The 70,759-nt window shown below is 48.0% G+C and overlaps 2 protein-coding genes and 1 long non-coding RNA gene across 6 annotated transcripts in view; 2 read left to right on the top strand and 1 right to left on the bottom strand.

The window, feature by feature from the left end:
• Nucleotides 1-24,309: 24,309 nt before the first annotated feature.
• Tnfrsf9 (TNF receptor superfamily member 9) lies at nt 24,310-41,433 on the bottom strand. Of its 3 annotated transcripts, none has more exons than XM_042272684.2 (8): nt 41,258-41,433; nt 39,676-39,797; nt 38,989-39,093; nt 35,933-36,070; nt 35,266-35,335; nt 33,564-33,682; nt 32,570-32,707; nt 24,310-24,571 (listed from the first exon to the last, which is right to left on the bottom strand). In XM_042272684.2, exons 2-8 carry the CDS (start codon nt 39,785-39,787, stop codon nt 24,480-24,482), a joined length of 774 nt encoding a protein of 257 aa, XP_042128618.1. In that variant the 5' UTR covers nt 39,788-39,797; nt 41,258-41,433; the 3' UTR covers nt 24,310-24,479. The 3 variants fall into 3 exon arrangements, with proteins under 3 accessions (XP_042128618.1, XP_076421808.1, XP_042128619.1); XM_076565693.1 differs by having other exon boundaries at nt 33,594-33,682; nt 41,258-41,430; XM_042272685.2 differs by having other exon boundaries at nt 41,178-41,299.
• Nucleotides 38,320-46,564, top strand: LOC143272073 (uncharacterized). The gene is made up of 3 exons (XR_013049489.1): nt 38,320-38,522; nt 46,069-46,168; nt 46,271-46,564. It is a non-coding gene; the product is annotated as an uncharacterized LOC143272073 (long non-coding RNA).
• Nucleotides 46,565-61,953: 15,389 nt separating this feature from the next.
• Park7 (Parkinsonism associated deglycase) overlaps nt 61,954-70,759 on the top strand; it is a 12,875-nt gene continuing 4,069 nt past the window's right edge. The window contains exons 1-6 of one of the 2 annotated variants that reach the window (XM_006975197.4): nt 61,954-62,093; nt 63,040-63,145; nt 64,810-64,911; nt 66,688-66,747; nt 67,464-67,533; nt 70,535-70,621. In XM_006975197.4, the coding sequence (XP_006975259.1) occupies nt 63,056-63,145; nt 64,810-64,911; nt 66,688-66,747; nt 67,464-67,533; nt 70,535-70,621 (409 nt within the window). In that variant the 5' untranslated portion in view covers nt 61,954-62,093; nt 63,040-63,055. The remainder of the gene's footprint in view (nt 62,094-63,039; nt 63,146-64,809; nt 64,912-66,687; nt 66,748-67,463; nt 67,534-70,534; nt 70,622-70,759) is intronic. The other variant, XM_042272439.2, reaches the window with a different exon arrangement.

The raw sequence follows: 70,759 nt of genomic DNA, 5'->3' as shown, positions 1-70,759 counted from the left end.
TATACAGTGTCATGGCCCCAACTTACACTTTCACAGAGACAGAAATTCCAAGGTTGGCTGTTTGGACAAATGGAGAGACATATAGTGTAAAATAATGTCACAGTTCTCTCTGGACAGACCAGGACTGCTGTCCCCAGGCAGCCACTAACCAGGACTGTCTTGTCTGGCTGGCAGAACTGTGTTCTTCCTAAGAGGAGAACTGGGGCAGGGGGATGCTTCTTTATCCAAATTCTACTTTGTGTAGCTTAGTGTTTTCTAAGCAAGTCCAGAAGATCCTTTGTAACATCCATTTATTCCTCTCCGTTTGTCCAGATGAATACTGATGCCTTTCTCCTTATTTCTGAAACTTCAGTACCAGGAGTTTCATAGTCTGATAGTTTTGGTAATTTCTGATCTGCTTTTCAAGTGAAAACTTTAATTTCAATTCCACTGAGTTGGGTTTTTCCCCCGTGTTGTCATTTCTAGCAGGATGTTTCAGATAATTTTCTAGTTATAACGTTTACAATCCTCTTCATTATTTCCATTTTCTGTTAAAAGCCTGGACCTTTCTGTTTGTGGAGCATCTTCTCCTCACCCTAGAGAGCCACGCTGAGGCCTTTGTCCACATCTAGGGCAGCTGGCGTTGGTATCTATCCATTTTTTCCCTTGAGAAGGGCTCACATTTTCCTGGAGAGGTTCTCCATGAGTCAAATAACTTTTGATGCTTTGATATTGCGACTCTGTAGTCATAGAGTTCTCTGGCCGTCTCTGAGCAGATCCATACAAGCCCCATTTTGTCGTTTCTACCAAGAGTTCCCGTGTCACTTAAGCTGTTACAATCTGTTAAAATCTGTCCTCTGCTCCTTTGGATGTAGCCCATGCATATATCATTTAGAGGGTAGCCTGGGATCCAGTCAGAAGTTTCTGTTAAAACATCAGTTCCTTCAGCCTTCACTGTGCTGCTCTGGGTTCGAACACACACAGCTAAAGGACTGTTAGTGACTCTTCCCACTGTGGCAACAAGATGCCCAACCACAGCAGCGTTAAGAGAGGAAAAAGGAGCCAGGCGCAGTGGTGCACGCCTTTAATCCCAGCATTTGGGAGGCAGAGCCAGCAGATCTCTGTGAGTTCCAGGCCAGCCTGGTCTACAGAGCGAGATCCAGGACAGATACCAAAGCTACACAGAGAAACCCTGTCTCAAAAAACCAGAGAGAGAGAGAGAGAGAGAGAGAGAGAGAGAGAGAGAGAGAGAGAGAGAGAGAGAGAGAGGAAAAGGTTTATAGCTGATGCAGAAGTGCTGTGGGATGTACTGTATGTCCTGTGGGAGCCCGTTCTTGGGTTCCTCGTGGCTTTACCCAGCAGGTCCGCATAGAGGATGATTAGGACCATGGGCCTGAGTGCAGGTGTCTGAGATGGTTTGCACTTGGCTGTGCTGTGGGATGGTCTGTATGTCAAATTGCTCTGATTGGTCAATAAATAAAACCTGATTGGCCATGGCTAAGCAGGAAGTATAGGTGGGACTAACAGAGAAGAGAAATAAAAGAATAGGAAGGCAGAAGGAGACCGCCTGGAGCAGCCGCCAGGACAGGGAAGATGTAAAGTACCGGTAAGCCACGAGCCACATGGCAGGGTATAGATTTATAGAAATGGACTAATTTAAGCTATAAGAACAGTTAGTAAGAAGCCTGCCACGGCCATACAGTTTGAAGCAATATATAAGTAAGTCTCTGTGTTTACTTGGTTGGGTCTGAGCGGCTGTGCGACTGGTGGGAGACAAAGATTTGTCCTGACTGTGGGCAAGGCAGGAAAACTCTAGCTACACAGAAGGGTTCAGTCCGTCGTGAGGGGAAGTGGTGGTGGCTGCTGCTCACACTGCACCCACAGTCAGGAAGCAGAGGGAGGGGGACAGGGTTTCTCTGCGTAGCCCTGGTTATCTTGGATCTCACTCTGTAGACCAGGCTGGCCTGGAACTCACAGGCATCTGCCTGGCTCTGCCTCCCCAGTGCTGGCTCCATGAGCATTATAAATGGTCACCCTATACTTCTCACTGTTGAGGCTGTCGGCTACACCGCCTGGGAACTGGGCTGTGGGTCAGCGTTAGACCAGGACAGTACTACTGTCCTCCAAGGCAGCCCAGGGCTGCTTCCCATCTACTCTCCACCTTGACACCCTCCTTCACTTTGTTTTATCCCTTTAGCTAGTCATTAAAAACAATGACCAGCCAGGTGTGTAGTCCAAAATTTCAAGGCCAGCTTGGGCGACATAGGAAAATTCTATCTTGAGATAAAATCAAAGGGTCTAAAGAGATGTCTCAGTGTTTAGGAATATTTACTGCCCTTGAGGACCTGAGTTCAATTTCCAGTACCATTGGATGACTCACCCCTTCCTGTAACTCCAGAGGAATCTGATGCCCTCTTCCTGACTCTGTGAGCGCGCACACACACACACACACACACACACACACACACACACACACACACACGCTTGGCACGATGCCAGAGTTAAGACTAACAGGCTCCGGGGGCCTGGATATGGTTCAGTGGTTAGAAGCTCTGCAGTTCTTACAGGGGACCTGGGTTTGGTTCCTAGCGCCCACAGGGCAGCTCACAGCCATCTGTAACTCCAGTTCCAGGGCATCTGACATCCTCTTCTGCCCTCCACTGGTAGGCATGCACGTGGTGCATAGACATACATGTAGGCAAACACACATACACATAAAATACACATAAGTAAATAAAATATAAGCAAATCAATTGTCCTTGAAGAGTATAAGAGGTTGTAGGTGGGTGTTGCACACTGCTTTGGGAAGTAGTTCCAGTGGTTAACCAGGATGGCTTTACACTCTTTCTGCAATTACCAAAAGCCACACCACATCCCAGAGTCTCAGCTTGAAAGACAGTTGGCAGCCAGTGGCGTGGAGGTTTCCAGATGCTCCATCATGGCCCTCACCAGAAAGCATCATCTCTCCTGCTCTCCCGTCTCTCACTCACCCACCTCTTCTGCTAGTCCGCGGTCAGCACACCCTGACCTGCCTCAGAAACCATCCTGTTGCTTTGGGGTTTTATTGGGGGGGGGGGGTCAGAAAGTAATTTGCAAGACAAGAAGCCTCAAGTCTGGCCGTCCTTGTAGGGATCCTGCTCTCCTTCCTGTCTGCACATCGTCCATTCTTCACCTCCAAGTGGCATGGGTGGAATTTTGTGGGTGTGGCAGAGACGTGTAAAAATTGTCAGGCCGGCTCATTCTAGTCACAAGAGGTTCCGAGATAGAATTAAGTCACTGGAAGGACCTTTTCCCATCTGGGGTGCCTGGAAGCAGCCTTCCATACAAGGAACACCTTACAGTGTGGCATCTGTAGGAGCCCTGATGTGACACGTGGAGCCCGTGCTTGTGACCTGGGTGCCGAGCAGAACTTTGAGCAGAAGGCGTGCTTCTTCTGCTGGATGGTGAAGCTAACCACTGCAGATCTGTAGCAACAAACACACTGTAAAGAGTGCTCTGGGCCTTGGGGCATGGGCTCTGTTGGTGAAGTGCTTGCCTCTCATGCATGAGGTCCTGGGTTCCATTCCCACAACTGCAGAGACTGGGCATGGTGTTGCACACCCAAATCCCAGCACTCCCCGGGAGGTGACAGCTAGAAGGTCAGAAGTTAAAGGTCATCTCATTGGTCTCTTCCCCCCCATCCCTGTATGTGCGTATGTGTGATTGAGTGTGTGTGAGAGAGTGAGTGTGTGTGAGAGAGTGAGTGTGTGTGAGAGAGTGAGTGTAACTGAGTGTGTGAGTATGTGTGAGTGAGTGTGTGTGTGTGTGCATGCATGCACCTGAGACTGGAGATGTATCTCAGTAGTAGAGTGCTTGCCTAACATACATAAGACCTAGCTCTACACACACACACACACACACACACACACACACACACTCACACACAAAAGTGCACACATACACCCCTAGAATTTAAAGCAGATTAAAAATGAAGTTGGTGCCAGTGATTATTCTTTAAAAATGAAGGCACTTCAGGGCTACAGTGTAAATCTGTCAGGGAACTTGCCTGGGAAAGGGAGACGGAGTTCAATTCCCAGACCCAAAATTGAAGAAAATAAATGCTACTTAGATGGAGACCTTGTAGAACTGAGCTCCAGGCTCCAGGGGAAATGTGGTCTCCCTACAGGAGAGCCGGACCTCTCCCAAGCCGGCGTGTGTCTGTGGAAGTATTACCCTGGGGCTGCACGAAGCTCTTCAGGGACCAGCAGGAAGTGGTGTGTGGGAGGTCTCAGAGGCTAAGCACCAATCAGCTTTGCATCTGGGCAGAGAGCAGAGTGACCCCCAGTCCAGGCAGGGACCCTTCACCACCAACTGGGTCACTTGACCTGCAAGCCTGACTTTTCCTTCTCCCCTCCCCCACCCAAGCTCTTTCCCGCCACACTCGGTTTTCACCCAGACACTTCTAAATGCAGCAGCTACAAGATGGCCTGCTGCCCTGCTGCCCCACCTACCCCACCTACCCCAACCCCCCCACCTACCCCACCTACCCCACCTACCCCACCTACCCCACCTACCCCACCTACCCCACCTACCCCACCTACCCACCTACCCCACCTACCCCACCTACCCCACCTACCCAACTCCCCAGCGCCAACCATGCTGCGTCCAGGTTTGGACTCTGCTGCGTCACTGTGAGTCATGTTCTTGTTCATCCTGTAGCAAGGCTGGCATCCTGGCTTGTACTGGAAGATGCCTGCAGCCTCTCTTCCTTCTTGCTCCTTCTGGGCATCATCCCCATGCTGCGATCTCCACCATCGTCAGGAGCCAGCCTGAGGACCTTGTTTCAAACAAACAAATGAATCTTGATATGATGTAGATGGAACACTAACTGTTCTTCAGATAGTAACAGGCTGGTGAGATGGCTCAGTGGTTAGGGATGCTTTTGTCCACACCTACATAGCAGCTCACACCTCCTGAACTACAGTTCCGTGGGATCCCCTGCCCTCTTCTGGACCCCACAGGCTTTTGTACACATTGTGCATATAAACTCATGCAGGCTCACACATATACACAACACACACACACTAAATTTCAAAAATCTTAATAACCGCAGGTCCTCATTTGGATTTGATGATGGCCTCTGAGATTTTACACTTCTAACTAGTTCTCAAGGTAGAAGCCATTTAGTTATCAAACAGAATGTATCTTTTTAATTAAAAGGTTTGTTTTTATTTACATGCATGCGTATATGTCTCTGTATGTCATGCATGTACAGGTACCCACAGAGGCCAGAAAAGAGGTTGAGTCCCCAGGAGCTGGAATTACAGGAAGTTGTGAGCTGCTATAGGTGGGTTCTCTGCAAGAGCAACAAACAAATGTTCTTAATTTCTTTCTTTTCTTTTTTTTTTTTTTTTTTTAAGAGCTGAGGATCGAACCCAGGCCCTTGCGCTTGCTAGGCAAGCACTCTACTACTGAGCTATGTTCTCAATTTCTGAGCCATCTCTGCAGCCCTGCCTCCTGCTTTAAAAAAGAAAAAGAGAGGAGGAGGGTATTGCTATGTAGCCCAGGTTGGCCCCAAACTCACACCCTTACTGACTTAGCTTCCTGAACGCTGGGATTGCAAGTGAGCACACCATGCTTCGACAGGACGTGTACTCTTGCAGACCCAGATCTTTCTGTGGGTCATCCATGAGGAAAATCAGGTTGAAAGGAAAGAAACAGGAGCCAAGTCTACAGCCACAGACCACAGGAAGAACACGGTGGTTCCGAGAGATGGAGGATGAGGAAACATCCCAGGAGTCTGGAAACACTTGAAGGCGTTTCCTGTTTCTCACTTTTGCCTCTTCTCCTTTTTATAAGATATAAAAAGATGATGTCCAACTCGTGTCACCTTTGCTAGTGCCTCATGAGAGAAATTGTTCAAATCAGACCGACAGTGACAATAATCTCACTTGTTTTAGGACAAGATTTTTTTTTTTCTTCCTCTGAGACAGGGTTTCTCTGTGTGTAGCCTGGCTGTCCTGGAACTCTGTAGACCAGGCTGGCCTTGAACTCTCAGAGATCCACCTGTCTCTGCCACTGGAGTGCTGGGATTAAAGACATGCGCCATTACTGCCTTGCTTAAGACAAGATTTTTTTTTTTAATTATATTTCTTTTGTACCTCTGTGTGTGAGTATGTGTGTGAGCATGCGCACACACATGCCATGGTACAAATATAGAGGCCGAAGAACAACTTGCAGTTCTCTCCTCCTATCATGTGGTTCCTGGGGGTCAAATTCGGGTCATCAGTAGCCCAGGCTGGCCTCCAACTCAGAGAGAGTGATTCTGAACTGTCCTCTGCCTCTACCTCCTACCGGGTGCTAGGATTACAGGGCTCCTGAGTCTAATGTAGTACCGTGCGTGCTAGGCCAGCACTCGAGCAACTGAGCTGCCTGTCTTCCCCAGCCCTGGACTGAAAAGGTGGGGAAGACGTTTCCCTCCCTGAATCCCATCCCCTTGAAGGCATAGGGAAGAGAGTGAGTCAGAATTAACCATGGGACAGGAAGCTCAGGGCACACTGTGTCAGAAAATGGAAGGTCCCAGGGATGCAAGGCCTGTTAGAATCAATAACTGGTCAATCATTAATTTAAAGACAGCCACCATCTGAGATGATTAAAACTGGGAAAAAGCTCTTGTGATAAGAGACAAGGGGTTGTATATCCAATCTGTTTCATTTTCAAGAATCACTAGTTTGTTCAGAACTGAAGGACTGGACAGATGGTTCAGCAGCTAAAAGCACTGGCTACTCTTGTAGAAGACCAGGGTTTGGTTCCCAGCACCGACGTGGCAACTCACAACTGCTGGTAACTCTAGCTGCAGGGGATCTGCTGCCCTCTTCTGGCCTCCTCAGACACTGCACACAGGTGCACTTGCACAATTACCTATCATAGCAGAAAGTGGGATGCTTCCTGCACTCTCCAGGCCTGTGTCTATATCCCATGGAAGTCTGAACATATTGGAACAATCTGTTCTGTGACTGTGAAGAACTATCTGGGTCTCTGGATTAACTTAACAAGGATTTTTAATTCTACCTCAGTTTTCCCAACAGCAGTTTTATTTACAATGTCCTGTCCTTTCTTCTTAAGTCTGTTTTGGTGAATTATGCCTTTCCTAAAACATTGGTCGTTTGTCATGGCAGGAATCTCTTCCTCGAAATCGTGTGTGTGTGTGTGTGTGTGTGTGTGTGTGTGTGTGTGTGTGTGTGTGTGTGTGTGTGTGTGTACACGTGTGTACACAGGTGCCTGTGGAGGCCAGAGGACAACCTTAGGTGTCATACCTCAGGAGCCATCTGCTTTGATTCTTTGAGGTGAGGCCTCTCTCTAGAGGCCTGGTGTACCCACTGAGCAGGCTAGGCTGGCTGGGCAGCAAGCACCATGGATCCCCTTGTCTCTGCCCCCACCCTGTGCTGGAACTATACCTGTGGACGCCACATACAGAGCACCCCTAGTCAAAAACTGCCTGGTTGCAGCTGTCTAATGGAGGGCGAGTTAGTCTTTGAGGATTACAGACCGTGGTCAACAGTGTGATCTCAGTAAGTCACTGACTGTCTGTCATTTCCCCTTTTTGTCCCCAGGACAGGCATGAGTTAGATGATCCCAGGGCTCCAGTTCATCCTGGAGTCTCCTCCTTCCCAGCTAGCCACCCACTCACTGCTGGCGTCTACCGCCCTCTTGTGGTGGTGGTGGGTTTTGTTCTTTCCAGTTTCTCATCTGACAAAAATTCCCAACAGCCAGTGTGGCAGCGTGTGGGTGTCAAATATTTTTATTTGAGTGTCACACTTAGTGACATCGGGGGGAAATGGGGGAGGGAAGGAGGGAGAGAGGGATTCAGAGCCCTCTGGAAACTGAACACATTTGAACAAGATCCAGGAATCGCCAAGCAACCTGATGCCTCTTTCTGCTTGGGCTTTTCTGGTTTCGTGATTTTTAAAACTTTTGAATCCTAGAATGAATGTTTTCTGATATTTATATTGGAATTTATTTTTTGTCACTTCTGCTACTGTTCAAATTTTATGGCTCTGGTTTTCTTTTAATGTTTTTTTTTTCTTTTCTGGTTTTATTTACATATGTGTGTGCACACAAAAGCACGCCAAATGCATGCAGGTGACTGCAAAAGCCAGAAGAGTGTCAGATCCCCCTGAAGCTGGAGTCACAGGCTGAAAAGAGCCACCAGACAAGGGTGCTGGGAACTGAACTTGGGTCCTCTGCAAGAGCAGTATACACTCTCAACCACAGAGCCGTCTCTCCTGCCCCTCAAATTTGTTGATTCTAGTGTAAATATTTTAAAATATAGTTATTATTATTATTATTTGTAGGATGTTTCAACTGCGCATGTGTGTATGCACCAAATACATTCAGTGCCAGGGAGACCAGAAGATGGCATCAGATCCCCTGAAACTAGACTTAAGAGACAGTTATGAGCCATCATGTAGATGCTGGGAATTGGGAGAGAGCTCTCAACCACTGAATCATCTCTACAATCTCTATTGCAAACTGTTATTATACTGGGTTTTTAAAAATCTTTTTTAGGAGAGTGTGAATGCAGCTGCCCACTACCGCAAATTATGCAGCTAAGTTTCCCACATTTGGGGAAATCCAGGGGTCAGCACATTGGAGGGCAATGGATGAGCTCTCACCTGGGAAACCACCTTGTGATCATGGTGTTCTTCCCCCTGTTCCCTCCCACCCCCCCGCGTGTCGTCCCGTCCCGTCTCCCCCACCTCTGCCATCTCCCACCCCCCACCCCCCCACCCCCGCCAGGCGAGTGTGGTCGTGCTGGTTTTTAACAACCGTGTCTAACATACACAATAAAGATACATGCGGGTGATTTGTTTTTAACCCTTTTCATTGCAGAATAATTCTGATTACTTCTATTTACTGCTGATTCTTAAACATGTATGCCACGCAGTGTTTGTTATTAAAGCATAGAAAAAGTGTAAAGAAGAATCTGCCGGGCTGAGCGCAGCTCAGCAGCTGAGCACGTCAGCCTGGTGCAGCTCAAACTCCGCTCTTGATGTCGCGGTGGAGGCGTTTTCCAACATGTGGCATGGGGAATTCACGGGCCCCACTTCTCACTGAGGACTTACGTGCAGTTAATGGTCGCTGGGGGCAGAAGAGACATTTTCCTCGATGGTATAACTACTGAGAAGATGCACATTCTCCTATAAACATGACTAGTGGAGCTCACTGAGTCATGGGCTGCACACACACACACACACACACACACACACAGACAGAAAAGAACGTAGAGGGCTGGTTGGGACAAGGAGGGGACTCAAGGAGGGGGACTAGAGGAACGGGTTATGTGAGTGTGACAGAAATCTATTAATACACATATAAAGTGGTACAATGAACCCACTATTAGGGATAATTAGTATATCCTAATAAAAACTTTACAATAAAACCTTAGGGTGAGGGTCTTTTCCAGTCAATCAAAGGTCTCAAGACAGATTCTGCTGAGGGGGGACTTCTGTCAGCTGACCTGTAGACCAGAGGCTGGGATACCAGCTCTCCCCAGGGACACCCATCTTTTGAGGACAAGGAACACAGATTGCAGGCTGCAGTTCTGCTAGCCCCCTCCAGGAGGCGGCAATCATCTTTGAACTGAGCTTCACTTCCGGAGTTTCATGACGTGGTGGGTGGTGTCCCACGGGTCCGGCAGGGTGGCCAGTCAGGGCAGAGTTCTTATCAGGAGAGCCAGAAGCTCGCCCATTTAGATTTCTGGCTGAGTTGTGATAAGGCCTGTGTTCACCCAGGGGGAGCGTCCCCAGCTCCTGTGGAATTCAGAGAAACAAATCTGAAACCCGGGTCTTCACTCTGCGGGGGCACTTTCTGTTTCCATAAATTTCGAGGAAGCGTATCACTGTTGGTTGAATTAGTCACACACAGAACAGGAGGTGGCCACATCAGCTTTCTGAATAGTCCCTGAATATCTGCCGGAAACGGGTACCTGCCCCTTCCTCAGACCCTGCCCCTTCCTCAGACCCTCAGGCTTGGTGATAAGTGTCTTTATCTGCTGACATTTCACCAGCCATAGAATTTCCTTGACTTTTTACTACTCCCACAAAGAAGGCACGGGAACATAGAAACTCTTCAAATGTCCCCACCTTAAGCACAGCTTGGACAAAAATACTAAAGTAATATCAACATCAGGAACCAAACGCAACACCAATATCAGCCCAGCACCAAAACCCTGAATCCAACGCTCATGCCAACCCACACCAACACCCTAAACCCAATACCAACCAATACCAACCAATACCAGCATAGTGACCCCAAGTCAGTATCACTGCCAATACCAAACAGGGCCATACCCAGTAGGCCACCTGCCTAAGATGCACGGTAGGCATGCACCCAGGTTCCATCCTCAGCACTGCTACTCTGCACACGCCCAGAAATCCCAGCACTTTTGAGGTAGAGGGGAAAGGATCAGTAGTTCAAGGCCATCGTCAGGTACAAGGAGAGTGAAAGCCCAACCCAGGCCATGTGAGACCCTGTCTGGAACAAAAGGAGGGAGCTGGAGAGATGGCTCAGTAGTTAAGGACACTTGCTGCTCTTCAGAGGTTTGGCTCCCAGCACCCACATCTGGTGGCTCACAAGCACCTGTAACTCTAACTCTAGAGGATCTGATGCCCTCTTCTGGTCTCCTCAGACCCTGCACACACACACACACACACACACACACACACACACACACACACACACACACTTTAAAAAAAATTTTAAAAAACAAAACAAAACAAAAACCTTATTTTAAGAAAAGAGGCTAGGCGGGGGTGGCAGCGCCCTCGGCAGAATTGAGCTGTCTCAGCTCTTTCCAAGCGACCATCAGCCAGTCCATCCTCAAGAGAGAAACAGTCATTTGATTGAAAATGACTTCTACAAATTATACTAAAAACATTATAGCCAGCTGGAGAGATGGCTCAGTGGTTAAAAGCACTGGCTGCTCTTCCAGAGGACCCAGGTTCAACTCCCAGCACCCACATGACAGCTTACACCTGTCTGTAACTCCAGTTCCAGAGGAATCTGGCACCCTCACTCAAACATACATGCAGTCAAAATACCAAAGAACATACAATAAAAATATTAAAAAAAAATAGCCAAGATACTTTCCATTTCCAGATGTTAACCTTTTAACTGTCTCCCAACCTGAAATGCTCTGTGTGGATCTTGTGGGGCACCTCAAGTCTCACGCTAACTTGGTCTTTTTCTTCATCCATAACTTGGTTGGAGGGTTACCCAGAATGCTTCAGGAGGAGAAAAACCCATCCGTCTAACCCTTAATCAACTGCCTCACTGGGTCAATAGAATTCAAATCCCCTGGGTCCTCACAGCCATGTGCCCGTCTTTGTCCAGACACTCTAGAATAGACATGCTGTAGGAGATGGCTGCTGGCAATCTTCCAAAAGAACGTAAAGCTTAATTCACGAGCTGCACCTGCTCCCCCCCTCCCCCCAAGCGTGTCTGACGTGGGCTTGAGGCTTACTGGTGATGTGCACAAATAATCCCAGCACACGGAGGGTCTGTCTCAAGGACATAAACAAGAGCAGCAGCGCTCAACTGGAAGGAAGCTGGTGTGCGATTCCTAATCCCCTTCAGTAGTGAGGTTTGTGGGAGGAAAGGTCTCAGAGTAGATGGAGTCTCAAGCCGGGAAGGAGCGTCACACAGAAGCAACATGGCGTCTGAAGAATCAGCGAGTGGTCTAGAGAGGAGAGGGGTCTCCTTCAGACCTGGAGGGGCCTCACTTAAAGGGGGGAGAGAGGACTGAGGAGGTGGTCAGCAGTTCAGAACACTTGTTGCTTCTACAGAGGACCCGGGTTCAGTTCCCAGCACCCGTGATTGCTCACAACCATCCATAACTCTAGTTTCAGGGGATCTTGTACCCTCCTGTGCAGGCACTGGGCACACACATGGTGGACATACATAAATGCATGCGGGCAACGCTACACACATGCACGGAGTGTCGGGTGTTCTGTACTGTGTGGGAGAGTCGCTCCAGAATGTAATTTTAGGTTCTCTGTGAACTGAACCTCAAATCTCCGTTCAGAAGCATATTTATTGATTGATGTCTTTGGGGTACAACAAATTCCTCGTACCAAAGCTCCTTTGACCTATCCTATATGTTCTCTGAAGGAAATCATCACACACACACCCCCAAATGCTCCAAATGGTCTTGTGACCACAGGCATACAGCAAGAAGGCTACCTGATTCAGGCTGTGGGATTTGACCCGTGTTCTAAAGACTCTCCAGTTCAAGGCCAGCCTAAGCTACATATCAAGCTCCCATCTAAAAAAGAGAATACATATCAAGACCCTATCTAAAAAGAGAAAAAAGGAAAACAAAAAGAATGTCTCTTCTATCTAGTAGCAGCCATAAATTTTTTGAAATGTAAGCGATCTTAGGTCCGTATGAAGTGTCCACTGTATACCAAGGATGAGGAAGCCCCATTTCTCACACAAAGGGCTTTAAGGTAATATGAAGGAGGTGGATAAAGAGCCCCATGAAGACCAGGTGAGATACCCAAGAGGTCCCCAAGAAGGAAAGATGGGTCCCCTACTCAGGGCAGAGTCACAGAGTCACCTTGCACGTGCTGGAAAAGAGCAAGGTTTTGTTAAGCTAGCAGGGGCGTTGCCTTAGTCTGTCTGGACTGTTTAAAAAAACCACTGCAGTGCTGAGCAGGCTTCTTGCCAACTTGACGTAGGCTCTGGTCATCTGGGAAGAAGACCCCCATTGAGAAAGTGTCTCCATCAGGTTAGCCTATGGGGCATTTTATTGAATGATGACTGATGTGGGCAGTGCCACCCTGGGCAGGTGGTCCTGGGTTGCGTAAGAAAGCAGGCTGAGTGAGCCATGGGGAGCGAGCTAGTCAGCAGCTCTCCTGTTTGTTCCTGCCTCTGCTCCTGCTCGAGTTCCACCTGCCCTGGGTTGATGGTGGCCATACCCGTAAGTCAAACCTTCTCTTCCCTCAGTTGTTTTTGGTCAGTGTGTTACCACAGCAACAGGAATCAAACTAAGACAGGAATCCATACCAGATCCCAGAGGATCATGGTGACAGACCTGGCCATGTTGTTTTGGGAGAATTTTGGAAGTATGTAGAGCTTTGGGTTGAAAAAGCCGTTGAGTGTTCCACACTGTTTTGTGGGAGCATGGAAGAGAATGTTGAGAGAAATGTAGGTGATGGAGGCCTGGCTCGTGACGTTTCTGAGGTGAGCAAAGGCTCTACCAGGGCCTCGATTTGAATTAAGCTGTGGTTCCTGGTCAGCTGGGGCTGAGGGGTCAGCTGGGATAAATAAGAGGCCAGCATCATTGAGGTGAACTCCTCTGGGAAGTGTTCCCTGAGGGTCAGCACACAGAGGCTGTGGTTCACAGAGGGCCGAGGTTGCATCTCAAGCTGGACGCGAACTTGGTAATGTGCAAGAGTCTCCTGTGGGGTATATGATTTGGCGGCATGAAGGGTCATGGAGAGTAGCTGAGGCTCGACACCATGTGAGGCCAGGAGCGGTAACTGGTGCTGGTGGTGACTCCGGGTCTGAAGGGTTCAAGGAGAGAAGCCGAGGCACCAGGTGGTAGTCAGTCCCCAAAGATGTCAGGAGAGGCCACTGGCGAAGTGTAACCTCAGTTAGAGTGGATATTCCAGCCTACTGGAGATTCTGAGACTGTGGGACAATCACCAAGGACAGTGGCAGGTGTGGCATGAGCCAGCATGAGCCTATAAGAACAACTATGTATGTTGTGGTGGCAGAGCCAGCAGATCTGGGGTATGGTAGGAGTTCATTTTGAGTTCATAGATGGACACTTGTAGCCATGTCCAAACAAGGTCTTACATTCGGTCCTTTGCAATGGTCCTAATTCCATGCTTGAAAGTTTCGCCCTCAAGATCTATTGGCCTTCTAATGCTGCCGATTTGGGATTAGATTGCAGTTTTTTACTTTGGGTAGCGCATAGCAAACCGCCCACAGAAGGTGTTTTCAACAGAAGAGGAGCCTGTGAGGACAGGAGATATTTGCGTTGCTAGGTGTTGACTTTCTGCTTTGGTCTGATATAACTGTGCCCTGTGTGGTGGTATTTTATTTGTACTGAAATGTGATTTTAATTGTATGTTAATAAATAAAGTTGTCCGGGGGTCAGAGCTATTAGAGCCATAGCAAAAGCTAGGCGGTGGTGGTGGTGCACGCCTTTAATCCCAGCACTTGGTAGGCAGAGCTAGGTAGATCTCTGTGAATTCAAGGACACAGCCAGCATTGGAGACACACACCTTTAATCTCAATACCAACCATAGAAGACCTGGAGGTCTGTACATACAGGCAGTGACGAGGCAGTCATGTGGTTGGGTTTACAACCAATGAGAAGGCAAAACAGAAAGTCTATATAAAGACAAACAGACAAGAAGTAGGTCTCTTTCGGAGAGGTCTCTTGGCTGAAGAGGCTAGCTGCAGCAGGTGGTAAGGCTCTTAGCTCTGATCTCTTGGCTTTCATCTTTGCATTGGTTCCGTGTTTCTTATTTAATAAGACGGTTGGTTACATCTACAGCCCTGCCTCCTCCTTTTTGAGATAATGAAGTACATAACTTATCTTTTATTTTACAAGAGCTCATAGCAGGACTTTGGGCTTTTTTTGTTTTTTGTTTTTGTTTTTCAAGACAAGGTTTCTCTGTAGCTTTGGAGCCTGTCCTGGACTAGCTCTGTAGACCAGGCTGGCCTCGAACTCACAGAGATCTGCCTGCCTCTGCCTCCCAAGTGTTGGGATTACAGGTGTGTGCCACCACCGCCTGGCCGACTTTGGACTTTTTTAAAGAGATATTGTGTATTTTAAAGAGACTGAATGTTAAAACTGAGTTTATTAAAGACTGTGGGACTTATAAAAGTTATACTGAATTTTATATTGTGTTAGTAACAAGATATTATGGATAAAACAGCCTAGCCTCAAACTTAAAGAGATCTGCCTGCCTCTGCCTCCTGAGCTGGGATTAAAGGTGTGGGCCATCGCTCCTGGCCAGGTTATAGTTTGATAGCAATGTGGTAGTGTGTCACATCAAGGGGTCAATTGTACTGATCAGTTTTTGATACAAGTTAGGGTCATTTGGGAAGAGGGAACTTGAGCTGAGAAAACGCCTCCATCAGACTGGCCTGTAAGCCAATCTGTGGGACATTCTCTCTCTCTCTCTCTCTCTCTCTCTCTCTCTCTCTCTCTCTCTCTCTGCTGTTGTTGTTGTGTGTATGTGTGTGTTTGGGTTTTTTTGGGGGGGAGTTTTGACACGGTTTCTCTGTGTAGCTTTGGAGCCTGTCCTGGAACTCGCTTTGTAGACCAGGTTGGCCTGGAACTCAGAGAGATCCACCTGCCTTAAAGGCTTGAGCCACCACCGCCCAGCTGTGGGACATTTTCTTGATGAATGATTGATGGGGGAGAGCCCAGCCCACTGTGGCTGGTGCTGGCCCTGGGCAGGTGGCCCTGGGCTGTGTAAGAAAGTAGACTGAGCGAGCCGTGGGGAGTAACTGGTAAGGTGATGGCCAGTTTGACTCTTACACCAGAGACCCCTTCTACAGGTGTTCAACTGAATGAAGGACAAACCTCACTGTCACGGGGCCACTTGTCCCTTGGTTGTCCTTCCTGCACTCTCAGGGGTGTCCGTGACCCACACTGCTCTACCCCCAGCTTATCTCTAGGGCTCCCAACAACTACCCTCCCAGCCGCCCCAGCCAAGGGGGCATTCTGATCCCCAAAGTCCTGCCCAGCTCCCTCATCCATCCTCACACTGGGCTCTTGCACTGTCCCCTGGCATCGGAGTCTTGTTATGACTCTCCCGAATCCATTTTCTTACAGTCAAGGAGGTCGTTCTGAACTGTGAATCCTGTCAGATCCCTCCCGGGCCTTCCCAGAGCCGCAGGTTAAAACCCTAGCTGCTTTAGCGTAGATAATGTGACCGCTTGGTCCCTGCTCACATGCTCTCACCTCAGTCTCACCCTCCTGGCCTGGCCCTCTGTGACCTCCGACCCCAGCACACCTCCTGACTTTGCATCCCCAGCAGCCCCTCTCGGCTTGCTGGCATGAGCTCCCTCTGCCCTTAGGCTGCAGGGACCAGGCACGAAGCCACCTGCCAGCATCAGGCTGCCCGAGGCTGCCTCACTGTCTAGTCCCAGCACACAGTAGGGCCTCAGGAATACGGTGCGCCGCCGGGGAGGGTCCTCCTCGAGAACTTGTGCCCTGGTGTGGCTCTGGTTCACCTCTGCAGTTCCCCTGACTCAGAGTTCTCAGTTGGGAAAGCATTTGTCTTAGTGGCTTTGAACCTTACGGCCGTGCAGTGTGGGAAGGAGATGCCTCGGTAGCCTTGACCCACTGGGGGAATCGTCCAGGTTCATGCCAGCTCTTTCTGTGGACTTGGCAGAATCAGCATTCTTTTATGTTGCTAAGAAGTAAGTTATTGGTGGCAAAAGAGTCTAAAACATGAAGTCATTTTCTGAGGGGAGGTGTGTGCCTCCAGTCCTGACGTGGCTTTTTTTTAACTTTGATTGGCTTTTCAAGGACAGGTGGCCAAACCTGGTTTTCTGGGTACAGAGTGTGACCTCAAGTTTGGGAGTGCTGTTGCAATGATAATACGAGTTTTTAAACATATGTTGGCTTGGGCTAGAGATACAGCTTAGTCAACTAAAGTGTTTGGGGAACAAGCACGAGAATCTGAGTTTGATTCTCCTTGCCCCGCAGAAAAATCTGGGTACAGCTGCATACCAGAAATCCAGTCCTAGGAAGGTAGAGACAGGGAGCTCCTAAAGCTTGCTGGCCGCCCAGACTAGCTAGTCACTGAGCTCCAAGTTCAGTGAAAGACCGTCTCAGGAACAAGGTGGAGAGCCATCCGAGAATACACCTGACACTGAACTGGCCTCCGCATGTACATATATGCGCACAGGCTCCCCCATACACAAAAATGTTATCTTTCTAAGCCTCTTATTTTTCTCTAAAGACAATCTCGGGTTTCACGATAGTCTTTTTGTAAAAGCAGCAATAACAATCACTGTTCTGACCTCAGCCCATACATAATACACGGGGCTGCACTGGCCATGGTCTGTGGTACGTCTCACCCACAGTGGAAACACCTGCTTGGCACAAGTGGAGACGCCCACTGGAGCAGCCAGGCACCCCTGAGATCTAAAGTTTCCATCAGAGTGACATCTTCCACTAAGAACAAAATCAAAATCTGTTTCTGAAATAACATGGGATTCTTTTTAATAATCTGAAAGCTTAAATAATTTCATTTTTGGGGGGTCATTGAAGTGTATATTTGTTCTATTAAACCAAATTATTGGATTTCTGAAACTGCCTTCCAAACAGAACTGTTTTCTCCTGTCTCCATTTTCCTTTGTTGATATCTCCTGAGGAAACAGTGACTCATATCCCAAGTTCCTGTGTTTTTCACTTACTCATAGGTGATGCCAAAATACACTGTGACAAGGGTGTCATACAGTCTAGAAAGTAAACACACTCCACTATGGTTTGAATCTGGAATGTTCCATACAGGCACATGTTCTGAGCATGTGGCCATAGCTGGCAGTACTGTTTCCATAGATTATGGAACTTTGGGATCTGGAACGTAGCTAGGGGTTGTAGCCCATTCAGGACGGGCCTTCGAAGGTTACACAAGCCTCTGGTGCTGGTCTAGCCTCCTCCGCACCTATATGTGAGGAACCATATAACATACTCTTCCCATGCTGCCATGCCATCCCCACCACGACAGCCTGGATTCCTCCGAGACACAGAAATAAAGCAAACCTCCTGTCCACTTAGCTTTTCTGGAGTGCTCTGTCACGGGGATGAGAAAGGCAGCTAACGCAGCCTCCATCCGGTAAGCACATGCTGTGTGTTTTCTGTGTTCCTAGTTGGGGCAAATGAGAGTCTAACTCAGTCACCACAGACACATCACACCAGACAGGTCAGAGGGCCCCATCGCATGTGCATGGTGGAGCTCAGGTACCCCAGACGCACCACACCAGACAGGTCAGAGGGCCCCATCGCATGTGCATGGTGGAGCTCAGGTACCCCAGACGCGCCACACCAGACAGGCCGGAGGGCCCCATCGCATGTGCATGGTGGAGCTCAGGTACCCCAGACGCGCCACACCAGACAGGCCGGAGAGCCCCATTGCATGTGCATGGTGGAGCTCAGGTACCCCAGACGCGCCACACCAGACAGGCTGGAGAGCCCCATTGCATGTGGAGGGTAGCACACACAGACCAAGACACCAAGTGCCCAAAGGCAAGAGACGTCACTTTAGAATTGACAGGGTTTCTGGGTGGGTGATTTATCTGCTGTCCCTGTTCCTCAGAAAGCTAAGGCAAGAGGATCCTTGATCCCAGCAGTTCCAGCCTGGTAACAAGCTGACACTTGGTGTCACAAAACAAATTTGTCAAGGAAAATAAGAACTGCCAGGTGGTGGTGGCACACACCTTTAAACCCAGCACTCAGGAGACAGAGCCAGGTGGATCTCTGTGAGTCTGAGGCCAGCCTGGTCTACAGAGTGAGTTCCAAGACAGCCAGGGCTATGGATATGCAGCCTATCTAATATATATATATATTTAGAATTAAGATTTATTTTATTATTTTACTATGTGTAAAATATACATATATCTATGTCTGTGTCATATATATGTATATATATATATATGTATATATATATATATATATATGTGTGTGTGTGTGTGTGTGTGTGTGTATACACACACATATGAGCCAGAAATGGTAGCACACACATGTAATCCCAGCACCTGGGAAGCTGAGGCAGGAGGATCAGGAATTCAACATCATACTTTACTACTTACCAAATTTAAGGCTAGCCTGGGCTATGTGGCCTCCTATTTCCTAAATACCCACCCCTCAAAAAGAAAAAGATGAAGAAGAAAAATTCTCTGCACAAACCAAGAACGGGAGGGAACTTTCTTAGTCTGATCAAGGAATTTTACATTTTTTCTGTAAAAGAAGAAAAGACTATCATGTTGAATTAAGTCCTATCACTTAAGTCAAGGGTGAGAAATAATGGACTAGAAAGGGAAGAAACTACTGTCATTGTAAACAAGTTGATTGCCAATGAGGGAAACAATGTATCCACAAATGACAGGAAGGGCTATCCGAGAGGCAGCTGAGCAGGCCAACCACATCCCCACCTCCAACAACAAAGCGAACCATCCACAAGTAACAACAGAGCAAAAGTTTTAGAAATTTTTCTAAATTTCCAACATTCTAAAAGGGCTGGAGCAGTCTCAGTGGTTAAGAGTTCCTACTGATCCTGCAGCGGACCTGGGTGTGGGTGGCTCACAAGCCCCTGCAACTCCACCCCAGGGGTCTGATGCCACCCGCGGGCCTCCAAGAGCACCTGCACCCACATGCACACAGACACAGACATACGCACAGCTCACGCACAGGAAAATAATAAAGGAAATCTTAGTTCTAACAAAAATGTGAGACAGGTAAGTGAGGCCCTGCTCTCCCTGAGGACATCTGACAGTGTGGCGGGCACTTTGGAGAATGTTGAGTTTTATGTATAAAGTCCTTTTCTTCCTTGAAATAACTCGGACTGCCTGAAACAAACCACTCAGCCATTTGAGCTGGGGGTGCCGGCTCCCTCCCCCTGCCTGCCTGCCTCTGACGGGGAACCACCAGCCCAGATGTGTTCAACCTTCCCCTCCACTCTGGGGAACCCTTCACCCCAGCTGTGAGGACCCCTACAGCCGAGCTCACACTCAGGCTCCAGGCATGGCTGCCCCACAGGCCCTGCGTTGGCCCCGAAGACATACTGCAGACCGGCTTCTATAAACAGTGGCCCAGCTCTCCTCCCATCAGTCATTTTCACTCACACACCGGAGGGAGCACTGGGGCTCTGCAGAGAGCTAGTGACTGGTACAACAGGAGCCCTGGGTTTGGCCTTTATGTAAGGCCTCTGATTGGTGGAACTGAGAGCTGTGCAGTGATTGGTGCAAATTACAATGCTTCATTTGCATGCCACACTGGCGCCAAGTCCTTTTTCTAGCTTTTATAACCGGGCATCTGGGTTCATCTTATTTTTCAGATTTATTACACTTGTTTATTTGCTTCTGTGTGTATGCACATTCAGGCACATGTGTGAACTGTGGGGCATATGTGGTTATCAGTTCTCTTTCGTGTTGTTGGGACTGGCGGCAAGAACCGTTCCCTGCTGAGCCATCGGACCAGCACTGTTAGTGTTTTCTTGAAGCAACAGGAAAAGGAACTAAGATAATGGCCAATGATTTTGGATTTATTTTTTATTTTTCAAGACTGGGTTTCTCTGTATAGTGGTAGCTGTCCTGGAACTCACTTTGTAGACCAGGCTGGCCTCGAACTCTGAGATCTGCCTGCCGCTGCCTCCCAGTGCTGGGGTTAAAGGTGTGCGCCTCACCATCCAGCTTTGGCTTCAGCCAGTGTTTGTTGTCTAAAATATGCAAGGGATTTTTATGAGTTGATAAGAAAAAGGCAAGTTATTTTTAATGGGGAAAAATAAAACATGAGCAAATATTTCATTTAAGAAGAATCACAAAGGCAGAGAGATGATTCAGTGTTAAAAACACTGACTGCTCTTGCAGAGGACAGGGTTTCTGTTCCCAGCATCCACGTGGGGCAGCTCACATCCTCCTATAACTCTAGTTCTAAGGAGATACAGTGCCCTCTTATGGCCTTTATGGGCACTGACATTCACAGGATGCACATAAACACACAGGCACATACGTAAAAATAAGTAGACCTTTTTATTTTATTTATATAGCACAAATTCTAATTGGTCTTAATAATAAAAACCCAGAGCCAGATATTAGTTAACTAGTGGCTAGCTCCACGATCTCTAGGCAAGCTTCGTTTGTTAGAGCACAAACAGAATATCACCACATATTTATTTTTAATTTTATTTATTTGACTTTTTTTTTTTTTTTTTGAGACAGGGTCTCTCTCTGTGTAGCCTTAGCTATCCTGGAACTCACTCTGTAGACCAGGCTGGCCTCACACTCACAGAGATCTGCCTGCCTCTGTCGCTGCCTCCTATTGCCAGGATTAAAGGCGTGTATCGGCATGCCTAGCTAAATCTTTCTTTTTTTAATTAATTAATTTTTTTAAAGGATTTATTTATTATGTATACAGCATGTATGTCTGCAGACCAGAAGAGGGCACCAGATCTCATTACAGATGGTTGTGAGCCACCATGTGGTTGCTGGGAATTGAACTCAGGACCTCTGGAAGAGCAGTGAGTGCTCTTAACCTCTGAGCCATCCCTCCAGCCCTAAATCTTTCTTTTATAAAAGGATCAAACAGGATATGACTATGTGACAGGTCACTCATCTGTCAAGAAAGAAGTAAAAATTAGACCACAGGAAATGCCTTTTGCGCCTCCACACTGACAACACAAGGGAGTCTGATGATGGCCAGGGCAGGGAAGCTGTCAGTCATTAAAGCAGTCGATGCCAGCAAGAAGGAAGCAGCATGACAGACAACGCTCAGAAAAGCGTGTGCCGCCACGCCCACCTAATTATTGTATTTATTGCCTGGCTCAGCTATGTGCCTGGCTGCAAAGGTTAGCATCTAACAATCATATAAGGTCTGAAGTGGCAAACCTCCCCCCGCCCTTTGCTAGAGATGCCCAACATTCCAGGTAGAAGCTGCTCCCTCCTCCCAGGAACTAGAGACAGCTTACAAAGGATGCAGATGTTGTTTGTGGAGACAGACACGCACAGACGTTGTTTACGGTGTTGCTAAGACGGAACTCCTGAACAGCGCAGTCTGGGGCAGGAAGGGTTTATTTGGCTCCTGCTTTCGGGGGGATTTTGGTCCATCGCAGCAGAGAAGGCATGGCACCAGGAGTATATGGTGGCATGCGCAGCAGCAGGAGCAGCCGTGGAAGGCTCCTTCACGCTGAGTGGTTCAGGGAGCGGAGAAAGCAGGCTGGGACCGGGGACCTGTAGAACCGTCAAGGGACTGCCCTCAATCTCCTGCCGGCCAGGCTCACCTCCTAAAGACTCAGCAGCCACCAGCCGGGGTCCAAGCATTCAAAGCTTGTAACAGACAGAACCACAGCTAGAAGGGGCCTGTGATCACAGTAAGAGGTGAATTTGGGGAGCGAGGGAGATGCTAATCCGGTTAAGCGCTTTTTGCGCAGGCGTGAGGACCGGAGTTCAGTCCTCAGAATCCACGTGAAAAAGCTAAGTGTGGTAATGTACACTTGTGGTAAACCAAGTGTGGTAACGCACACTTGTAATCCCAGCTCTGGGGAAGTGGGGCCTGGGAGAACCCTGGGGCTCCTGGGCCAGCCAGCCAAGCCCTAGATCAGTAAGAGATCTGAAGAACAGCACTCGGGGTTGATGTCCGGTTCTCTCTCTCTCTCTCTCTCTCTCTCTCTCTCTCTCTCTCTCTCTCTCTCACACACACACACACACACACACACACACACACACACTCAAAAAGAAATGTCCCTCCATTTCGCTGGACTCCACCGGGATGAGGGTGTCACTTATTATTTCTGCATAACGGGGCCCATCCTAACTGATGAAGGCATCTGCTCTAAGGCCCAGCAATTCTACTTTCAGTCTGTCTCCCTGGTGACTCTCTCGCCCACACTGGGTAGCCACACAGTGACTGAAGATCCCGAACATAGCTCTGGAGAGGACAGACTCGTAAGTCACGGCAGGCGGTCTCTGCAGAAGGGACACCCCTTGGTGCTATACACAGCAACGGGAGTTATAAATACAGTTCTGATGGCTAAAGCAAGCTGCTTCTACACAGCATGATATCGGAACGCTCAAAACCACTCACCACAGTCATGGGGTACCTAACTACACAGTAACGATTTTTGAAATCAAGAGAAAAACAGAAAAAACAAAAAACAGGGAGAGAAAAACAGGCTCAAATTTCATAAGAGCCCAATTTTTATAATTTTGGATGGCTTTTAAAAATTGAAAAGATAGCTGAGCATGGTGGTACACAGTTTGAATTCCAGTACTCTGGAGGCAGAGGCAGGTGGATCTCTGTGAGCTCAAGGCCAGTCTGATCTACAGAGTGAGTTCTAGGCCAACCAGAGCTACACAGTGAGATCCTGTCTCAAATAAATAAATAAGATTTAAAACCATTTTTAGCTCTTAAGCTGTACAGGAGCCACATAAAGGGAAGCAGCAGCCATGTTTGACCATGGCGGGGTGGGAGTGGGGTGGGTGGGGGCGGGGTGGGGTTGGGGCAGGGTGGGGTGGGGGTGGGGTGGGGGTGGGAGGCCTTGCCCCAGTGAGGTCACAGGTGTTCCCTCTTCTCAGTGTTTTGTGCCTTTCCTAGTTGGTACTTTGACCGATGAGCCTGACACAGAGCAGGCAGAAGTGTGAGGAAAGAGAGGACACAGGAGAGACACACTTGTGAACTCCTCTGAAGATCCCCCCTCAAACTCTGACAGGCCTTTTCCAGAGGGGCCTCCCACTCTCCAGACAGTGGAGGGAGGTGGTGTAGTAAGTGAGAAACCTGGGGAAACTGGGGTGGGGAAGCATAGTGCTTATTACATAGAGCCATACATGCATCCTATTTACACCTACACCGCACACACACACACACACACACACTTACATTGATTTTACAAGGATTTTAGCTGGACCACTGGTCTATGTAATCCAACTGAAACTGCCATTTTCTTCAGATTATCTATCTTGGAGTTCTTTGTGTGTGGGGGTGGGGGTGGTTTTTAGTTGTTTTTTGTTTTGTTTTTTGAGACAGAGTTTCTCTGTGTGGTTTTGGAGCCTGTCCTGGAACTTGCTCTGTAGCCCAGGCTGGCCTCCAACTCTGCCTCCCGAGTGCTGGGATTAAAGGCGTGTGCCACCAGCACCTGGCTAGTTGTTTGTTTTTTGGCACACGGTTACTCTGTACAGCCCTGGCTGGCCTGGAACTCGCAGAGACTGGCCTTCCCATGACTCCCTAGTGCTGGGATTAAAGGTGTGTGCCTTCACACCCAGCATTATATATCTTGTTAAGGAGAATCCAAAAATTGGTCTTTCACCTCCTGCTCTTCCCACACTCCTATTAAAAATGTCCAGGGCAGTGCTGGAGAGATGGTCCAGTGGCTAAGGCCATTGGCTGCCCTTGCAAAGGACACACACAGGTTTGGTCCCTAGTGCACAACTATCCATAACTTCACTTTCTGTGGATTCAACACCCTCTCTTCTGGTTTCAGCTGGCATCAGGAACCCACATGGTGTGTGTGCATGAGCGCGCACGCGCACACACACACACACACACACATACACACACACACATACACACACGCACACACACAGGCAAAACACTCATACACAAAGTTTAAAAATAAAAAATTTAACAATGGTAAAGACAAATCCGTTAGCGTTAGAAGAGGCTTGGATGGGGTGAGCGCTTGCACATTGTCCAGGATGGTGCTGGGAAAGGGCAGTGGGGTTCCTGTGCTGCTCCTCGATTTCCTGAGGACCCCCACATCTCCTGGGATGGCACATCACATCTCATAGCTTCCTCCTTCTTCTTCCTCTGGAAATCGGCAGCTACACGCATCTTCCTCTTGAGCTGTTCGAACGGCCATCTTAAATGCTAGGAAACAATGGACACAATGTAAGACACTTCCAGTCTCCTGCCTCAGACACAGTTCTGTTCCACAAGTCACACCCACAAACCTCCTCAATCCTAATTTGAGCAAACTTACCTACTAACCAGGTTAACAGCGTGCATGAGCTTTCTGGAGACGGCTTATTTTATCTTACTGTGTTTTGTTTTATTGTGTTGTTTTGTTTGCAGACAGGGTCTCACTCTATTGTCTGGGCTGACTTATAACTCTCTCTGTAGGTCAAGCCAGCCTCAGACATGTGGTAATCTCCTTAGGTCAGCCCCCCAGGTGCTGGCATTATAGGCATGCCTCAACATGTCAGGATTTCCTTCCTTCCTTCCTTCCTTCCATCCTTTCTTCATCTTTAAAAACCATTTTCTATATTTTATACAGTGGCTTACAAACAACAATAAACCAAATTTTGAGCCCAACTCACAGCACCATAAAGCATGGCTTACATTGCAGGCACAGTTGTGTATTTAATGCAGCAGCGCCCTGCCCCCACCCCACCTTTTTTTTTTTTTTTTTAATTTTGAGACACGGTTTCTCTGTATAACAGCCCTGGCTGTCCTGGAACTCACTCTGCAGACCAGGCTGGCCTCAGTCACAGATAACTGCCTGCCTCTGCCTCGAGTGCTGGGATTAAAGGCGTGCGCCACCACCGCCAGCTGTCTGCAGACTCTATTTCATTCTCACAAGTACTTCAGATTGGCTCCTTTTCCGTGTGACCTGTGGCACCCAGTTGTGTCCCACCACGTCTGCCTATGAAAGCAAAGAACTGATCTGCACAGCGGCGGAGGCTCTGTTACACGCAGCTGTGACCTCTCTGCCCTTCGGCTGAACAGCCTTCCATCTCTAGTTCTTTAAACTTAACAAAGCAAAAGGCCCTGTTCCAAGGCCATGTCGTCTATGTCCTAGATCCTATTTTAAAAGGGAGGAGGGGGAGGGGAGGGACGTTAAGTCAAGACTGAGAAACCCTGATGGGGCATCTTTTGAAATTACATCCAAAATTAACCAAAATAGTAGTGATTTGCTTCAGGGGGAAGATGCCTTCTTCCCAATATTTGCGGCTCTGTACTGTCTAAAAGTCCAGATATAACCCGGGAAACAAGCACAAGATGGTGGGAAGGTAGAGAGCTGAAGCTGAAGTTTTCCTGTGTCCCACCTGGCCCGGGGTCAGGACAAATCTCTCTCACCCGCCAGTCCTGCAGCCACTTGGACCCAAGTAAACTGTATGGCCTAGTGGCTCAGGCTTCTTGCTAGCTAGTTCTTACATCTTAAATTAACCCATTTCTGTTCATCTGTACCTTGCCACGTGGCTCATGGCTTACCAGGATCTTTACATCTTGCTTCTCATGGCAGTGGCAGCAGTGGCTGGTAGCGTCTCCTGACTCAGCCTTCCACTTCCCAGAATTCTCCTCTCTGCTTATCCCGCCTATACCATACTTCCTGCCTGGCTACTGGCCAATCAGCATTTTATTTATCAACCAAATCAGAGCAACACATTCACAGCATACAGAGTGATGTCCACAGCAGAGAGGAGAGGGCAGGATGGCCAAGACTCTCAGGGCCTAAGACGCAGCATGGCAGTAAGTGGTCTGGGTTTTCCTTCTGCCTCCTGTTCCCAGAGGGGAGCTGGAAGAGCGGGGAGCCTGGGGATCCCTGCACAGGGGTCGGAAAATCCTGCCCACTCCAGCTACGAGACCAGGGACAGAACAGCCTAGCAAGATGGGAAGCTTCTAGACAATCAGGGATTGTCACAGCAAAGGCCAGGGTCAGTTCTAGGCCCCTTAGGGAATGGGGCCTGTCACTCTGGCTAGACTGTGCCCAGGTTCACCTGCTCTTCCTCAGAGGAAGCCAGTGGAGAGTCACACTATACTGCCACCCCTGGTGCCACCCTTGAGATCTCATGGAGGCCACCTGGACAGCAGTAAGCAAGTATGATTTGTCATCTAAGCCAGGGTGGTGTCAGCTGGGGCCTGGAAGGATCTGCAGAGAATGACAGCAAGCCCTTCTAGGAAGTTTAAGGCAGAACTTCCTGGGAGTGGCCTCGGGGGAAGTCTGAGAAAACAAAGTTTAAATTAGACTCTAAGTCTCTTAACAGGATGGGTTTCAATGCAAAATCACTCATGCAACCTGGGAGATCTCGATGTGAGAGAGACAACTGAGTCACAGATGCTAGATGCTGGATAAGACAGACATTAGGATAAGAATTCCATAGTTGCCATCATCAACATGTCCAACAAGCAAGTAGGAAGACATCAGAAGCAAATGTGGACTAAAGGCTGGAGAGCCACTACAGTGGAGTGTGCCCAGAGTCCAAGGTAGGAGCATTGCTTGAGGCCAGGAGCTGAAGACCAAAGACTGCCCTGGGGAACACAGTGAGACCCAGATAGAGAATCCAAAGCAAACTAGTAGCTTCTTTAAAACTGAAAAATTGGCCGTGGGCAGCAGTGGCATTTAATCCCAGCAGATCTCTGAGTTCAAGGCCAGCCTGGTCTACAGAGTGAGTTTCAGGACAGACAGGGCTACAAGGAGAAAAACCTGTCTTGAAGAACAAAAACAAAACAAAACACACACAAAAAAAAAGAAAGGAAGGAAGAAAGATAGAAATGAAGAGAGAGAGAGAGAGAGAGAGAGAGAGAGAGAGAGAGAGAGAGAGAGAGAGAGAGAGAACTGGAGCTGGAGAGATAGCTCAGGGGTTAAGAGAGCTTGCTGCTCTTACAGAGGACCCAAGTTCAGTTCCCAGCATCTGTGTCAGGGAGCTCACAACCACTTGTAACACCAGCTCCAGGGGGTCTGTCTCCCTTTGAGATACACAGTGCACATACACATGGCGCTTCCATGGGCATATATACATTAAAAAATAAAAATACAGTTTAAGAAAAGTTTTTTGTTATGTTTTTAGAGACATGGTCTTTCTGTGCAGCCCTGGCTGTCCTGGAACTCACTCTGTAGACCAGGCTGGCCTCAAACACACGGAGATCCACCTGCCTCTGCCTCCCAAGTGCTGGGATTAAAGGTGTGCGCCACCACCACCTGGCCAGGAAAGTATTTTTTGTTTTTTTTTTTGTTTTTTTTTTTTGTTTTTTTTTTTTTTTTTGTTTTTTCGAGACAGGGTTTCTCTGTTCAGCTTTGTGCCTTTCCTGGAGCTCACTTGGTAGCCCAGGCTGGCCTCGAACTCACAGAGATCCGCCTGGCTCTGCCTCCCGAGTGCTGGGATTAAAGGCGTGCGCCACCAACGCCCGGCCAGGAAAGTATTTTTTAAAAGACTGAGGAGGTGGCTCAGTAATTAAAGCACTAGTCACCCACTCATAAAGGCTGGAGTTTGGCTCCCTAGAACCCCACAAACTGGGTATAGCAGCCTGGCTGTAATTCTAGCCTTGGGAGGTAGGGAGATGAGACCAGGTCCCCATAGCCAGCTGGCTAGCCAGGCTAGCCATATTGGTGAGCTCTGCGTTTGATGGGCAGACCCTGCCTCAATCAATAAGGTGAAGAACCAATCAAAGATGATTCCTAATGTCAACACAGGACCTCCCCATGCAGTCACCCACACAGGTATGCCCACATATGTGCAAAAATTTACAAGCACATGCACCACAGACACACACACACATGTAAATGGTGGTGGGGGGCATAAATACTCAGGCCTAAACCTAAAAAATCAGCATATGGGACTCACACTGTAAATTACGAAATAGGTAAGGTAAGAGAAAGCATAAATGGAAAGACACACTATGTTCACGGATTGGGATGGCTAATGGAGATTTCCTCCCAAGCTGGTCCACAAACTTCCTGCAATCCCTGTCAGGATCCCGGCTGACTATCTGTGGACACAGATGATAGTCTCATAAAATTTACGTGGAAATAGAAAAGAAACAGAATAAAGAACTAAAACGAATCTGAAAAAGATGACGAGGGACAGATAGTGGGTCCTCCACTCTACGCCATTTTAAGACTGGTTTTATGACTACAGTAACCAAGACTCTGGTGCTGGAATAGACGCACAGCTGGAACGGGGGGGCGGGGATGATCTGCGCCCCGACAAACACAGTCAATGATTTAGGGGTAGACAGAGCAGGGAAGACAATGTTTCCTCTGATTAACACCAGAGCAACTGGAGACACAGCTCCCACCCCTGAGAGAAAAATCTTGACCTTAATTTCTCACACTTTATCTCTAACTAACACAGCTTTAAATGTCAAATTCAAGCGTGAAAACGTTGAGACCCTAACACTGGGGGGGAAGTCTCAACCTTTCAGACCGAGGCTGCAGTGAGGGGGCCTGAGACTGGGGCCGGTGAGGCCGCTCAGCAAGCAGAGATGCGTGCTGCCTTTGATTGACAGCTTGAGTTTGATCCCTGGGACCCACGTGGTGGGAGGAGAGTACCTACGCCACAGGACTCCTCTGCCCTAAACACACACACACAGAGGCAGATGGAGGGAAGGAGAGACAGAAATGTAAAAAACACTATTTTTAAGTCAAATACAGATGATGTGGCACTCCTATGGCAAGATGGATGAGAGAGAGAGAGAGAGAGAGAGAGAGAGAGAGAGAGAGAGAGAGAGAGAGAGAGAGAGAGAGAGAGAGAGAAGCTGGGGGGTCAGCCAGTCAACCCAGCTTGGCAGAAGCAAGAGAGACTGCCTCTGCCATGTGGAAGGAGAGAACCTATTTCTGCAGGTTGTTTCTGACCTCAACATGCTCCCAGTGGCATGGGCACACACACAAACTAAGCAAAAATGAACTTAAAATTTAAAAACTAAAGCGCAATACAATTGTGTTTAAGAGACACAAAAAACTCATGTTCACATGAAACCTACACACAAGTATCCATAGATTTTTTTTTTAACATGTAAGAGTGAAAACAAGGGCTGATGAGATGGCTCAGTAGCTGAGAGCACTTGTCGCTCTTGAAAAGGGCCTAGTTCAGGTCCCAGCACCCACAGGCAGCACTCAGAACTGCCTCTAAGTCCAGTTTCGGGGAGCTGGCCTCCATGTGTTCCTGCATGCATGTGAGATACATAAAACTCATGCAAGCAAACATGTGTGACATAAATAAATAATAAGTACCTTAAAACAACAACCTGGAGTCAAAAATCAGAAACAGATGAGTGGCTGCCTGAGAAAGGAAAGGACTGAGAAGAAGGGCGAGCAGGGCTGGATCTTGGCTGTGCATAGTTTTGGGTTTGTTTTTGTTTGTTTGTTGGTTGGTTGGTTGGTTGTTTAGTCATGTAACCTATGGCCTTGAACTTGGGAGCCTCCTGCTTCAGTCTCCCACATGTTGGGGCTCCAGGCAAGCACCCCCAACACCCCGATTTACAAGTTCTGTCTTTCAGTGTTGTTCGGTACTTGGGTCTACAGACCTGACAAAGAGGCATACAGCCATGTGTGTTCTGTGCATCGTAGTCCTGGCCTCATTGTGATATCAGATTAGAGTCTTGTGAATGGCACGTGATGCTATTCTGCTCCTTGTTTGTGACTCTATGACTGTGTAATTACATAAAAATGAAAAGTTTTTTGTTTTTTTTAAATGACTACAAGTCCCTCGTTACTGATTATACCTTTGAAAACATGTTCACAGAAACCCTGTTGCCACTCTGGGTGGGAATATGGTGATGGTTCAAGGTAGTACAGAGGTCTCCTCCAGAAACAGAGCCCCGGGACGGAGAGGGAAAGACCACAGAAAACAGACAGACGTCTGCAGCTGGGGACAGAGTTCTTTCATTGATAAAGAAAGGATAGGTGGCCCTGTGGGAAGACTTCTCAGTGTAAGAAATCCAAACAGCCAATCAAAGTGAAAGGCATCTAACCTCAGAGCTCGTCAAGGAAATGCAAATCAAAACCACAACCAGCCACTGTTCCCACCCAGACATAAAAATAGCACTCACACCCCACTGAAGAGGCGTTCGATGTGGTCCCCATTATTTTTGGAAAAGTTTGACCCACCCACTTGGACAGGACTCAAGTTACTCATTCCCACATCTTTTCCCCTAGGTTAAAAAACAAGACCAAAGCTTGGGAAATGGTTCGGTAACTAGTGTTAGCCCTGAGAACATGAGAAGCGGAGTTCAGATCCCCAGCGCCACACACAAGGTCCAGGAGGGTGGTGACCACTGTGACCCTGGAAGACAGAGACAGGGTCCCTGGGGCAAGCTGGCTAGCTAGATGAGTCTATGATGAGCTCTAGATTCTACTGAGAGCAAGTGGGGGCACTCTAGGAAGATGCCTGACCCCAGCCTTGGTGTCTACACATACACATATGCACAACTACACACAGGCACACGCACACGTATGCACATGCACACCACACACACAAATACCCAGTTTAAAAAACCCACAGAACAGAACCTGTACTGCCATTTGAGAAAGAATGTAGGAGACTGGAATGTGGCCACAGGGGACTGGAACCCAACCTGTGGGTGAGTCCTTTTTCTCTTCCTTCCTTCCTTCCTTCCTTCCTTCCTTCCTTCCTTCCTTCCTTCCTTCCTTCCTTCCTTCCTTCCTTCCTTCCTTCCTTCCTTCTTTCCTTCTTCCTTCCTTCTTCTTCCTTCCTTCCTCCTCCTTCCTTCCTTCTTCCTTCTTTCCTTCTTCCTTCTTCTTCCTTCCTTTTCCCTTTCTTTCTTTCTTTCTTTCTTTCTTTCTTTCTTTCTTTCTTTCTTTCTTTCTCTCTCTCTCTCTCTCTCTCTCTCTCTCTCTCTTTTTCTTTCCTTCTTTCTTTTCTTCTTTTCCTCCTCCTTGTTTTCTTTCTTTCATATTTTAAGACAGGGTCTCACTATGTAGCCCTGGCTGTCCTAGAACGCACTCTGTAAACCAGGCTGGCCGTGAACTCACAGAGATCCACCCACCTCTGCCTCCTAAGTGCTAAGATTAAAGGCGTGTGCCACCACCACCCAGCCTCCTCATAGAATCATATTTAGCTTATTAATGGATGAAATCTGCCTTTGAAAATTTTCATTCTCTGTTATAGGGCACCTTACACCCACTTCAACACCATCCGGTTCTCTCTGCTTCCTCAAATACAGACCAGAGCTAAGGCCAAGGGTGTTTACCAACACAAGAAGTAACACTGGGTCGGGTGATGCTCTGTATGGGGATGTGTGTGTGTGTGTTCACATGTGTGCAAGTGCACACGTGTGTAGAGAGGTCAGAGGTCCACCTGTGTTTGCATGGTTTTTTTTTTTTTTTTAATGAGACAGGGTCTCTCACTGGCCTAGAATTTACCAACTAGGCAAGGCTGGGTGGGTAACAAGCCCCTGGGGTCTGCCTGTCACTGCCTGTCACGAGCTGTCCTGCATTGGGATTGCAAGCACACGCCATTGCATCTTTACATGGACCTGGTTTGCCAGCAAACACTCTACTCACTGAGTTATTCCCCCCCCCCCCACTTCTGAGGCAATGTTCTTTTCTGTTCCTCTGTGCCGTGGGCACCGGCTGACTGGGTACCCACACTTACACGTGCACAGTTATCTGGAACCACTGGGTACCCACACTTACACGTGCACAGTTATCTGGAACCGCCACATACTTGTCCCTTGTCTTCCCAACACTCTGGGTCTTGTTCGGTCCCCATCCCTTCCCTAGTGACATGCAGAGCACAATTCTCGTGGCTAGGGGGCCACCTTGTGCATTGTGGGGATGGAGAGCCTCCCACCCCCTACTCCAACTATTCCTCCCAGCCCCAAGTCACAAGTACCCCCAACTGCCTCCATACATTTGCCAATACCCTTGTGGGAACAAGTTTGTCCTGGTTTTGCAACCATTGTGTCAGCCAATCATATGTTCATAACTTAAAAAAAAAAAAAAAAAACCTAAGCTTACAAGAGGCTAGGTGAGTAAAGGCATGTGCTGTGCAAGCCTGAGGACCTGATTCGGTCCCTGAAGCCGGAGAAAACCCACTCTGCAAAGTTGTCCTGACTCCAGACTTGTGCCCTGCCCCCCCATCCTGTGTTGTGTTGGCCCTGCCCATCCTGTGTTGTCGGCCTTACGTTGCTTGAATATGTAGGGGAATTTCTTGCCGCTCCATCTGGCCACCAAGAACCAGAGAATGATGAAGAGCAGGAACAGCAGTATGGCCGAGGTCAGCGCCAGGAACACGGTAAGGACCTGCAAGGGGAGCCCTCCTTCTAGAGCAAGGAGAGAAATGCCAAAGTGTTTAGTGAGGACAAGCTGGATTTGAACTCGCCCCCCAAATACATGGGCTCCAGAGAGGCAGCACCCTGAGCACCCCTAACCCATAACTTAACAAGCTTAGATGACTTTACTGTTTTTTGTTTGCTCTGTTTCGTTTTTGAGATAAGGTCTCATGTATCCCAGGCTAGCCTCAAGCCCTATATGTACCTGAGGATGACCCGGAACTCCTGATCCTCCTGCCTCCACCACCAGAGTGGGGATTACATGTATGCACCACCATGCCCAAATTCATACAGTTCTGGGTTCGGAATCCAGGGCCTTTCCGGCATGGGGCAGGAGGGCTTTACCAACTGAGTCACATCCCAAGTCCTAAACCTAAGTGACTTTTAAAAATGAACCCAGATTTAATGATTTTTCCCAGAAGCCTACAGAAACTAAGTAGCCTGGACTACTGAGCATAGAGGAAACCCGAGGCCCTTCAGCTCCCTGGACTTGGCCTCTGGAATCGCATGTTACCGGTTTGGGATGAGGGTCACCATTACCGATTACTGATTGAGTAACAACACTCAGGGAAACAAGGCAGGCGCCGAGAGGGTGGTACCTCAGAGCTGCCTGCTGTGGGCAGAGCTGGGAGGCCCAGCCGTGCTGAGGACATCCCCTTAGAGGCTAACAGACTTGATGCATTTGTTTGGATGAGCTTTTTCACGGAGTCTTACTATGTAGCCCAGGCTAGCCTGGAACTTGCCGACCTCCTGCCTCAGCCTCTGTAGTGGAGTGATTCCAGGTGTGTCCCACCATACCCAACCATTCACTTTTATTTAATAGCAATAGAACACCTAGTTTTCTCACCAGAGGCCGGCACAGCGGTGGGGGAGGTACCTGGAGAGAGGCTGGCCAAAGCGGGCCCACAGACCACGTCCTTCTCCTGGGTCCCGTTCTCACGCACAGACTTTCCAGCTAGAGAGCAGCTTAGACAGGGCAAGAAAAAGAGTTCAGGCGATTAATTTGGGTGCAGAAGAGCACAGTGAAGCACCTGGTACGTGTCACCCCGTGAAGTAACCACGTCATGCCGTAGGTGGGCTCGGGCTCACGAGCAACAGGTAGATCATGTGAGAAAGTTCCACGTGACCCTCTGGCCTCCACCAGTTTCCCTCAGCTCTCAAGGTACGGTAGCCTCACCCCACTTCACCCACCCGGCAGGCTGGTCTCTCTCCCCAGGCTGAGGACGCACACACACTCTGTCTTATTCCATGACAGTGTAGTTCAGTCAACATGTTCTGCCTCATTTGTTGAGAGACCCTGTCCCCCAAGTTCTTGCTCCTTTGCTGACGTGGGCACAAGCGGAGCACAAATGGGCTTCCAGCAGCACCCCAGACAAAGCAGGGACGACCCCTGGGTCCCCTTCACAGAGTGACCTTCAGCAAGCGTGTAAAGCTTGTGTAAGCCTTGGTTTGCTCAGAGCTAAAAAGAGGGGCAGCCTGTGCTCCCAAGATTGGGGTTAAAGCAAATGAATGAGTCGCAGGGACACAATCTCACATGCTGGACACATTTAATGAATAACAACTGTTGTTGCCATCACCACCATCATCACCACCACCACCACCATCATCACCATCATCACCATCACCACCATCATCACCATCATCACCACCATCACCATCACCACCATCATCATCATCACCATCATCATCATCATCACCATCACCATCATCACCATCACCACCATCATCACCATCACTATCGGTATAATCATCATCACTATCATCACTAACATCACCATCATCACCATCACCACCACCAGCACATAGGCTTTTTCTTTTTCTTTAGAGCCCTGTTCATGTCCCATTTTACACAAACTCACTTGAATATTTTAATCAATTTAGGCTGAAAGACCTTTTTAAAAAACATTCCAGTCTGTTACCCACCAGGACATTTGTAAAACATTATAAATATGTAACCAAAGTAACAAGAAAACTCAGTTTCTACTAAGAAAATCAAACATTTAAAATGTGATTTTCATCATCAGAGCCCACATGACTGCCCGTTTACCGTCACAATCTCTGAGACAGCATGATTCCCAGACCACTGCAGTCCTGGCACCATCAAACCTCACCAGCACCAGTGCCAACCCTGGAGGCATGAGCACATTTGGACCCTTGCTACCGGCTGTGCCCTCCAGTGGCTAGCACACCACCACATGGGTGTGAATGACACACTGTAGAGACAGACGGCTGTACCCTGCCCTGTCACGCTCAGTGATGACCCTGAGCACTTACTATGGGCCAGCCAAGAAGGGAAGGTGACAAGCAAGACATCAGAAACAGAGAGCTGAGGACCCATCAAGGCAGAGGGCGGCAAGCTCCACCAGACCGCTCACTGCACACCAGCATGTTTTCTGAGGAACGCCCACATTCAGACAAGACTGTGACCTCACGGAGTTCCTGTCACCTGGGGTGTGTCGCTGTGGATCTACACTCCAGGGACAGTGCTCTTCCTTTTCAGTTTGTCTCAGGTTCTTTATGTTGTGAGGAAAATGAGAATATATACGTACTTTGTCCAGGGTCGACAGTGGCCACCACCGTTCTGATCATTAAACGTCCCGAAGCCACAGTTTTTACAACCTTGAAGAAAAGTTGAGAATCAATCGGAGGCATTTTAGCATTTTACAACTTCCCTTGTGATGAACAAGTGGCTTGATTTCATTAGGTTAGCCTGTGCAAACTGCTTCATGATTATTTTAAAGATTTAATCTTTTATTCATATGTATGTGTGCATCTATCTGTATTGCATATGTGCATGTGAGTGCAGTACCCACAGAGTCCAGAAGAGGGCATCAGGTCCCCTGGAGCAGCCTGATGTGGGTGCTGGGAACTGAACTTGAGTCCTCTGCACGAACAGCAGTCACTCTTAACTGAGCCATCTTTCCAGCCCCTGCTTAGTGATTCTTGAATTGAAACCCTGAGATTTCTCATTTTCAGTCTAATCATATAAGGAATATTGTGTATATCTAAAATGAGCAAAAATACATGGCTCTGATGATGAACACAATGTCCTGGTTTCTGGTTATTTCCGTATATGGAAACACAGTAGAATACATAATGGAATACAATTCAAACACAGTGTTAGCACAGTATACTGCATCTCTGTCGAGGTTCTCAAACCCTAAGAAACATGTCTCCATCACAAACTTGAGCTGGGTGGAGAAAGAGCACACCTACCCTGCTCTGTTAATTCCTGGCCTGGCTTGCAGTCCTTTTCACACCTGGCACACTTTGGCCCGAAGCAGTGGAGTCCCTCGGTGCATTCACACTCTGCGTCACTGGTCGGGGAGCAAGGCTTCTTGAACCTGAAATAACCTACAAAGGCCCAGCTCTGTGTTACCCTTGACCTCCAAAGTGGGAAACAAATTTTTCTTCTGCAGTTTAAATATATGTGTGTGTGTATGTGCATATATATGTATGTATGTGTATACATGTATATATGTGTGTATATGTATGTGTATATATGTGTGTAAATATATATATTCATTTCTCTGCTCATAATGTTAGTGACATTATAACTTTAGAATGTTGTGTTCACCTAATTACTGTCTTTTTGTGAAGTAGGGCCTCATCGTGTAGCCTAGCGTAGGCTTAAATTAAAATTCTCCTGCCTCAGTCTCCTAGTGCTGGGATTTGTGCCACAATGCCTGGCTTATATTGTTCTATTTTCAACCCCCATTAAGATATTTTTACATGCTGGGCGGTGGTGGCACATGCCTTTAATCCCAGCACTTGGGAGGCAGAGGCAGGCAGATCTCTGTGAGTTCGAGGCCAGCCTGGTCTCCAAAGCGAGTTCCAGGAAAGGCGCAAAGCTACACAGAGAAACCCCAGAGAAACCCTGTCTCAAAAAACAAAAAAAAGAGAGAGAGAGAGAGAGAGAGAGAGAGAGAGAGAGAGAGAGAGAGAGAGAGAGATTTTTACACTTTGCTTGCTAAAAGCTTTTCTTGGGTGGGGAGGCAGTTCAGGGGTAGCATGCTTGCCTAGCATGCCAAAGCCCTGGGTCCCATCCCCAGCACCTCATAAACTGTGTGGTGGTGCTTGGCTGTAACCTCAGCATTGGGGCAGGAAGATCAGAAGTTTGAGGCCAGCCTATGCTATGAGACCCTATTTAAAAAAAAAAAAAAAAAAAAAAAAAAAGCCAGGCATGGTAGTGCACACCTTTAATCTCAGCACTCCAGATGTAGAGGCAGGTAGATCTGAGTTCCAGGCCAGCTTGGCCTATAGAGTAAGTTCCAGGTCATCCAGGGTTACATAATGAGACCCAGTCTCAAAACAAAACACAAACAATAACAAAAACCTTTTCGTCAAAGGAGTATTTCCTCTATTATTTAAAAAATTTAGCAAAAAGTGATAGCCAGCCAGTGGCCAGGTCAGAGGAGCAGCAGATGGCAAGTGACTTCAGGGGACCAGTCCACCAGCATGCAAGGCACTGATGAGTGAATCTCAGACAGGCGAGGCCCCAAGAGCCTCGGCCCAGAAAGTCTGTTACTGCTGTGTCTTTTACATGTTTGCCGCTGCCATTTTTCTCTGGTATCTGGCATGGTGTGAATGGGCGTGGGGGGAAAACCACTGCCCTTAATGTGGTGTGATCATCTCATGGAAACATCCTGTTCTAGTGGGCATTTTTACCTGTGGATTATTATGAAGATGATTTCCTCCTAAGCTGTACTGTTTAACTGAAGCAATGATTTTATACGATAATAGTGTTAGTTTAAATAGGATGTTGATGATTGAGGGTCTTTAATAAATGTAGTGAGGGATTATGATAGAGGTTGGCTTAGTGGGAAAACTAATATAGGTAAAAGCAAGATATGGTGTTTCCCCCGCCCTGATAAAATGGGGGCTGCAGAGGACAGAAAATAAGAACAAGGAAATGTCACACAGCTAGTTTCTCCTGAGGAGCCATGTAGACTGTGGCTTAGGTTAATGGTTAAGAAAAACAACTGAGTCCCAGAGGCTGGGTTAGCTCAAGTTCTTTTAATCTTAATGTTGAGAGATGTGTTCACAGGTTTCAGTGTGCATCATTGCTGAAACAAAGCTTTAACTATGACTTAAGGTTAGATTAAGCTGTTTTTGTTGATGGCTTTGAGGTAAAAATAAAATCTTGGAAAACAATTTAAAGACACTTCTAATAGCTGAGCAAGGGCCCTGTTGAGGTCAGAGAACAAGGACAATGAGATAGCCTGGCTATTGCTGGCTGAAGTACCTTTCTTGCTAGGATGGGCTGGTTATCAAGGGTGATGATACCTTGTACCCATTTCTGCCCTCGGCTTCCTGATATAAAAACTTGTTGATGAATGGGTATGCAGCCTGAGGATTGAAAGTAGAGCTGACTGATTGTTTTTCATATAGAAAACTTTAGATTTAAGATTCTTATAAGATTACCTGTTGAGATAAATAATAAAATGATTGGTTCTTTCTTTGTAACTGAAAAAAATGCATCCTGCCAGTAAAAGAACTGGCTGAGAAAAATACCTTGCCTACACTCTGTTAATTTATAACAAGTTTCTTGGACATCGATGTACGTGGGTTCTTAGGACAAGTCGTTTTTCACCTGTAATACGTTAAATGTTTAATCATGTAAGGGAGATGAAAAACATGCTGTTTTTTACATGTATACATTGTAATCATTCACTTAAAAATAGTGTGTAACCTCACTATAATTTTTATATTGCTTTCAAGATTTTGCTGGGGTACATAAGCTGTAAGGGAAAAAAATAAAGTTAGAAGGAAAACATCAAGAGAGACAGAAGACATCTGAATAGAGGTAAGAAAAGAAACAGAGAACAAAGAGAGAAGATGATGGAGAAACCCTAAAGGGGTGTGTGTGTGTGTGTGTGTGTGTGTGTGTGTTTCCTTTTTCACCAGACCCAGAGAGTTTAGTTTACTCCCTCAGATAGAAAAGTCAAGTTGAATGATTAGTTTGCTGACTTCACTGGATCCCCCAACCCCTGAGCTGCTGGAGGCTGGTCTTCAAGGCAGTGGTAAGAGCTATTCCATGAAATATTTGCCTACACCTGCTGTGGACAGAGGCATCAGCACCTCTGTGAAGCTTGAGATTTTAAATAGAGAGCAGTTAGTAAAGAGAGACCAAAGCTGGTCTCTCCCCCTGCAGTCCTAAAGACGGAGACACCTCAGTTTGAAGCAGACCTCCAGACTTGGGAGGCTGAAGATCACAAGTTCCAGTCCAGCTTGGGCAACAGCAAGATCTCAAAACAGACAAGCAGACCTACCTACACACACTTTGCAGATGTTGCAATACGGCTGTCCACCCCTGGTGGAGTAAGTGCTTGGAGGACATCTGGTACAAACTGGATTGTCTTTCTTGCAGAAGGTACCTGAAAGGCATCATAGGTTTCTGTGTCTGACAATACTCGATCATCACTCAAAGCATTATGAGGAAATCAAAATAAATGCTCCGTCTGTCCTCTAGGCATCATGGTAATAGACATGTTTATGGATTGGCATTTTAAGACTACACATTTGCTGAGTGACCCTTAGCATAATCCAGCAACTAGGATTAATAACATTAATAACAACATATGAATGCTGTAAAAAAGAAATCAAGAGAAGAAAACCTGGATCTGTTGAGCAAGACTAGACTCCTCTGGGAGATCTGGGCCTGGGGACAGGAGCCAGGAGAAGAGTACCACCGCCACCTGCTTGCGCCTTGCTGCAGAGTGCACCCCGTATACAAGGCCGACCTTTACCTGGTGCTGTCCTGAGCCTCTCCCGGGACCTTCCACGCACCCCTGAGACAGCTTCTCTGATTGTACTCAACCGGCAAAGTTGAGGTGCCGGGGTTCAGTGAGCGAGCTGGGTCCTCACAGCCACTATCTTGTATCCAGCAGCCTTTGCTAGCCAAGCTACCCAAACCGAGTTTTCCAGTCAGAAAAAGCAGCTGTCGGTCTGGTACTCACCAGCCTCACACTTGTCACAGGAGTCCTGCAGGGCTCTCGTCCTCCTGGTGCCCACCAGCAGCAGCACAGCTACCACCATGTAGCAGCTGTTTCCCATGACAAAGTCTCGCATACATATGACACTAGCAAAGAAGATTCCAAAAGAATTTCAATCAAACGAGCTGCCCTCTTGCTGGTAGTGTGGCTCAATTGGTAGGGTGCTTGCTTAACATGCACTGGTACTTCAGAAACCATAGTGGTGGCCCATGCCTGTAACCCCAGCATTCAAGAGGTGGAGGCAGAAGGATCAAGAGTTCAAGGTCATCCTCAACTGTAAAGTGAGTTCAAGGCCAGCCTGGACTACATGAGACCCTGTCTTTAACAGAGGGGGTAATCTCACAAATGCCATTCTGTAAAATACAAGCAAGGTGGGTTTTTCTTCCAGAACTATCTACATTGCCACCAATACTTAAACAGTTCTGTGGGGCTTTAAGGAGAATTAAGATTGAATATTGGGGCTGGAGAGATCGTGCAGGGGTTGAGAGCACACACACTGCTCTTGGAGAGAACCCAGGTTTGGTTTCCAACACACATGTTGGGTGGCTCACAACTGTCTATAACTACAGCTCCAGGGGACCCTATGCCTCTGGCCATCTGCACTCAAGTGTGCATACCCACATACACACACAATTTAAAATTTAAAAATCTATTTTTTAAAAAGTCTGGAATATTAAGGAAGCATAGCAAATTCATAGATCATTCTACAACAGCCCCAGACTTGGTGCATGTCCACCAAAGCCCAGGGTGGAATCTCATGTTCTTCACAAATCCAGGGACAGTGAGAGCAGGAACATTAGGTACTTTCAGGTCCTTGGCATGGACATCTGTATTGCAGCCATGCTGCCCTTGAAACAAAGTCCTAATGATGAATGCCATCTAATGGTCCCTTCAGTGAGAGGGGAGCCCATGGTTATTGCTCTGTCCTCTTTGACTGGATATTTAATTGTTCCAACTTTGAAAGACCTCTGTTAAATTTCACGTCAGAGAGTTTCTTAAGCACAGACCTGAACTTGCCAATTTTGAGATTTGAAGCTTGAAAAAAACAAACAAATAAAAACGGCAGTTAAAAAATCCTGGGGCTAGGGCTGGAGCTCCTCAGTTGGTGGAGTGCTTGTCTAGATGCGTGGAGCCCTGGGTTCCTCCCCTGGCACTCTGTCAGGGACAATGGTTCACACCTGTAATCCCAGCACCCAGGAGATGAAAGAAGGAGAATCAGAAATTCAGGGTCATCCTTGGCTATACAGAGAGTTTGAGACTAGACTGGGCTACATGAGAGCCTTTCTTTAAGAAGAAAGAAAGAAAGAAAGAGAGAGAGAGAGAGAGAGAGAGAGAGAGAGAGAGAGAGAGAGAGAGAGAAAGAAAGAAAGAAAGAAAGAAAGAAAGAAAGAAAGAAAAGATGGGGAGGTAACTTCATTTTTCTTGGTCTTTATATAGTTGACTATGAGATAGAAGTCATAACTTACAAGGAAAGAAGTCTAGGAATCTGCAGTGAGAACGCAGCCCATCCTTACTTCTCTGGTCCCCCAGTCCCATGCAGACAAACCTTGTGATCTCAGGGCAGTGAAGAACCTTCTGCTCCGTCAGAAGCTCAGCGAAATTCTGCCGCCCCAGAAGACCACAGGTCAAACACAGGACTTGGTGACTCAACTGAGCACGAGGGGCCTCCTGGGAAATCCCCAGCACAGTTCTGGGAGGCTGTTCATCTCCTCGCCACTCAAAATCCCCATCCCCAGTACCCAGTACTTGATACTGTCACTTTGAAAGGGTTTTGGAATCAGTTGTCGACCCTTAGGACATTTCCTAAAGAACTTTAGGGAAAAGATTTGGTCACTTAACGTAGTCCTTTTTCTATGCCAAAGCTTTTGGTGTGTCCTTAAAATATTGGAGACTTAAGGGGTGGGGCGAAACTAAATAGTGCCTTTGCCACAAACCATCTGCTAAACTATAAAAACAGAGGCCGTGCCTCTGAAGCCCAGGACGCAGCTTCGCTGTGGAGAGTGCTGCCCAACCCTCTAAGGGACGGGGGATCAGTCTCATTACTGTTGATATTAGGATGCCCGTGTGCAAATGAGAAGGCTCTAGATGTGGGGGATCCTCAGGTGAAGGGTGAGCAGGATGTGCTGTGTCAGTGTGCGTGAGACTGGGGAGGAAGGAAAAAATGCGGGCAGGGTGGAAGGCGGGGCGCTCACAGGCACTGGGTGATGGTACTGGGCAAAGTGGAACCCCGTGAGGATTTTTAGAGAAACGTTAAATTGAGTGGGGAAAAAAGTGGGAGAGAAGAAGGGTGAAGAAAAGCAAAGGGGAGGAGGAGGAGGAAGAGAATGGGAGGGAGGAGGGAAGGAGGAGGAAGAGGAATGGAGGAAGTGGTTGCTATGGAAACTGAGATGAACTTGTTCATCAAGTGACTGAAGATGCTCAGGAGAACGTAGCCCGGGTGGGAGGGGCGACCACAGTGAGACAGGCTGGACACAGGTACACAGCTACAATTCCAGCACCCGCAAGGCTGAAGCAAGATGATGAGTTCTGCGTTGCAAGTCTGCCTGAGTTACACAGCAAGACCTTGTCTTTAAAAAGGGCAGTTGTATCTAAAATAGTTGGACTTCCCACCGGAATTCAGATGGCAAGGAAATATTTTTTCCCACAAGAGAAATGGAGGCTTGCTGTTGGACCGGGGGTTGAGGGAACAGAAGGCCCCTGACATTCAGTAATACACTTATGTGCTAAACATGTTCCAGGACTAAAGGAGGCCAACCACGTCACTACCCTCATTAGAAACTTCCAGTGGAAGGGCTGGAGAGGTGGCTCTGTGGTTACAATTGTGTAGTGTTCTTAAAGAGGATCTGAGTTTAGTTCCCAGCATCCACACTGGGCAGCTGACCATGACCTGGAACTCTAACTCCAGGGGAAATCCGGCGCCCTCTTCTGGAGTCCTTGGGAACTTGCATTCATGCACACATCCACTACATACATATACATGATTTAAAAATAAAAGGGGCTGGAGAGGTGGCTCAGTGGTTGAGTACATACTGCTCTTGTAGAGGGCCAAGTTCAACTCTCAGCACCTGTACCAAATGGCTCATAACTGCCAGGAGCTCCAGCTCCAGGGGAATCCAGTGCTTTTGGTCTCTGCAGGCACTGGTGCACACACCCACACACATGTACATAATTTAAAAATAGTTAAATAAATCCTTAGAAAATAAATCTTGAAAAATAAACTTCCAGTGGCTTCTTGTGCCCACATACAAAAGCTGGGACCTACAGCTCACCCTAATACGGCCCCATGTCCTACAGTGTAAACTTCAACCTTCAAGGTACACAAAGTTCAGTAGATTTTAGTATATTCACTATGCTATGGAACTATCACTTTTAGTTAATTACATAACATCCCCATCAAAAAGAAATCCCAGGGCTAGAGAGTTGGTTTGGTGGCTAAGAGCACCGGCTGTTCTTGTAGAGAACCTAGGTTTGATTCCCAGCATCCCACATGGTAGCTCACAACTGCCTATAACTCTAGTTTCAGGAAATTTGATGCCTCTTCTGACCCTCTCAGTCACTGCATGCATATGGTGCACATATACTCACACACAAACACACACAAACACACATGCACATAAGTTTTCCTAGTTTTTTGAGACACTGTCTCAGTATGTAGCCTTGGCTGGAACTCACTCTGTAGACCAGGCTGGCCTAGAAACCACAGAGATCTACTTGTACCTGTCTTTACCTTCTGAGTGCTGGGGACTCCCAGAGATCCACATGTGCCACCATGCCCAGCTTTTAAGAAATATTTAAAAACAGAAATCCCTAAAGCCGGTGTGGTGGTGCATACCTTTGATGCCAACACTCGGGAGGCAGAGACCAGCCTGGTCTACAGAGTGAGTTCTAGGACAGCCAGGGATACACAGAGAAACCTTGTCTCAGGAAACAAACAAGAAAACCAAAATCCCACATATATTGTATCTCCCAGAAGCTTTAATCTTGTCCCTGAGACTAATCTTGTCTCTGTGTACAGTCTCTTCTAGAAATTCATAAAATATAATTAGCCAATCCGTGGTTTTCTGACTTGCTTCTTTCACTTTGCATATTTTTAAGATCCATTAATGTTGTAGAATGTATTGATACTTCATTCCTTTTCTTGGTGTAGTAATATTCCTTAGAAGGATATATCACATTCTGTTTATCCGTCCAGCAGCTGATGGACATTTGAGTGGACATTGCTTCCACTCATGACCTTTATGCTGCCATTCAGGCATGCCATATGCATACCTGAATCATTCTCTTTGGGGTACACCTAAAGGTGGAACTCCTGTGCCAAGTTCTAGTTGAGTTTCACTCTGGGGTTTTCCACAGCAGCTGCGTCAATTCGCAGCTCCGTCGGAAGTAAACAGAGCTTTCGAGTTCTCCACACACTGACGGTGATGATTTTTTCCATTAAAGAAAAGTGGTAGGCCATCCTGGAGGTGTTGAGGTGGAAACTCACTGAGGATTGATTTTCTGTCCCAGGATTCTGACTGCTTGAATCCCGCAAGGGCAGGAGTGGGGGCGTGGTGTGATGGTTCCGAGGCCACATTTGGCCATCAGTCTGACCAGGATGAATCCAGACACTGACATTTATGGTCATGTGACCTTAGACAGATGATTTTTTTTTTGCGCCCATAAGTCTCTGTTTACCCAATTGGACTTTATAGCAGTTCTGGTCCATCCTGTGTATTGAGGACCAAAGGAAACAAGCCAACGCTAGTTACATAACTCACTACCTGGCATGCATGTCCTAAGAAAACAGAACTCTCACAAGATGTGGTTTTGAAATATTCCACCTCCAGCCTCCCACCACAATCATCAATAAAGCAGCTACAAGCTGGGTGATGGTGGCCCACGCCTTTACTCCCGTCACTCAGGATGGGCAGAGGCAGGCAGATCTCTGAGTTAGAGGCCAGCCTGGTCTACAGGGAGCATTCCAGGACAGACAGGGCTACACAGAGAAACCCTGTCTCAAAACCCAGACCAAGCGCTGGAGAGATGACTCAGAGGTTAAGAGCACTGACTGCTCTACCAGAGGTCCTGAGTTCAGTTCCCAGCAACCACATGGTGGCTCACAACCGTATCCAATGAGATCTGGTGCCCTCTTCCAGCCTGCAGGCATACATAAAAAATAAATAAATCTTAAAAAAAAAACAAAAAACAAAAAACAAAAAGCAGCTCCAGGAGGAAAAGAGAGTGACTATCTAGGAATGTACCCTGTGAGCTTTGCAGAGTCGTCCTGCTCTGACTTTGGTGACCGGAAGTCAGTCTGTCACACCATAAAAAGACACACAGCCACACTGCCAATCAGATCACCTCAAGTTTTCAATGTCATGGGCTGACCCAGTGGCCATATCATGTACCGTATGCATGTGCTCTGTGCCCCTGCTGCACGGTGACATTTAGCTGAGTGCTGCCCACTCCTGCCATCTGGGTGTTTGTGGGCAGAGCTGTCACCTCCCCTGAAGTGACGTCACTCCTTTTCCAGCACAGTGACATTCACTTGGGCCCCTACACCTGTGACACATGTCTCCACTGAGCTAAGAGATTCTCAAGATTAGTTTTATCAGCCTGCAGCTGAACCAGACCAACCGATTCAGGAGTGCTTTCATCACATCCCTGCAGCTGTGCGTGATAAAATCACCACGGCAACAGAGGGCGGATGATACCAAAGAGCTTAGATGGTCATTTGCTTTATCCATTTTGTCTTTCTAATCTTTCAAATGCAATTTAAAAAATCACAAAACTACAAAATCTTCCCAGGTTCAGACAGTGAGCATCAGCCCTTGACAGTATCAATAAAACTGTTCCCGCTACATTCTGAGATCTTAGTCTGAGCCGGGGCCAGCTCTGTATGGTTTAATTGCCTGTGTGTCTCTGAACATCTCAAGTGAGTGTCACTCTGGGGCTGGGCGGCATGAAGTCCCATCTGTCTAAGGAGATAAAGAAGAAGTTTACGAGAAAGACCAAGATGCCGAGCACAGTCTCGCACACCAGCAAACCCAGTACTTGGAGGAGGATCAGGAGCTCAGGGTCATCCTCAGATACATAGTTTGTTCAGGACCAACCTGGGCTATTTGAGAATCTATAAAAGAGAGAGGCAGGGAGGGAAAGACAGGGAGACGGGGGAGGGGGGGCAGTCAGAAGAGAAAAGAAAACTAAAAAGGAAAACAGCCCCTTGCTCTGAAAAATGCTTCTGTCCCCTTGGGAACATTTTAGAGATATCTAATCCAAGGACTGTTACCTGCCCTTGTGACCTTTACCCCATACCCTGGACAGCTGTCCAGTAGGTAATCATCAGATAAGACATTTATTCACTTGGAATACCAACAGGAGCTGACCTGGAGGAGAGAGATCAAACAGAAGTTGGACAAAGGAAAGTGGACAGAAACTACGGAAAAGAGCCTTCCTGAGGAAGGAAGCAGCATGTGAGGTGAGATGCTGACGCCAGCCTGCTGGGCTGCCTCCGGCTTCTGCGCTCTCCCTGGGAGGTGTCCACTGCACATTGGTGGCTCATATTTACACCTTACCTCAGATCAGCCACACTGCCCCGGTCCTGCACAGTGCTCAGAACAGAGTATCCGTGGAGACCCACACATAGTATCCAGATAATCAGAAGAATCTATCAGGTAAGACCTGTTAAATAAGAGCTCTCCGGCCCAGGCCCACAGACACAGAGTTAGCAAGCATCTGTGCCTATGACTGGGACCTGGCAGGTGCCGTCCACCCATCACCATGCTGGGAGGGCTGGTGGCAGGGCTGCCCCTGCCTCCTAGACACAGAGGATGCAACACACTCCTGTACAACCAACTTCTGTGTAGGAATATTCAGGAAACCGTGGTTCCCTCGTGTCCTAAGTGTCCATTTTCTTCATCCTGCAATGTTCCAATTTGTAGCTCTAGGAGAAAAGCCTTGTGACCCTTAGACTTCATAACCACTGCATCAATACTCTGTGACTTTTCACGTCCTCAAATATGACGTATGGGCAACACAACACAAAAACTCCATCTTCACTGGACCATCCAGAGTGAAAGCGAACTCCAGATTATAGATAAATCGAGTCTCATACAGCCAAAGGTGGTAGCATACCTCTGTAATTCCAGTACTTGGGAGGTAGACCTAGGTGTATCTCTGTGAGTTCAAGGCCACCCTGGTTTGTATAGCAAGTTCCAGGCTACCCAAGGCTGCACGATGAAACTGATTCTTAAAAGAAAAAAAAAAGTAGCCAACACAACTTAAGAAAATTTTGAAACATTAAAAAAAAAAAAAAAACTATTTGCTGGGCGGTGGTGGCATACACTTTTAACCCCAGCACTCGGAAGGCAGAGGCAGTCAGATCTCTGAATTCGAGGCCAGCCTGGTCTATGGAGCTTGTTTCAGGACAGCCAGGGCTACACAGAGAAACCCTGTCTCAATAAATAAAAACAAAGAAAAATCCTATATTTAATATTTTAATATATATATTTGTTGTTGTTGTTTTTCAAGACAGGGTTTCTCTGTGTAGCTTTAGAGCCTGTCCTGGAACTCACTCTGTAGACCAGGTTGGCCTCAAACTCACAGAGATCCACCTGCTTCTGCCTCCTGAGTGCTGGGACTAAAGGCGTGCGCCACCACCCCCTGGCTTAAAAATAAATATTTTATTAAATTTTTGTATTTAATAGCAGATATTTGCTATTTATTCATTATAGTTTATATTTTAATTTTAAAGATAATTTTGCAGACTTTAGAAAAAATATATATTTTAAGGTCAAACATGAAATTTAAAATAAATTATTTTAATTGTGTGTCTGTCTGTCTGTCCATCTGTGTTGAGTATGTATACATGATCCCCAGAACTGGAGTTACAGGCAGTTGTGAACTGCCTCTTCTAGATGTTGGCAAATGCTTTTACCAACTGAGCCATCTCTTTAGCCCCTACCAAGAATTTTAAATACCAATGTGGGATTTGTACTCTATGACTTTCTTCATTAACATGTGCCTGCCATAATTTAAAATTAATCACAAACGCAAAGCTGGGGCTGGAGGCACATTGTGGGGATCCCTGCAAATGCTGTGGCCAGCAGAGAAACAGAGAGAGCAGAAGGAAACACGAATCAGCACAACTTAGTTAGCCAGGTTCAAAGTCAGGCTGCGTCTGGAGTCTGACTCCAAGAAGTTCATTGTAAACCTATTAACACAGTACAGTTTTGGGAAAAAGTTCCTGATGATCCCCAGTGCACACGGATAAATAATCACGCCAAAACTCAACTCAAAGCACGTGTCATTTCTTCCAAAAAGATGGGTTCTAGTTCACAGATGGCTACCTGAGTTTGTTTAAGTGCCTCAGGGAGGAAGTGTCATGGTCTTAGTCATACAGACAGCATCGAGGTCATTTGGGCTGTTAGCCATCTCCTGTCCCACTTGTGGGAGCTTGTGAGAGCCCCTTGATAATATAGATAACGTAAGGGTCATCTAGACTCTTAAGTATCTCTGGCCCTGGTTGTGGGAGCTTGGCCCTTCAGATGACTCAGATCACCAGACTATTAATCGCCTCCAATTCCATCTTCTAAATGGAAGAACAGGTTATACATATTTTCCTTTGAGAAGACAACCCTGCATGCTTAACATCCCTGGTCCCCCTACTGAACTGTGGGAGCAAGGACCTCTATGCTCCCAACAGCATATATTTGCATTCTTAGCATTTGGAAGCAAAGGCAAGCTTGAAGACCTGTGTGCAGCATGAACATCTGTCTCACACTGTAGCTCAGGCTGGCCTTGGACATGCAGCCATCCTCCTGCCTCAGTGTGATGTGTGAATAAGAATGACCCCCATAGACTCATATATTTGAATGCTTAGTCACCAGGGAGTAGCACTATTTGGAAGGGTTGGAAGGATTATCAGGTCTGGCCTTGCCGGAGGAAGTGTGTCACTGGGGGTAGGCTTTGAGATTTCAAAAGCTTATGCCAAGCCCAGTCTCTCTCTCTCTCTCTCTCTCTCTCTCTCTCTCTCTCTCTCTCTCTCTCTCTTTCTCTCTCTCCTTGTGGATCAGGATGATCTCAGCCTCTTCTCAAGCACCACACCTGTCTACCACCATGATGATAATGGACGAGGCTCTGAAACTGTAAAAATCCACCAATTCAATCATTTCTTCTATAAGAGTTGCCTCGGTCATGGTGTCTCTTCACAGCAACAGAACAGTGACTAAGACGCTTGGCTTCCTGAATGCTGGGGTTACAGGCATGAGCTTTTAATTAAGCTCATATCCACTCAGAACTGTGGTTACCATTCTAATGTGGGAGGAAGGGAAGCCTGGTTTATTGCAGGCCAATGCTCCAATCTCTGCTGCCACCTCTTCATCCCCATGACAAAATTCCGAAGTATACAGATGCCACTACAGTGTTTTATGGGCAGGGAGCCTGAGGCATGAGGGATTAGCAATTTGTTCAGCAAAACTCAGACAGCAAGGGGTCAGGCTCAGGCCTAGCCAGGCTGCCACCAGAGGGAGAGGGTTTCCAACTACAACCATCCTGCGGGAGTTGAGGAAGGAAGATGCCAGGGATGGAGCTCAGGACTTCCCATTCAGAAGTCACCTGAACCTGGGGCAAGAGCGGTGACTTACTCCGCAGCTGCTCAGCAGGTTTTACTGTGAATGAAAAAAAGTGTGTTGACTCAGCAGCCAAGAGTGATACTGTGGACGCAGTGGTTGAGAGCTAAGACAGAAACCACAGCTACGTGAATGACTACCCAGAAACTGACAGTCCACGCCATGCTGGAGACTCGACAAAGAGCAGCATCAGGGGTTACATGGGAGCCGTGCTTCTAGAAATTGGGATTGGGAGAGAGGGCTGTGTGGTTAAGAGTGCTTGCTCATCTTCCAGAGGATCCAATCCCAGCACCCATGTCCGGCAGCTCACAACTGCCTGTGACTCCAGCCGTAGAGGATCTGTGTATTTCTGTGTATTGTACAGTTGACATTTTCTTTGGGTCATCAATCAGCTCCCAAGTAAAGACACAGAGACTTACTATCAACTATGAGTGCTCAGCCTCAGCTTAGGCTTGTCCCACTGGCTCTTTCAACTTCATTTAATCTGTTTCTATTCATTTACATTTTGCTTCAGGGGTTTTGACCTTCCTTTCATTCTGTGTGTCCTACTTTCCTGCTTCCTCTGTGTCTGTCTGTCCCCTGGAGTCTCTCTGTCATCTCTTTTTCTTTCTTTTTCCCCTGAGGCTAAATTCCTCTTTCTACTTTCTCTCCCTGCCTGCAAGTCCCACCTATACCTCCTCCCTCCCTATTGGCCATTCAGCTTTTTATTAGACCAATCGGGTGTCTTAGGCAGGCAAGGTAAAACAGCAACACATCTTCACCTAGTTAAACAAATGCAACACATCTTTGTATAATTAAACAAACATCCCTCAATAGATCTGAAGCCCTCTTCTGGCTTCTGTGGGTACACACACACACACACACACACACACACACACACACACACACACACAAACACTGCTCTTTTGCTCAATGGTGATCCTAGTTCCATTTCTGTTGCTGTAATGAAATATCCTGACAAAAAGCAACTTAGAGGAGAAGTTTTATCTTGTCTCAGGACTCCACAGTTTTATCTTATCTTGGGACTCCAGATTATAGTCCATCCAAGTAGGGCGCTCACAGCAGCATGAGCTTGTGACAGCTGGTCACGTCACATCCACAGTCAAGAGCAGAGAGAAATGAATGCACTCAGGCTTGCTTGCTTGTGCTCAGCTGTTTTTACTCTCATACCGGTCAGGACCCCTGCCTAGGGAATGGTGCTGCCCACAGTGAGCTGGGTGTCCCCCATCAGTTAACAAGATAATCCCCCACAGGCCAGCCTGATCAAGATTGACCCTTATTACAACTCTCTTCCCAGGTGATTCTAGGTTGGGTTGACAATTAAAGCTAATACCACAGTGGTGCAGCCTGTACTTACATGTACAAGGAGGCCCAGGGTTCAACTCCCAGAAACAAAATGAAAACATCGAGAGCACATAACCAAAAAACTATTGAGCAAATAAGTGTGCTGTGTCTGTTTAAGACAGCAGTCAAATGTCACTCAGGAGAAATATATTCTTTGGACTGCAGTGGAAATTGTGATCGTAGCAGAATCATTCCCAAGCAACATCCAGAGTTGTGTGAGTTGGTGTTTCCAGCAAATTCTACCTGTGAAGTGCAGGCTCCCTCTCCCTAACGCTCACCAAAGCACAAAATGCATGTGAAGGTGTGAGAGAGACCATCCGAATCAATCCCCAAATTCACCTAGTTACTTCATACGTTCAGCTTCTGTCCACTAACATTCAATCCTTGCTGCTGTCCAAATGAAGAGCAAGACACTCAGAAGGCCGATTCATCCCCTGAGCTATTGATAGGGTCTCTCGGTTATGATCAGTCCACGTTAGTCTATTATTTATTAAGATATATATTGAGGAAATACACTCACAAATATAGAACAGGGTAAACAGATGAAGTCATCCTCTGTTCTGATCGGGAGCAAATCTACCTGGTAGGCAGCAGGGAGAAGGAACTCATGACCCTTCTCTCTCTCCTTTTAAGAGGTCATGTACAATGGCAGGAAGCACTGCCTCTTTCAGGTCCTATAGCCCAAGGTCATGGGCAGAGCAAATACCACTACATTTCTCCTTTTTGTCTAAACAGGAAAGTTCTAAACTTAATGCAAACTATATACAATAAGAATGATTATCAAATATTGTCCAGGTAAAACAAAGGGTAATAACATAAACAAAAATTGAACTACAACCAACAACAACATCAAACAAGAAAGACATGCTGAGTCCAGAAATGTCCAGAACATAGGTAAATGGAAATTACTGAGATTACTCCAATAGCTGTCCTATCCTGAAGATCCTAACTCTAGTACTTAATATGTTCTAGCTAAGATACAAGAAGACTGGATTTCTTAATATACAAACTGGGGAAATACACTCATGAATACAGAACCGAGTAAACAGCTGAAGTTGTCCTCTGTTCTGACTGGAAGCGAATCCACCTGGCAGGAAGCAGGGATAGCGATAGACAACCCAAATAATTCCAGATTATTCTAGTTCTCCCTGTATGTCCATCTCCTGTTTTCTTGAATTTCTTTTATGATGAAGGATCCATGCATAAACCGTTGGGTTTTTTTTTTTTTCAGTTAAATGTCACCACACTAAATCAAAGTTCTAAAGTACCTGTGTGCAACTTGTTTATACACACACACACACACACACACACACACACACACGCACACACACACGCACACACCCCGCACGCATGCGCGCGCACATGCACACATCTGTCACGTTCAACCTCGAGCAATCTCCAGGATTCATATTCCAGTCATTAAGTGCTCTCTGTGTCACTCGGTAGCAAAGTGTGTGCTTAGCATGCATTTGACCACGTACAAAAATAGACACATCAAGTGTTTTTCTCAAGTCAGCAATTTCAGTTCAGCCAGCATCTGTGGACTGAGTGTCTGCACCTGGTGCTGGCTGTCCACGTCTGCTTAGCATGCCGCCATCACTGTTCGCCACCTTTCTTGCTTGTCAGCACACCAAGCATATTTCTGTGGCAGGGTGGCCGGTTGGTTGCTGCTCTCTAGTTTGACATGCTCTTCCAGAGCTGTGCTATTCATACCCCAATCTTCTTCACGCTTCCTCCTTGGAGGAAATAAGAGTGTCCCTCAATGTGTTACACATGTACATGCACATGCGTGTGCACACACACACACACACACACACACACACCTGTTCATCCTCTCCTGTCCTTCATAATACACATTAGAGCCTGACACACATACACAGTGGTATGCCGCATATAGTAACAGCAGACCACACACACCAGCGTGGTCCCAGATGCTCACTTCAGGATGTTGAAGCTGAGTGTGCATAAGTACATCTGTGATGTCTACACAAAACCAACAATGCAATTCTCAGAACACATTTCCGTCATCAGGTGACATGTGATAGGATTCATCTCTGCTGGTGTTCACTGTCTTCCCCCACCCAACAGAATCTGCTATAGAGCCAGGGAAGTATGGGAGGCCAGCTCCCACCTTTTAAAGGGTTCCTTATGAGGAGGAGAAAGGGATATGAAACTTTTAGATAGAAAGATAACGGAGAGGAGAAAGACAGAAACACAGGATAGCTTCGGGAGGATCTGGATCAAAACCCAATGGCCTCTTCTGCCTCTTCAAAAGAGCTTTTTATAACAGTGCCAAGGGGCGGGGCAAAAGACCTTCCCCTTGCTAGCTCAAAGCTCTCGCTGCACAGCCAAGTGCAGACCCTTCCAAACACCTGGTAACCACTCCCGTGGTCAAATCATCCCCTTATGCAGCCCTGCTGGGGAAAGCGAGCTTAGATTCTCAGACCCTGAATAAGTTCTCACTAGGAAACCTCTGTGGGTCTCTAGGGGAAGGACATCATTTGTCCACCGTTACGTCCCTAGCACAATGACATAATAAAAAATCATCAGGAACGTCTTCCTGGTTTGTGAGGCATGTACAGACAAACAGCACTGTTCAACTGCTTCACAGCCAGGAGAGGATGAGGCAACATACGTGACACACACTGCCTTATAATGTTGTTGGGACAAAGGGCCATGAGACTACAGATTTTTGAGCCACACTGTGGCAAGGGTGGAATGTGGCTGGCCTATCTACTATTGATTTTATGCCTGCATGGGAGTTGCTGCCCCAGTCAGTAGATTCAGAGAACTACAAACAGGTACACCATCACCCAACCATTTTGTCTTTGTCCTGGGGGTAACCACTGCTTACCCTGGAGTAGAAGCGAACTATTTATATTTACTGTAACTAGTATCCATCTTGACTCTGTGTCAAAATCTGTTCCCCAGTAAGGTCTGGTCACTTGTCCTCAATAAGCCAATTGAGAGTTGAACTGATAGTGAAAAGCAGAAACGGATTTATTCAATGTGGCCACACTGGGGAGAGGGCCAAAGGGATGCAGAGGACTGCCTTCTAAGTCATCTTTATGGTCCTGGAGTTTGAACAAAGTTTTAATAGAGGACAAGGATATGCATATCTAAGCAGTCCCAGGTCAAGCTGTGGTCCTGCCCACCACTGACCCTTCACTGTCTGGGCTTCGGTCTCATCCTGTAAGGTGGTCTGTCCCGTTGTTAGAACTGTGTGCAATCGGTTACTGGGAAACAAGTCCCGCTCGGGCTGGTTCCTTTTCCTTCCCCTAACATGAGATCCTGCGGACATTCCCATTTCTTTGGGGCCATTGTTTTAACAGTCTGGTAGGTTGAGACACAGCATCTCTTTATAGTATTTTCATTTCTGCCAGGCCAGTTACGAAACCCTTACTGTGGAAGCCTCACTGCCGCTTGAAGAACCAGCTCTCAGTAACTCTGGAGCATGAGTGTCTTCAAACATGTCACGACAGCCCGAGCCCCAGGGCTGGGAATTCGCTAAACAGTGTCATTTTCTGCCCAGCCCATTCGCCTCGGTCACCAGCAAGCGCGTCACACCTTCAAGCCACCCTCTTCCCCCCGGAAATCCACAGGGTCGCAGCTCTCCGTGACCCTAGACGACCAGGGACCGCAGCAAACGCTGCAAAGGAAAGGCGTCCAGGCGGTGTTTGGGCAGCTGCGCAAGCGCACTGAGTCCCGCACGAGCAGCTCGCGCGCCCGCCCACTGCGGTTAGGTTTAGCCAATCGCCGGCGCCGCTGCTGACGGGAAGTGAGTCGTGCGTCTCTGCGGGTCAGCCGACCCATTTCCGGCAGCCGGTGGTCCGGTGGAGGCGTTCCGGGTGGTCCACCCACGGGAGGCTTTCACACGGTCCGGGCCGCGGCGGCGCGGGTCTCGGCCTCTCGCAGAGCCCCGAGTCAGAATTTCCCCCTTGCGCCAGCGCGGCCTCAAAGGTCAGGGCTCTCCCACTCTCCTGTCGGGCCGCCCTGACCTTTCGTGGGCTCGAGGGGGAAGTTCCTTGCGACATTGGAAACCCAAGTATCGGCTCAGCGTGGAGGCGCAAGCATTTTATCTCCAGTACTCGGGAGTCAGAGGCAGGAGCATGACCGTGAGGTCCGAGTTCTAGTCGAGACTGAGTTGCAATGTGGAACAGTCTCAAAAAAAAAAAAAAAAAAAAATTTTTTTTCTATTTCGGCAAATGTCCCAAAGGCCTTTCCTCTGCCCAGTACCTTCGATGAAATTCAGGGAAGCAAAAAAGATATGAAAACGTTAACTTCACGCTACAAGTGCACGTGTCACAGGCACAGTTTGCTCAAAAGACCTTGATGTGAGAAAGAGATTAAATATGGTGATTGCTTCAACACACCGACTTCCTTGAAACTGGGATAAGTTTAGCTTGTACTTCTTGCCACAGTGCATGATGAGTTGTCAAATGCTGAGTGAAAAGGTGCGTGGATAGGATGGGGCTGTTCTGAGTAGCTAAGAGGTGTCTTCACGGCCAGTATTACAGTAGTATATTTTGGTAAATGGTTGGATTTTTTGGCTTTGTTCTGTAAATGTGTGGTGAGAAATGTTTGAGTTGTCATGAGTTACTGGCACTATTAACTAATGCTGGCAGCTTGTATGGTGGGCAGAGTGTGAATTTTGGCATCAGAATATGTATTTCCCCAAGAATGCAAGACCTTATACTCATTCTCCTCTACCTCAGTCTGTAAAATGAAAATTATGATACTGCATTAGTTACTTTTTCCTTGTGACCAAGGAATGGAGGGTTTATTCTTGCTTAGAGTTGGAAGGGTGTTGATAAAAGGGAGAGCATAAGTCAGAAGCAGAGACATCTGGGAAAGTCCAGAGTGCACATGACCCTGAACCATGTAAGCAGAGGGGTGGGAGGAAGGGACCAAAGATAATGCCGGGCAGCCTTCGCCAAGAGACTGACCAAGAGAGTGGCACAGCCAAAGTGGGTTATATAGGGAAGGGCAGCTGGGGAAGAGCAGCCCAGACCCTGGCATGGAGAGTTTGGGGTAGAGGGCAGGTATGCCAGCCATACCCTGTGACAGGTAGGGGCAGAGTGTAGGCAGGCTTTTCTTTCCTGCCCTCCAGTTACCAAATAACCAACATAGAGATTTAATATGAATGATAAATGCTCAGCTGATAGCTCAGGCTTATTACTAACAAGCTCTTACAACTTAAATTAACCCATTTCAATTAATCTATGTGCTAACCTGAGGCTTGTGGCTTTTACCTCTCCTGCATGTCCTGCTTCCTCTACATCTGCCTGGAGACTCCTCAGACTCCACCCTTCTTGTTCCCAGCATCCTTCTAGTCTGGCTCTACCGCCCAATCTCTTCCTGCCCAGCCAGTCAGCTCTTCATTAACCAGTGAGAGTAATACATACTTACAGTGTACAAAGGTTGTTCCACAGCACTGAGGGATGCTAGGAGAACTTGGTGGCCAGGTCTGCTTGGATTTGTTAAATAGGCACCTCAGCCATTTGTCCCAGGGTTTGAGACTTAACATTCATTGGATAAAAATCAGTGTTGTCTCAGCTCCATTTCAGTTCTTGATGGTGGTATGGAGATGAGTGTGAACTTCTGTTTGTGAATGTCTGTGTGTGTGCCCTCAGACTATTGTCATGGCCTTTGCAACACCACCATTGTTTTCTTGAGTTTATTTCATATCACAGCAGACAACCAACTTTTTGAGCCTGATGCTAAAAATAAATAAATAAATAATTTTTTTTTTTTAAAAAAAAAAGGCTTCCTCCCCCCCCCCTTTAGTACTAGGGTTTGGAATGAGGGAACTCATGATACACATGCTTTCTACCATTTAACTGCAACCTCAGCCATATGTTGTTGTTGCTTTGAGACAGGGTCTTGCTAAGTTGCCCAAGCTATCGTGGAACTTGAGATCCTGCCTCAACTTCTCGAGAGGTGATGCTGTCTAGGGATGCAGGAATGGGTTCATATTCTCTGCCAATTAAAGAATTAAAAGGCGGGGCCCCCAACTCTATCAGGCCCTCTGAATAGGTGAGACAGCTGATTGGCTTGATCAGTTTGGGAGGCAACTAGGCAGTGGGACCAAGTCCTGTACTCATTGCATGAGTTGGCTGTTTGAAACCTGGGACTTATGCAGGGACGCTTGGCTCAGTCTGGGAGGAAGGGACTGGACCTGCCTGGACTGAGTCTACCAGGTCGATCTCAGTCCTCGGGGGAGGCTTTGCCCTCGAGGAGGTGGGAATGGGAGGTGAGCTGGGGGGAAGGGGAGGGGGCAGGAAGGGGGAGAACAAGAGAATCTGTGGCTGTTATGTAGAACTGAATGGTATTGTAAAATAAAATAAAATTTAAAAAAAGAATTAAAAGGCAAGAATGATGTATTACCACAAATCTTGGGAAATCTCTATTGAGGACTCTTGGGGGTCCAGCCCCTCAATAGCCCTCTCCAGGGTCCATGGAAGAATCTGCAACCAGCTGATAATCTAATCTTAAGGATGGCGAATGAATCTATGTACACGAAACTCTTTAGTTTATTGACTTTATTTTTCTGAGTCAGTTCTCCCTCTGCACAGCTTCTATTCCGCTCTCTTAGCTCCTTTCCCTCTAAGTGCTATCGTATTTCCTTCATCTCAGTTCTGCCCCATCTTGGTCTTTCTCATCTCATTCTTAGCCACCTAGTTCTTCCCCATCCGGCTCTTCCTTGCCTTCCATCTTATCCTAGTTCTCATTCTCCAGTCTAGTTCTCCCATGTCTCTGAGGTTTACAGTTATATACCCATGCAATAGCAATGCTCTGGCTAAGGCAAGGCCACCAGGCTTGAATTCTTACAGGGTCATCAAGGCAGATAAGAGTTATCCTCAGCAGTGACCAGCAGGCTTTGTTTTACAACCCAAAATGGGAGCAGTTAAAGGAGGAGGTCAACTAAAAGCTGAAATCGGTTAAAATATCAAAAAAGGGGAATTTATGTGCTCAAACTACATTCTTAGAAGTGGTTAGGTAAAATGTTAGGAGTCTATAATGTTGATATAAATCATGAGTAAAATAAAACTGCTTATATTTCTTTAGGGCTTTAACTGTCTCAGTAACTCGGCTGTGTCCTTACTGGCAGGGCGGGGATCTCTAGGCAGCTTTGTCTCAGCTTGATGTATCTGGTGTGCAAAAACCCCTTTTGTTCTAAGTTAAATGTCAAAAGGGAAGTTCTAGAGATATTGCTAAGGTTGTAAAGGAGGGTCTGAGCTTAATTTGCACAAGAAACAAAGCTATGTACCTAGGCAGTGTCTCCCTATGGATATTTACCTTAATTCAGGAGATCAGCAGTTGGTCTGAAATGCTTATTCTGTCTGCTGTTTTGGCCTTGGATGCTTGAGAGGCATTTCAGATAAAATACACTGTTAGTATGAGAGTTTACATGAAATTCATAGCAGGAAACAGCTGATACATTAAAAGCCAAATAATACAAATACTCCCTGAGATTTGGCTTTTCCTTTGGAAGAATTCCTCGATTCTTCCAGGTATAGCTTTACCATAGTTAGCTGAACTCTTACTACATTCCTGTGGCTCATGGAAAATCTCTATAGAGCCAGCATATGATCCTGGGGAAATCAGGGTCTCCTCTTCATTACTAAAATAATTTAAGAATGGATTCAAGCCAGGCAGTGGTGGCACACACCTTTAATTCCAGCACTCAAGAGGCAGAGGCAGGCGGATCTCTGTGAGTTCAAGGCCAGCCTGCTCTACAAAGCAAGTTCCAGGAAAGGCACAAAGCTACACAGAGAAACCCTGTCTCAACGCCACCCCCAAAGAAAAAAAGAATGGATTCAAACAGAAAGAAGCTTGAGGATCATGTAGTAGAGTTTAAAAGGAAAATCCCAAGACAGGCAAGCTATTCATCTCAAAGCAGTCTGGAGAGAGAGAGAGAATGGAGAAGATAAGATGGCACAGATGTCAGTGGTTGGCAGACAGCCACACAGTGCAGAGTCAGCTGCATGGTGACAGAGGTCAGCAAATGGCCACAGGTGTCAGCACATGGCCACAGAGGACAGCACATGGATGCAGAGGTAAGCACATGGAGGCGGAGTCAGCACATAGTGACATGGGTCAGTGCATGGATGCAGAGGTTGGTACATAGAGACAGGGGTCAGCACGTGGACTCAGAGGTCAGCACATGGTGGCATGGGTCAGCACATGGATGCAGAGGTCGGCACATGGAGGTAGAGGTCAGCACATGAAGGCAGGGGTCAGCACATGGAGGCAGGGGTCAGTGCATGGAGGCAGAGGTCAGCACATGGAGGCAGGGGTCAGCACATGGACGCAGAGGTCAGCACATGGAGGCAGGGGTCAGTGCATGGAGGCAGAGGTCAGCACATGGAGGCAGGGGTCAGTGCATGGAGGCAGAGGTCAGCACATGGAGGCAGGGGTCAGTGCATGGAGGCAGAGGTCAGCACATGGAGGCAGGGGTCAGTGCATGGAGGCAGGGTCAGTGCATTGATGCAGAGGTCGGCACATGGAGGCAGGGGTCAGTGTGATACCTCAGTAAAACCCCCCATTTTATCCCCTACAGACAAAGAGAAGCTTAAACCAGGATTTCTAAATGTAGATAAGAACTTAGACCCCTTTTCCCCAGGTGGCTGTATCTGCTACAGGGACTTTGGAAAACGGTCAGGATATTCGACCAAAAGACTAAAAAGGGAGGCGGGTTAAAATAAATTGTATGGTCTGTGCCTTTAAGAACTAGCCTCACAAAGAAAGGGGAGTGCTCCTTCCAACCTCCCTGCTGTGAGTGAGAGGTTTGGAAGAGCCTCCCTGGAGACTTGTGAACTTAGAAAACACCTTACTTTTGCATTCTGTACCTAAAGTCTCCAGTGGCGGCTTTGGGGACTGTGATCTAGGCCAGGCCAGTTTCAAGTCCCCAGAAATGATGGTGCCAGCCCCAGGAACAAAAGAACAGAGTCAGGATGTCTGATGGTACCCAATTAACCACAAGATGCCCCTCTCCAGAGATAACAAGACCAGACCCCGGAGATGAGTTGTAAAACTCCTGACAGGGCAAACAGATAAGATAAAATAAGATAAAGTCCAGGCCCGGGAAAAACTTGACCAATCAAAGATGGACCCGTACTAACCCCCTCCCCTCTAAGAAATTTTATGGGTTTTGCCTATAAAAACTAACTTCCCTAAGAAAGAGGGACTCCTCCCTGCCTCACTGTATTGGGTGTAGGAATGAGTCCCTGTCTAGACTTGTATCTGCAGAATAAACCTTGCTGTTGCATTCTGGACATCCAAGGTCTTCAGTGGTCTCTTTGGGGGGTCACAATCTGGGCATAACAGTCAGTGCATGGATGCAGAGGTCAGCACATGGATGCAGAGGTCGGCATGTGGTGGCAGGGGTCAGTGCATGGAGGCAGGGGTCAGTACATGGAGGCAGAGGTCAGCACACGGAGGCAGGCAGCCACAGTGGGGAAGGAGCTTTGAAAAGAAGAGGCTGAGTGTTAGGGAGTTTACAAGCATAGATTCCGACCAGCATCGGGAAGAGAAACAGAAGAAAAGGGAGCAGTTTTGCCTTTCTGAGCCAGGGACTGCACAAGGGGGCAGGTGCTCTGGGATGGAGAAGCACAACCTTCTCAAAGAGAAGCTGCCTTCCTGGGGTGTCCCCCGCCAGGCCCCTGAACTGCCACACGATGAAGAGACAAGGGCATGTGTCCACCTAAAGGTAGATTCCATTCTTTACAAAAGTACCCGGGATTACAGGCATGAGCCACATGTCCAGCCCCCTCTGGATCTTGAAGCGCACCTCTAACAAGTGTCCCTGTCTCCATGTCACTCCAGGTTTCTACACCTTCAAAGCTAAAGGCTCTAGCTCTGCCTTTTCCCTTGGCAGACAGTGGAAAGCCAAGTCATTCTAGAACTCCTAAAACAGTTTCTTCTTAAATCTTTAAACAACGTCAAACATTTGCCAAGTACAGTGTTGTCTACATGACTTAACAATTTTAAAAATTAAAAACAAGACAAAACACTCCGTCATTGTAAGAATTTCCAGTATGTAAGATTTCCAAAGTGAATCCGTAATGGAGGTCAGCCAGTGCATGTGGGGTGTTCAGTCTTTATATAGGAAGGAGAGCACGTGTGTGCTCTGTCTGGGATTTGCTGAGAGGTGCCAAATGCACTGGCACTTCCCTGTGGGGGCCGGATGGGGCCAGCTGAGGATGAGTTCTCCCTCCTTCAAGCTGGTAAAGATTAAAAACTTAGGAGGGGCCGATGAGAGGGCTTAGCAGGTAAGGTGCTTGCTGCACACCTGATGAGCTGAGTTCCATCCCTGGGATCCACGTGGTGAGGAAAGAGCAGACTCCAGCAAGCAGTCTTCTCTGACCCTCCTCCTGCACTCCATGGCACAGGTTGAGATGTACACACAAGAGATGAATGTAAACCAAAAAATGTAAACTATATATGTGATCTAAATAACCCACTAAAGACGCATTGGCCATGCCAGCCTTGCTCCTACTGAGGGTGCAGCGGGCCTTTTATTATTCGTGAGTTGGTGCATGTGCATGCAGTGCCCGTGGGGGCCAGAAGAGGGCATTGGGTTCCCCTGGAACTGGGAGTTACAGGCAGTTGTGAGCCCCCCCATGTGAGTGCTGGGAACCAGACCTGGGTCTTCTGCAAAAACAGCAAGATGTCTTAACGCTTGAGCTGCCTCTCCAGCTCCCAGCTGGGCCTTTTAAAAAACAGTGTTGTGGAAAACCAAAACTCTTGTGACCCCACAGACAGGGTGACCAGGCCTGGGGGAGAGGGACAGGCTTGCGATGGCCTGGAACAGAGTACTTGCAGGACAGAAGCAAACAGAGGAGCTGTCACTGTAAGGGGCAAACAGCGCACAAGAAAAGTGATGTAAAACATCTTCCAAAGATGGCCTTAAACTTCGGCCTCCATCTTGCAAGTACTAGGATTACAAACAAGTGTGGGCAACCATGCCGGGCTTTTATTTTTTATTCTTCTGCAGAGGGTGCGAGTGTGTGTGTGTGTGTGTGTGTGTGTGTGTGTGTGTGAGTGTGTGTGTGTGTGTGTGTGTGTGTGTGTGTGTGTGTGTGACGCTCTAACCCAGCCTGACCTCGAACTCGTGGCCATTCTCTTGCCTCAGGCTCTAAGCCTCGCAGTCAGACGGTCAAACGCGGCAGGCGCCCCGCAGCGGGGGACGGGACTGTACCATTGGCCGAGGGGAGATGCGCTCGGTCCGCAGTATCCTTCGTGGTCCCCCCGCCCGGGATGGGCCCGGCCGGATGTGACGCACCCCGAGGCGGAAGCGAGGAGACGTGCGGGTGCGCATGCGTGCTGCAGTCCTGCTCACCGGGTCTGTCAGTGCAACGGGGCCGGGTGCGGGGTTGCAGCGGGACTGAGCGAGGCTTCGCGTGGGTGGAGGCGGCGCGGGTGCAGGTCAGCGCCCGGGAGCAGAGGCTGGGTTGTCCGCCCGCTGCCCGGGGAGGGTCCCGGCCGGGCGGCCGGGCTGGGGGCGGCGGCCGCGGTGCATGCCGGGCCGGAGCTCTGCGCAGCACCGCTAGGTTGCAGCTAGCGAACATTCACTGGAAGGAAGGCTTTGACTGAAGTTGTGGTGCGTGGCGAGTGTGCAGGGAAAACACGCGCAGAGTGCTTCAGAGAGGCGTCTAGCTGCTCCTGTCCGCGCTCCCGAGCGGTCTGGCAGGGTTGACTTCATAAAAGGAATTTCCATCTCTTAATCATTGATAGTGTGGTCAGAGATTGAGCACCAGTGATCTCCCCCAACCTGGTCCTGAGTTTTTAGCAGTTTGTTGGAACAACAAAAACCCCTCCAAAATTTACAAGTTCCTAGACTGTGTTTTTGCTTTTGTTTTTTGTTTTTGACCCGTGAAATTCACTTCTTTTTTTCAAAAAATTACAGTAGTTTAAAAAGTCCGCCTTTCTTAAATCAGTGTGACTGATAGGCAGGGCCCATTATGTGACCTGCCTTTGTAAGAAATTGGGCTTAAGAAAGCACAGTAAGGGAGAATCCAAACAATACTAACACATGTTAGTAATCCCTGCCTTCTGTTTTTAAAAAGATTTTGTGTGTGTATATACGTGCAGTGCCAGCAGAGGCCAGAAGAGGGGGCCGGATCCCTTGGAACTGGAATTACAGACAGTTATGAGCTGCCATGTGGGTGCTGGGAACTAACTGTGTCCTCTGCTCTTAGCTGCTGCCCACCTCACCAGCCCAGCCACTCTGTTTTCATCCCTGAATTAGAGCGATCGAAACTACCATGGGAGCCAGTATTAACCTAAACTGCTTGCTTCCATTTATTCCCACCCGTACCCTAGAAGATACTACATTGGCAACTTCTTAAAGATTTTCTTTTTCTTTTTCAAGTCTTTAAGAATTAGAAATGGCTTCCAAAAGAGCTCTGGTCATCCTGGCCAAAGGAGCAGAGGAGATGGAGACAGTCATTCCCGTGGATGTCATGCGGCGAGCTGGGGTGAGTCCCCCTCATGGGCTAGCCCTCCCTGTTTTAACAAGAGGGGACTCTAGGTCATTTTCACTTGTTTATTATGCATGAGCCTGCATCCTGTGGTGCAGATGTGGAGATCAGATTGTAGGAGTTGGTCTCTCGTCCACCATGGAGATTAAGCTAGGCTTAATTAGGCTTGGTGGAGAGTGCCTTTGCCTGCTAAGCCGTCTTGCCAGTCCCACTTTATGAGATATTTCAAGTACAAACTATAGTGACTACATAATAAAACACTAGTTTGTATGTAGCTCAAGGTGGCTTTGAATTCTTGGCCGTTCTCCTGCCTCAGCTGCCCAAATGTCTGGCTGACTGCTGACTTTTAGAACTTTTTGTACCACTTTGCCTTGTTTCCCACAGCCCTGGGCTCAAGCTGTCCTGCTTCAGCCATCGGAGTGGTTGTGATTACAGGCGTGGGCCAGCACACCCCTGGCCTGGGCCCTTTTGTTTGTTTCTGTTTTTTTAAAGCAAATGCTTTCAAGTTGGGGTTTTCCTGAGTCCCCTTTGTAAGTTTCCTCAGTCCTGTGCCCTCCCCCTTCCCCAGACATGGCTGTTCTCAGTCTGGTCTGTGCTGGCTTCCCGTCCTGTGTGTACATGGAGCAGTCCCGTGTGAACATAATGCAGTGAACAGGGAGTGCACTCATGCTTGCCAGGTTCACGCTAAGTATTAACTCACACAGACCTGACAACAGTGCTGACTTAGCTGTCCCTGTTTGTCACAAAACCCAGGCAGAGACACTCAGCTGTGCTGATTGCCTGTTTGAGCAGAGCTCAGACCCGGGCAGTCTGTCTACACTCAGCTCTCCAAAATAAAACTCCAGTTTCCTCTTTCATATTGCCGCACAGTCCTCTCCAGTTACAGCCTTATGCTACTGGATAGTTAAGATTTTAACTTGTTTCTGTGTATGAATGCTTGCCTGCATGTATGTCTACACTCCATGTGTGCCTGGTACCGGAAGAGGCCAGAAGAGGGGCCCTGTTCCCCTGGAGCTACAGTTATAGGTGGTTGTGAGCTGCCATGTGGGTGCTGGGAGCCAAATCCAGGTGCTCTTCAGTCTCTGTAGTAAATACTCTTGTGGGGTTCATTGTGCAAATGTAAGGACAGTTTCAGGCTCTGCACCTAAACGTGGGATAGCTGGGCCAGGACTGTTGTCAACATCACCAGATTTTGGTAGCTTGTCCTCAGTGAGCTAACCTGCTGGCCTCCCAGCACTGAGAAACGCCGGTGTTTCGGGTACCAGCTACTGGTACTGTCACCTAATAAAGGTTTGTCAGGATAAAGTATTGTTTAATTGTATGACTTTGACTTCTGCTTTTGGAAAAGACCGTGAAGTATAAATGACAGCGGTAACCTTGGAAGATGGGTTATTAATAGGGTGACCCTGTAATTCATCTCCCTAACTCAACACTTGTGGGATAGAGGGTGTTCTAGCCAGTCAGAGCTGGGGTAGCCACTCAGCTACAAACTAGGACTATCCTGGGCAAACCAGAAGAGACCAGTATTAAATGTATTTGGCCATTGCCTCAGCTTGGTTTTGTGGTATTTCCTGACAAGTTACTTCAAACCACAGGATAGGTATTAAAGTGTTGCCCTGTCTGTACAGTTTCATGTTCTTGAACATCTGTCCTTTTTCTAGATTAAAGTCACTCTTGCAGGCTTGTCTGGGAAAGACCCTGTGCAGTGTAGCCGTGATGTCATGATTTGCCCTGATGCCAGTCTTGAAGACGCAAAAAAGCAGGTTTGTTTTGTGTACATGGACTTTTCCTTCTTGGGGCTTATTAGTTTTTATTTAAATGGCTTTTGGCTGTGTCTATGACTGCAGTTAGAACAGACTTACTTTAAGAAAGTGATTCTGGGCTAGGCAGTGAGGGCGCACACCTTTAATCCCAGCACTCGGTAGAGCCAGGCGGATCTCTGAGTTCAAGGCCAGCCTGGACTACAGAGCGAGATCCAGGACAGCCAGGGCTACACAGAGAAACCCTGTCTTGAAAAACAAACAGACAGAATTAAAGAAAATGATTCTCCCTGGATGGGAATGGCTGGACCCTGCGTCCAGTAAGGGGTGGTGAGTGGAGGGTGCATAGATGGCGGCTGAGCGGGAGCACTGTTCTTCCTTCTCTCCCAGAGGCCTCCTTACCTCGTGAGTAGGCCTCCACGTTTTCCCTTTTCTTCTGTCAGCACTGGTAGTTGGAGCCCAGGCCTTACCCGCCAGGTGAGCTCTCTGCCACCAACTTCTGTCCTCATAGTCTCTCCTCCTTGGGCGAGGTTTGTTTTGAGACAGGGCACCTCTCCACACGAGTGCGTGTGCACTGCGCCTCTCCCAGGATGTCCTTTCATGGATTTCAGGTCATGAGTTTTTCTACACTTTAAAAAAAGAGATTATGGGGCTGGAGAGATGGCTCAGTGGTTAAGAAATTCCCAGCACCCACATGGTGGCTCACAACCATCTGTAATGGGATCAAATTCCTTCTTCTGGTGTGCATGAAGAAAGAGCATCATATATAAAATACATGAATAAATAAATCTTTTAAAAAGAGAGAGAAGGGCTGGAGAGATGGCTCAGAGGTTAAGAGCACTGGCTGCTCTTCCAGAGGATCTGGGTTCAATTCCCAGAAACCACATGGTGGCTCACAACCATCTGTAATGAGATCTGGTGCCCTCTTCTGTATACATAATAAATAAATAAATCTTTTTTTTTTTTTTTTAAAGAGAGAGATTATTTGTGTGTAACTGTGTTTATCTATCTATATAAGTGAATGCTGTGTCTGTGTACCCACAGAGGCCAGAAGAAGGTGTTGGATCCCCTGGAACTGGGGTTACATGGAGTTGTGAGCCGCCACGTGGGTGCTGGAACTGAACTCTAGTCCTCTACAGGAGCAACAGGAGTTCTTTTTTTTTTTTTTTTTTTTTTTTTGGTTTTTCGAGACAGGGTCTCTCTGTGTAGCTTTGCACCTTTCCTGGAACTCACTTGGTAGCCCAGGCTGGCCTCGAACTCACAGAGATCCGCCTGGCTCTACCTCCCGAGTGCTGGGATTAAAGGCGTGCGCCACCACCGCCCGGCTAAGAGGAGTTCTTAACTGCTGAGTTCTCCAGTCCTCATATCTGCATTTTCTTGTTATAATGTTCCACCACAGGGATATACCTTTATTTACTTGTTTGATTTTGGGTGGCTTTTTGTTGTTTTGAGATAGCGTCTTCTGTATACCTGGCTGGCCTCAAACTTAGTATGTAGCTGAGGGCAGCCTTAAACTCTCGATCTTCCTGCCTCTGCATCCTCCTTCAGGTGTGCACCACTATACCTGCCACGTATTATTATTTTTAGTGTTGGAGAATCAAACCCAGAGTCTCACTTGTACTGGAGTGTGCTCTACCGAGAGATGCATGTATATATCCCACCCCCATGGGCATGCCACTGTTCTTTGGAAGACAGTGTGTCTTCAGATACGAAGCTGTTACTGGGCTGCCATTTAACACAGTAGAACTAAATTGTTCCCTTTTATTTCCCTACTCACAGGGACCATACGACGTGGTGGTTCTTCCAGGAGGCAATCTGGGCGCACAGAACTTATCTGAGGTAAAAACTGCTCAGCCACGCCTCAGTGAAGGGCTTCTGAAGGAAGTCCTGCAGCTTCTGCTCTGTTCTGCTGTGGTTCTGGGGTGCTCATGGGGTATTGCCGTAGCTGCAGCAGAAGCAGCTGAAGGTAGCTGAGCTGTCTCCCATTGCACAGCGCAGTTCTAAGAACATTTCCTGCAGAAGTAAACTGAATTGCTGGAGCAGCTGCTGCAAACAGGCTCAGTGCATGTAGACTGGAGTGAGCTGCAAATGTCCCAGCTGCCTGCTCTGTGGTCGGGGTGGAGGGCAGCCACGGGGCCAGAGGCAGTGTGAATACAAGGTGGCATCAGAGGCAGCGCTGACCTTCACCTCACGCCCTGAGTGAAGAGTCACCCGGGAAGGCGGCAGGAGTAGGCAGTGGGCTGTTCCTGCTGGGGTCTTTCCCCTCTGCCCTCTGAGCTGCTGAACCCTGTGTCCCCTTGCTTCTCCCCCCGCTTCCCCCTCCCAGAGCACAGGACAGGGCTCTATGCCCTGGTAACACTGCTTTTCCCTGCTCAGCTTTATCGAGGGGTGAATGCCGCTGCCCGGGCTTGAGAACACAGGCGTTAGGGACCTGGCGCTTTCCTGTTCACTGACTAGAAACTTTTTCTGGAAACAGCTGGAAGTAAGCTGCGCTATGAGGGAGGCTCCCAGCTCTCTGAGGCTCCGTAGTGACTGGGTGTTTGTGTTCTCTCTAGTCAGCTGTGGTGAAGGAGGTCCTAAAGGAACAGGAGAGCAGGAAGGGCCTCATAGCTGCCATCTGTGCGGGTGAGTGAGTGCGGCGGACTGTGGAACACACAGCTGGCCCAGGGGCTGGCCTGCCTGGACGCTTGGCTGCACACAGCCTGCCTTCGTGGACCAAAGGCACCCACCCTGGGTGTTGAGTGGGGTGCCAGGAAGGGTCGTGGCGGCACTGAGTGTGATCGTTGAGCTTTCTGGGTCTCTGTCTGTGAAACTCACTGTTCTCCCTGTTTGGTTGACTGGGGATAAGGTCTCTGGAATCCAGCAAACAGCTTGTTGCAGCAGATCTCGGTGCCAGCCGTTGGGCCTGCCAGGAGAGTCAGCAGGAATCTGCAGTGTGAGCACCACAGCTCTGGCCGGGGCTCTCCTGCCTCCGGCTTGCTGAGTCTTTGCTCCCGTCCTCTTGAAGACCCACGGCTTCACGTGAGGGCTTCTGGCGTTTCGCCCAGGCCAGGAGCCTTGAAATTAATCATCGCTTCTTTAAACGCGTCCCGTGGCTCTAGTATCCGGCTCTAGGATCCGGCCATGTTTTGGCATCGGGATCAGCGCGGCTTTGGCCAGTGTCTCCCTTGTTGGATGTTTTTACGTGTGTCACAGAACAGATGAGTCCGTGACGGAAGGAACGGACGGTTTTGTCCGGGGACCGAGGGACTCTGTCCTCGCTGTGGGACACAGCAGATCCTGCAGGAGCATCTGTCCCTGTCTCTCCTGCTGCTTACTGGAATGGCATGCGGCTGTGAAGGCCATCCTTCAGGCTTTGTGCTCTTGTCTCCTGTTGGAAGTGTTCCCAGTTTGGGGGGGGGGGGCTGTGGAGACTGACCTGTAATCCCAGCACAGAGGATGTAGAAGTAGGTTCATGAGTTCAAGACCACCCTGAGTTTCATAGCAGGAGCCTCTCCAAGGAAGAAAGAAAAGGGGGAAAACATGTGGGGGGAGATCTAATGTTCCCAGTCTGGGGCTGGAAGCCTAGCTCAGGTGTGGAGTGCGCCTAGCATGTGTGGGGCCCTGGGTTCCATTACCACCCCAAAGACAGACAGGCAAAACCGTTCTTAGTCCGCGACCTGACACCGCAGTGGATATCGCCATGCAGAAGTTGAGGGGACCCCTGCAGTGCATGCTTGAGAACCATTACACACCCAGTGGAGCACCTAGGCATTGCCCTGGACATCTCGTCCTGGCTCCCACTGCTCCGATGCCTGCTCTGCTGAGGCCCAAGGGTTTCTGTTGGTTGATGGTCCTGCAGTCCCCACAGCCTAGAACTGTCCCTCTGGGCAGGAAGTCACAGGTGGCCTGGTGTTCTTCGCTGATCTGGGAGACGGCCTCCTTAGGGTTTTCCTGGGCTTGTTCCTTATGACTGGGCTGAACCAAAGATGTGGTGTCACCTTGTTCTTCCGCGTCACTGAGTAGAACATCGCCAGCTTCGCTGGCTCACTGGCTTCTGCTGAGGCAAGCTGGAATGCCTGGCCTTCCGGGAACCCAGCAGACATTAGAGAGAAAGAGTGCTCACCAGCAGTGCTGATCGCATTGACTCTCCTGGGCCCCCGTCCTGGAAAAATGAACAGAAAACCAGGGTAGCTCAGGCAGGGAACGGAGCATGGTGAGGCAAGAGACAGGTGCTTCCCTCAGCCAACAAGATGTCAGGGTCCTCTCGTGTTTGGGTCAGGGACCGGGTACTGTGTTCAAACTCCCTTGTTAGCCTCATCCTTGATGGTGCTCAGGAAAGAAGAAAGTCATCGCAGGAGTCTTTCCTGGGAAGAACATAGACGGAGCTTTGCTTTGTGTGGGGGACAGAGAAGGGGGCTTGAGGGGGAGGAGTCCTGTCAGGGTGTCACCAGGAACCAGGGGACCCAAGGCGGTCCAGTCGGCTGGGTGTTCTTTTTCAGGTGTCCACCAGGTGGCACTATAGCAAGAGGGCTCTGTCGGCTGCTTCCAGCTCCCTGCCAGTTCCTAGTGCCAACTCTTGGCATATCCTTCATCAGAGTCTCGGATAATGGCAGTAATAAGTTTGTCTTGTCTTGATTTTCAAATCAGGCTTTTGACACACACACACACACCCCGGAAAGCAGTAGTTAGGAGCTTACCATGACAGGGAAGGCAGCCATGCATCCTGGCCCCGATGCATTGAAGGGGAGCAGCCTTCAGACCTGACTGACCTGGCCGCGCTCCTCCCTCAAGGTCAGTGGCTGAAGCTTGCTGCCGCGTGGGGGATGTCTAGGATTCTCAGTCCAGATCTCTAATAAGAATCGGAGAGGTACATAAAAGTGGATGGTAGCCAGGCATGGTGGCACACACCTTTAGTCTCAGATCTTGGGAAGCAGAGTTAGGCATATCTTTGTGAGTCTGGGCCAGCCTGGTCTACGTGGTGAGTTCTGGCCAGCCCGGGCTACATAGTGAAATTCATTTGTCTTAAAACAACAAACGTGAGTGGTAATCATTCCATTTTCCTGGACTTTGGAGATTTTCCGCCCTCTACAGCTGCCTTGTGTAGAGAAGACACGAGGTAGAGAAAGAAGGCTGTGTATTTGACGCTTAGACTCAAGAGGTTACTCTGAGCTTGGTCTGATTCCGAGGCCTGGACAGTGGTGCTCTGTGCTGCCTCCTGCTGTAGAGGCTGTGGTGAGTGACTGGGTCTAGACTCGCGTTCTGAGGAAGCTGGAGAGAGTCAGCTGCCGAGTAAGAGCTCACGGAAGGGTGAGGTCAGGTGCTGTTTTCTTCCGGGTGACACAGCTTAGAGGGAAACACAGCAGAAGCTCTAGGCTTTAAGAGGGTGGTGACAGGAAGATCTTTTTTAGTCTTCGAAGACGATTACACGGTGTATATATACTGTGAGCATCTCTGCAGTCGGCCATTTTCACTGAACACATGGTGTATACTGTGAGCACACTGATGATATACAGGTTGGTCCTCGTGTTTCAGAGAGTTATGAGCTGCCATGTGGGTGCTGGGAATTGAACCCAGGTCCTCTGGAAGAACACTGAGCCATCTCTCCAGCCCCCACTTTTCATCTCTTTATTCATCTTATTCCTAGGTCCGACTGCTCTGCTGGCTCATGAAATCGGTTTTGGAAGCAAAGTCACAACACACCCAGGGGCTAAGGACAAAATGATGAATGGAAGTGAGTATGCCTGTGCGTCCCACACGGGGAGACCTTAGGGATGTGTGCACATGTGCGCATGTGTGCACGTGGTGGTGGTGGTGCTGCTGCTGCTGCTGCTGCTATGACATGACACGGCGCACGGGAGTCCCCTGGCCA

The sequence above is a fragment of the Peromyscus maniculatus genome, chromosome 2 (assembly GCF_049852395.1).
Source record: "Peromyscus maniculatus bairdii isolate BWxNUB_F1_BW_parent chromosome 2, HU_Pman_BW_mat_3.1, whole genome shotgun sequence".
Taxonomy (NCBI): domain Eukaryota; kingdom Metazoa; phylum Chordata; class Mammalia; order Rodentia; family Cricetidae; genus Peromyscus; species Peromyscus maniculatus.
The sequence above is the reverse complement of the archived record's forward strand: the minus strand, read 5'-3'. Positions and strand labels throughout refer to the sequence as shown.

Coding starts and splice junctions, on each gene's coding strand:
- Tnfrsf9 (XM_042272684.2), bottom strand. CDS start 39,787: ATGCGAGACTTTGTCATGGGAAACAGCTGCTACATGGTGGTAGCTGTG. Junction 35,336..35,932: donor CCAGGAATTAACAGAGCAGG/GTAGGTGTGCTC, acceptor CTTTTCTTCAAG/GTTGTAAAAACTGTGGCTTC. Junction 24,572..32,569: donor CCCCTACATATTCAAGCAAC/GTAAGGCCGACA, acceptor ATTGTTTCCTAG/CATTTAAGATGGCCGTTCGA.